Raw genomic sequence first — 72089 nt, 5'->3', positions numbered from 1 at the left:
CTAGAGATTCTCCGATCAGGTTTTTTGGTGCCGATCACCGATGACCGATCACTGAAATCAGTATCTGCCGATCCGATAATACCGATCACCGATCACGGTATCGATTGAAGAATTCTATTTATTGTGTAGCATTATTTATGAAATTAATTATTCTTAACAACATAGGAGTCAGGTGGCTGAGCGGTGAGGGAATCGGGCTAGTAATCCGAAGGTTGCCAGTTCGATTCCCGGTCATGCAAACTGACGTTGTGTCCTTGGGCAAGGCACTTCACCCTACTTGCCTCGGGGGAATGTCCCTGTACTTACTGTAAGTCGCTCTGGATAAGAGCGTCTGCTAAATGACTAAATGTAAATGTAACATTGGTATTGTATTTTAAGTATTTAAATTACGAGACAAGAGAGACAATTGACAACCATCCGTTTTAATGCAGGGAACGTGCAACATTCCAGTGTAGAAGCTCTCTCGCTTACTATAAAATGTGTAAATAATAATAAATATTAAAATAATAATAAAAATATAAATCTTTAAATAAAAATCACAACAATAGAATCACATGTGCAACATTCCACTCTCTAGAGGCTCTCAAGAGAACTTGGAGCTTATACAGTAGCGTTCCTGTGGAAAAATAATAATGAAAACTTAACTGCAACATAAACAGGCTATAGCCAAATATCTAATGTTTCAAGTCAGTCAGTTTCAAGTTGATTTGTCTGCATTTAGGAGGAGATAACAGAGAGAATAAAGATTAAAGGTGCACAGGAAGTCAGCAATTAAACAAAAAAACTAAACATGTGTATCTATCTGTATAGTGTCTCGCTCACTCACTCTCACATACTTCACTCACTTCACGCACGGACGCACGCACTCAGAGGGGGCATACTAGAGTATTCAAACCTTACTTCTGATTAAGCAGCGTCACTGGCAGATTTGCCTTGATAAATATAAGAATCTCAGCATTTTTAGGAGTCAATCTGTTCCTTTTATCTAAAATATGTCCTGCTGTGCTGAAAAGTCGCTCGCTATCTACACTTGTACAAGGTGCGGAGAGGAAGACTCGTGCTGCCTGTGCGAGAGCAGGAAAGCAGGAAAGTCTTTATTGGCCTTCCAAAAAGCAGTGGCTGTCCGTGACTGTTTTCGTTCGAATGCGGGTCTCACAGAGTAACGTTGCACATGTGCAATTCTGAAAATTCCAACCAACTATTTTCCGATAGTCAAAAACTGACAAACGCTGTATAGTATGGCTTAAAAATTTACAATTATGAGGCTAACAAGTAACACTAGCAGGTAGTAGCATTGCTACGAGTATTATGCTAGGTTGCTAAGTAACGGAAGCTAACTAAAGCTAGCTAGCTTCCGTTTTGGAAAAATAACTCACTCTGGTGGAAGCGTCGGAAATATTTAGAACTTACGCATGTAAAGGTTAAAGAATCATTTCTTTCCATTGGCGGCCTGAAATGCCTATCTAACGTTTTATTGATCCCTAGCATCCCTAGTCTTTACTTCTCTTTTTCATTTCATCCACCAGGGCATCCACCAGTCTTAGGTCTTCAAGTGTATCATCATCTTGGTTTTCAGGATGATCAGGGACATAATTAACCTCCCCTCGCTTGGGTTTTTTCAAGGAAAAGGTATGCTCTTCATCTACTTCTCTCTGTCTTTTTTCGTTTACAGTGACCTCGCTGCAGCCAGCTTGACGCAGCTTTGCTCTGTAGTTGCCAAGCTTGTACTTGATGCTTGTGGTCCAGCCACCATAACCTGTGCCAGTGCCAGGCTCCTTAAGACATGGATGTTTATGGACAAGTTTAGTCTGTGCAACCTTGTCCAGAATGTCCATCTTTATCTGCCTTGTTACATCGAGACCTTTATCTGTCTTCTCATACACCTCATGACCCTTACGCAACTTTAACTCAACATCATATGAGAAAGATGGGATCGGAAATGGAGAAGGCCACCGTGAGGTGCTTCGCATATGGCTGCGAATATATGCTGAAGGGCTGTACGAAGACCCTGGAGAGCTCATACTGGCTGTGTCTAGAGAGGAAATTGAAGAATTGGACTGGACTTCTGGTTGATCAAATTCAGGCATGTCATGTTCCCGCAGAATGTGCAAGACAACTCGTTTTTCTGGTAATTCTGCTATGTCCACCAAGGTACAAAGTGCATTTCCAAAATCTGGATCTTCATATTGCAAGGAGAATCCACCTTCAAGTTCGAGCTTCTTTTGGAGTTCAGTTTGCAGATGCTCCACGGATTCTGGTCGCTGTGTTAGCTGGAGTTTTCGAATGAGTTTTGGAGTTATCTGTACTCGCAATAACAAAGCCTGTGAAGAGAGAGTGAAAAAAATATCCTTACACTTCCAGACAATAGTTTAAAAAAAATATATAATAATTCAATTTATACTCCAAAGGCCGTCAAAATATCAACATACTCCTGTTGACATACAAATGGAGGTAATCATTAAAATTTAAATGATAGTGACAGGGTTTACAAACCATTTCAAGTCCTTTCAATGCAGCAGACAGGTCTTCGGGGTCACCAGCACCTTTCCTCCTACTGTGTATGCAGTCAACGGGTGGTAATCATTCAAGGCCTCTGGATCCAGGATTTCTATATCTGCGTAGCTGCTTTCAATAAGTTCGTAAGACCTGTAATGTTCCATGAACCAGGATGAGAGCTTTCTACAGACAAATGACACTTTATCAAGGTTAACCACAATGCTAATTATCCTGTAGAAATCTGGTAGCCCACTGCAGTGACCAGCAGATATTATCATGCCCTTTACATACTGGGTGCCATATAAATAAATGTCTTTGGCCAGTGACAGTGTCTTGGTCCAGATATTTTGTCTTGATTGCTGTCCTCAGCCTTTCATCCAATGATGATGTTTTAACTATGTCAACATTGCCAGTGTATAGCTTCGGTTTAAACACATTTTGGTAATCGAGGTGGTATGCCATCATTTGCTGATGTTTCGAAGATAGAGTTAAAAGCACATTCTTGAAGTTATGAATGTCATGCACCACTTTTTGGAAGAAGCTATGCTTTGACTCGAATCTCATAGTCCATAATTCTACTAAAGGTCCAAATCATCGTATCAAATGAGGATAATGTTCGATAAAGTGGTGCTTTGGTCACAAGTTAAAGTCAGTAACTTCTGATGGTCGGACAGTTTTCTCTCCAAGTATTTCCTCAGAGAATGTGCTTGAGACAACAATCTCAACAATATATTTAAGGTCCATCAATATTTCCCATGAGGGCTGATGCTCTGGTATACTGCTGCCAATCATAAGAGGGAGTAATCGTAATAGTGCCCAATTTTCATGTCCATTGCCACCAATACTTCCTTTTGCAAAGTTTGCTTTTGTAATTTTCTGTGGCTTGTTTACCTTGTCAGAATATTTGTATGGAAAGGATTGTATTCGATTATTCAGTCCATCAAATGTAAGGAATCCTTTTTAAATAAATTCCTTCAGGCACAAAGATATTTCGAAAGGGATGACACCTTCAAAAAAGTCATGCAAAATATCTGGTGTAAATCCAGTCACTGGATGGAAGTATGACAGATGCTTACTCAGTACACATTCTCTTTTAACACCATTCAAATTTGTTTCATTACTAGCTTTGAGCTCCTCCAAAAGAGTGTTGTGCTGTTCTACAGTCCTTAATTGAAAATCACTTGCCTCAATAGTTATCCTTTGGTCTCGACTAAGCAAACAGAATCTGCAGAACTTTTCAACATTAAAAGCCTCTTGAAATCCTGCTAGACCGTGGGCCCCGAGGTTATCTGCACATACACAAAATACAGTTCCCTTTACAAACTTATCTAAACTTTCAACAAAAACCCCCTCGTTTTCCAAAGACAGAATATCCTTAATCAGTGGCTCAAGAAACTTTTCCTATCCAAACAATTTTACATCAGAACTCTTTCCAAGAGCAGCTAGCTGAATCGAGTGCAGACTAGAGCTAAACTAGGCTGGTATATTGAGAACAACCCAATACACAGCAGTAATCTTGTGTATTTTTCTTGATGTCCCTAATGGATTACATACTTCAAAGTCATCAATATACAGCCCTACATAAATACCCGTTTCTTGCTCCCCTAAAAGCTTATTGTCTTTGAAGTACTGACCATCTTGAAAGGATCTGTATTGGCCAGGTAAAGTTTCCTGACTAAATACTACCTCATCTAAAAAATGGTCTCGTCTTAGTAGACTCTCTAGAACTTGAATGATTTGAAACATAAACAAAGGTACCAAATATTCAATTGGCTCAATCACACGAAAGTGTTCCTTGAAGTATAAATTCCTCCTGTAATCAGTAGATAATGCACCCTTCGCTTGAGTACAATAAGTGGATTTGTTTGGAATATTGTTTCATTCATTTAATTGACAACAAAATCATCTAATTGAATATTATGTTTAGTAAGCACCTCTTTGATTCTTTGAAGAGAATTACATTTTGAAAAGTGCAGAATATCATGAAATTCTTCAACTATTTTCTGTATTGCACTTTTGGAAACATGTAGAACTGTTTGCATGCCATTTTCACACGACTCTTCTCTCAGAACACTTTGTGAAGTCTCTGGTGCAACACAAGCATCAGATGGTTGGTCAATAGCATCATTTTCATTTTCAGAATTTCTGCTTACACAAGTTCGAATCTCATTTAGTGTATGATTTTTGTGCTTTCTACTTCTGTAACAACTGAATGTTTTATAATTGTTTGTTTTGTATCCACGTCTAAGAAAAGGGCAATGCACAGTCTCTTGATTTCTCAGATGATGTCCAAGATGATTGAAAAAAATGTTTTCACTACATATGTCTCTAAAGTCACATAATTCACAAAAGAAAGTTGCTTTTTCATGCCTTTTGCTGTGTGATTTCAATGCTCCAGGTGTTTTGAAGGTACATACACAACCAATGTGGAACCAGGGCCAGTGGGATCCTCTTCCATGGCGCAGTCGATTGTGTCTTTTTTGCACTGCATGCGTTAACTAAACTGAAAAGGAGCAAGAGGCAAACAAGTTAGTTGAACAATTTCAGCTAAGCTTGCCTCTGTGTAGCCTTTTGCAATTAGCTAGCTAGATAATTATATTAAAACAATATGGCACTAGCTAAATTAGCTAAGCAGAGCTAGCATTGTGAGGAGCATCACAGCTAACTTTGCATGTGTTGGCTAATGTAATGTTAAGTTAACTATTCTAACTATAATAGTAATACATAGATAGCAAAGCACTTTGTGACTCAATTAATTCAAGGTTATTTTGAATTAGACGGCTCAAACATATAAGGTCCTTACTAAGGAGCGAAACGCAATGTTTTATAGCGCCATTGCTGTGCATGACCGACCGTGATCAAAACGTGATCAGCCACGCGCTAGCTACACAGTCTTATAAAATTGAGGGCTAAATAAGCTAGTTTTGAACTAGGATTTCTCACAGTTCTGAAAGTTTATTTTCACAGATTCTTTTGTGGGTGATTTGTGAGACGCTAAACTTTTATATCATATATGCATTTTCACTATTTCAACATAATTTCTGGAGGCTTTAATCGTAGTTATTTCACCTCTAGCTAGCGAAATCCTAACTAAAACAATGTGAAACTAATAGCAAATAAACATGCTAAATAGCCTACATTTCAAACCTATACGTAAAAACATGCCCCATTCAATTTCTGCAATATATTTAACTAACGCTATTTATTTAAAGAAAATACTCACCTCTGAAATAGCTACCTAGCTAAATTTCTCTCCAAGATGAGGCCGTTGTGTGAAAGACGCATGCCGTTGTGGATGAAAACCCCTGCAAAATGTCTTAGGAAACCCCAATTTCAGCGAGGCGTTGATATGGGCATGCGCAACGTTGTTGCTCAGGGCCAGATTGAAGTATAACATATAAATATGTGGCTCCCTAACTTGAACATTGTAGTAAGCCTAACTTTTCAGACAAAAATCAATAAAGCTAGTTAGAACAACCAATTTTATATAGTTCATATGGCAAATAAAAATATTTTGTTCAACTTACTCAAAAATGAAATTAAGGTGAACAATTTAAAGTTCTTTTTTTTAAAGTGTATAGTTTCGAAGCACTGAAAAAAACTGTTCAAAGAAGCCCGATTGAAGTCCATGGATGCTGGGCTGGGACAGGGAAATGCACTGTGACGCTACGGGAAGTATGAGAAGGAAATCGAGTCAGTCGACCTGCTATATGTAGCTGATTTTGAACGAACAATCTCTTCGAGATGAACGTGTTCTAACGCATTTAAAATGTTCACACAATAGTAAATATTTGACCATTCATTTTTTTACATTTTAGGGGAAGCCGAGTCTTGCAGTCTTAAAGAAATCGCCACTGAAAGGCAAATAATAATAATAAGACTTTATTTATATAGCACATTTCATACAAGAATTGTAGCTCAAGGTGCTTTACATAAAATCAATAAAAACAATAATACAAGTGATAAACAATTCAAACAAAAATAAAAATCCCAATAAGATCTCTGTTCAAGAGAGAAAACAACTTTAAACATGCATCTTAAAAGTAACATATACATTTGGTTCACCCCTGGTCTGTATATATAAAACCATACACTCTGTTAACAGATCCTTTCCCCAGGTCAAGAGTATGGGCCGTATTCTCTGTTAACAGATCCTTTGCCTCAGATCAAGAATACAGATTGTTTTACATATTTGTTTAAATACTTCACGCAACCAGAGTTCTTGTACGCTATCAGAGTTCGCCAACTCTGACCTAGACAAAGTAAAAATAGCAAGTCAAATAATGACCCAAATTTACTAAACCAAGATTCTACAATAATATAACTAATAAAAGTAGGAAAACCCTTTTGAGGTAAAATTACTTAAATGCTTCGGTAAAAAGGTAGGTTTTAAGCTGTCTTTTAAAAATGTCTAGAGTGTTTGCTTCCCTAATATTTATGGGTAATTTGTTCCATGGTTTTGGGGCGTAATTGACAAAGGCCCAATCTTCTTATGACTGCGTCTGGTGACCTCTAATAGGCCTGCATTTGATGATCGCAGTGTTCTAGCTGGTGTGTAGTTTATAAGGGAGTTAGCAATGTAGCTAGGTCCTTGTCCGTGTACAGCTTTGTATGTGAGGAAAAGGACCTTAAAGTCAATTCTGAAGGTAACAGGGAGCCAGTGTAAAGTAGCTAGGACAGGACTAATGTGTTCTCTCCTTTTAGTTTTGGTTAATAATCTAGATGCAGAATTTTGAAAGAGGTGTAGTCTTTCAGTGGTTTTCTTGGGAAGACCAGTGAAAAGTGCGTTACAGTAGTCCAGCCGGCTGGATATAAAAGCATGAATTAACTTCTCTGCATCATTTTGGTTTATGAATGGTCGTACCTTTGCTATATTTCTCAGGTGAAAGAAAGCTGTTTTGGTCACTTTATTAATGTGAGAGTTGAAATTCAAATCTGAGTCCAGGATTACACCGAGACTCGTCACCTCTGGTTTAAGACAGGGGGTTAAGCCTCCAAGATTCTTAATAAGCATCTCTCTTTTGGATTTGGGGCCACATAGTAGGACTTCGGTTTTGTCTTCATTTAATTTAAGAAAGTTATCATTCATCCATTTGTTTATTGCCAACAGGCAGTTGGTAATGGAATTGATGGCCGTTGCATCGTTGGGTTCAGTGGATATATATAGTTGTGTGTCATCCGCATAGCTATGGAAATCTATGTTATGTTCTCTGATTATGTCGCCGAGTGGTAACATATAAAGAGAAAAAAGTAATGGACCTAAGCAGCTTCCTTGAGCAACCTCGTAGCAGTTCTCATGTTTCTTGGACCTATGGTCACCTAAACTAACATAAAACTTCCTTCCTGTGATATATGATTTCATCCAGTTCAATACACTATCCGTGAACCCAATAAGCTTTTCCAGTCTATAGATTAGGATGTCGTGATCAATGGTATCAAATGCTGCACTGAGATCTAACAGGATAAGGATAGAGACTTTATTTGCATCAGAGTTTAGTCTGAGGTCGCTAATTATTTTGGTGAGAGCAGTTTCAGTACTGTGATATTTCCTGAAACCTGACTGCGAGACTTACAGGATGTCATTTTCTTCAAGAAAAGAATTTAATTGGACTAAAACTATCTTTTCCAGTACTTTACTAATAAATGGAAGGTTTGATATTGGTCTGTAATTTGCAAGTAGACTGTTATCCAATTTGGGTTTCTTTAATAGGGGCTTTACAACAGCTGTTTTGAAGGCATCTGGGAAGACACCAGTTCTAAGGGATGTGTTTATAATCTCTAGCACCGGACCTGAGACACTATCAAACACTCGCTTAAAGAATGTTGTGGGTATAGGATCAATATCTGAGGTTGTGGAGTTAGATTCGTTGACAATTTTGGAAAGTTCACTCAGTGTGATACAGGTAAATGTGCTCATGGTTATGTTGCAGAATCTACTGATGTCAGTTTCGACCCCACTATTAATAATACTAGCTCTGATCAAAGTTATTTTGTTCTTGAAGAACAAAGCAAGCTCTTCACATTTAACTGCTGAGGATGGAGGTGGGGCAGGGACAGTGTTTAGCAGCTGGTCAATGGTGGAGAAAAGAACTCTGGAATTTCTGGCATTTTCTGTAATAATGTTGGAGAAATATTCTCTCCTTGTTAGACGGATGGTTTTGTTATAGGTGGTTAGTGTATCTTTGTAGATATTATAGTGGATAGTTATCTTTGTTTTCCTCCATTTTCTCTCTGTTGCACGGCATTTTCTTTTCGTTTCACTAACATTTTTATTTCTCAGCCATGGGGAGGTTCTGCTTGTGTACTTCTTTTTGGTTTTCAGTGGCGCAACAGAGTCTAACACAGATAATAGTGCACCATTGAGGTTCTCTACCATTTCATTCAGAGAGCAATCATGATTAGTCGGCTCATATAGAGCAAATTGTTCAGAAAATGTCATCACAACTGTATCGTCTAAATATCTTCTATGGACTAAGAATTCTTTTTTGTTTTTTGTTAGGATAATTTCCACATTAAAAAGTATATAATGATGGTCTGAGAGGGGTAGATCAGTTATTGAAATATTATTGATATTTAGTCCAGTTGTTATCACTAGATCTAGTGTGTTTCCGTGCCGGTGTGTTGGGTCTGTTATGTGTTGAGTTAGATTGAAACTGTCGAGGAGATTTAAGAGCTCAATAGTTCTTGGGTCTGCTTTTTTATTTACTTGGATATTTAAGTCTCCGTTTAAAACTACTTTGTCATATCTAGTGACACATAGTGATAATAGTTCAGAGAATTCTTGTATGAATATTGGCGAGTGCTTGGGTGGCCGATATATAATAACAAAAAGTATTGATTTGGTTTTGAGCTCTATAGCAAGATATTCATATGATGTGAATTCACCTAGCTCAGTGATTTTGAACAACAGTTTAGAGGAGAAAATAGCTGCGACTCCTCCACCTTTTTTTGATTTCCTAGAAACTTGATGAAAGCTGTAATCGGGCGGACACGCTTCTATCAAATTTGCTGTTGCCGTGTCATTGTTTAGCCAGGTTTCTGTTAGACAGATGCAGTCCAAGTTGTTTTCTTTGACCAGATCATTAACTAGAAATGTTTTGTTATTTAGTGATCTAACATTTAGAAGGGCCAGTTTCATCTGTGGGGTATTAACAGATAAAACAGGGGTAGATAAATCTGTTGGAAGAATATGGATTGTTCTGTGACTTCTTACACTAGTTTCAGGTTTGTAACCATGCATTTTACCATGCCATTTTCTGTTTGTGATGATGACCGGTATGTCCAATGAAATAGCATGGCGGCTGTCCTAGCGTAGCTTTTCTTTGGGAAAGTCTCTGTCACTGAGCTGTTCCATCACAAGGGAATTCATCCGGGGGGTGCAGATCTGTGCAGGGCCCATGTCCTTGCAGGAGGCTGTTTGAATGTTCTGTTCCATGGGAGGTTGTTTGGGATGCGTCAGTCAGCTTAGACACAATAGGGATAGGGAGAGAAGCTTGATTTGTGGTCAGGAGCACGTGATTGATGTTTGCTGTTAGTAGTCGAGATCCTCTACGGTTTGGGTGGAGTCCGTCAGCTTGAAAACGGTCTGCACAGTTCCAGAACACATTGAAGTTATCGATAAATCTCAGTTTGTGTGTCAGACAGACAGATGCCAATCATGTGTTGAAAGATAGTAGTCGACTGAAGGCTTCTTTTCCTCTGCGAAAGCATGCAATTGGTCCACTGATGAATACATCTTGATATCTGTTAACCCTCGTGCTGCCTTCGGGTCACATGACCCAAAGGTTCATAACGAACCGTCGTTGTGTTTACCCAATTTTACCCAATACAAAAACAAATAAAAATAATTTTCTTTTAACCATTCCAATGTGGGGGGTCTGAGACAGCCCGACAGTTAAAAGAAAATGCTTCACTTTGTTTTTGTATGAGGTAAATTTGTCGCAATACGACAGTGGGTCACAATGACTGATGGGTCAGAATGACCCGAAGATAACACAAGTGTTAAGTGTGTTCAGTAGCTGGGTGAAATGTTTTTTAAGTATCTCAGTGCCAGTTTTCTTGTGTAGGATATCAAATGAGCCAGTGTGGATGATAATCTTAGGGTTGTTTGGTTTATTGTTGAGGATTGTTTGTACCTCTGACGACAGTTCCTCGACAGATGTGTTGCTAAGACAAATATTTTCTGTCTTTGCCAGTTTAACATGTGCTGTCATGGCATCTCCAATCAAGATAGTGGCCATATGTGGTGTTGTGTTTGCATTTCTAACGTTTGCCTTATCAGTAGCTGCGGGACCAGTTATCTTATTTGGGTTAGCAATGATAGGACCTTGTGCTAGACCAAGGTTAGCCACTGCGTTAGTGCTAGCAGTAGATTCTATAGTGCTAGCAGTGTTAGCTCCTCTAAGTGTTGATGGGCTGTGAGTAGTCTTAGCATACCTTAGATCTTGATAATCCTGTGATATTGTTGTCTGATTAGGCTTGATAGGGGGTCGAACAGCGCCCCGAGTGGTCCGAGAGGGGCTTGGAGTGAAATGGGTGACTCCCGGTCGCAGCAGACGATGATGTGTTGGATTTGCATGTGAGTAGTAGCTACCATCATGGTGTGTCGGCGATCTGGGCCCTTCATGTTTGTTAGCTGCGTGGCTAGCACTCCTGTGCCTCTTCGCCTTGGATTCCACACACAAGGGAGAGAAACTTCCCAGTGGTTCGAAACTGTTTCTGAGTGTGACAGGAGGAGAGGTGATGCGGGAAGAGTTTCTGCCTCGCTTTTTTTGCTGTTTATCCTTGGTGACAGTCCCATCTCCGATGAAGGTAGAAGCGGCACTAGGCCTCTTTGGTTTAGCGTCGAGAGCAGGCCATGACTCATCCGGTCCAACGGCCGGTGGAGAGAAAGCTGGTTCCAAGGGTGGCTCATTGGCAGGTAGCTTAGCCTCCGGGCTAGGTAGCATGGAATCTATAAAGTCTTCGGTCTCTCTGATATCTAAGAGGGTTCTGACTCTTAGCTCCAGTTCGACTATCCTCTGAGTAAGTTGTTTGCAGTCATTACAAGCCATAGTTCTACAGGGAACAAGCTTTAGCTTGCTTGCCTGTGGTCAGTCTTGGAGGGCAGCCCAAAATACTTCTGTTCTCCTTGGGCTTCAGTCCTCTCAGGTTGTTCCTTTTTGTGGTTGTAGTCGATCCACTTTGCCCCTGTCCGAAGTATTTGATTTTGAATAATATCTTCAAAACTATCCAAATGATTGAAACTTTCAGAGCATTTCTCCGTGAATAACTAGACAATACAAAAGAAGCCAAGCAGGGAAGCAAGCAGGGAAGGTCAGGGGGAGGAGAGGGAAAGAAAATGCAACTGCCTTCGTTGAGAGCGTGCTGATTTTGCCTAAAATATTTAATTGAATTGTACTGTTTGGTCCGGATTTGAGCATTTGTGTTACGCACGCCTCCCGAAAGAGGGAACGCAATGCCCCACTGCGCACAAGAACCCCTGGACCGGATGGTGGGATATGGAGTCATGGTGCAAAGCCAACTTTGTCTTCAAACAGTTTATTAACTGCTAAATAAACGAACAGGGGAAAAGGGGCTGGGCACGACCAAAACAAAGAAAGCAAAACAATAGTTTCTATCCCTACCTTATCACAGCACTCACCCTAACTAGCACCGTAGTTCTGGCGCTCTACCCAAAAATACAGGGGTTGGTCGGCCCAGGTCTTACCTAGTGTATATAGACAACAGGTTCCTGCGGGTAGTGTAAGCCCCGGGGCCTCTTGCCTAAAACACATGGCTTTCCCCTTTCACCCTAGGAACAAAAGCAAAAGGTGTTAACCCAAATGATGGCAAACAACAATGAACAAAGTTCAACACAGCAGCACACAGACCAATACAGACAGCAGTCATTCAAGCTCTCTAGCTGGTCAACCACTGGGGCTTAAATAAGGCACATCACAGCTGCAGCCACTGACGAGTGGGGGGCGGAGCGGAGTCCTGATCAGGGGCTTTGACCAATCAGCCACTGCAACTGGTTTAGAAGCCATCTTGCCCAAGATGACAACCCTAAAGGAAAAGAGACCCCCCCCCCCTCTCACACACACAAACCACAAACAAACAGGCATACGGACACAGAACCACACTGGAGCACTGGGGACGTAACAATTGGCAAAACTGAAGGTGTCAGAATAAATACTAAACAGGCGTCAAAGTTGTCGTGTGTGAGTCTGGCCAATCATGAAATAGCTGTGTCGTAATTAGAATCTGTTCAGTTGCTCTTGAGAAAATGCGCTCGGCTCTACAGTCGGCAGTTCTCAAATCGATCTCACGGTACTTTGATGGATACGTCACAGTGACCGAGCCTCGGCGCTGTCTCAAGTCGGAGCCGGCACAGCCGGCGCTGCATGAAGTCGAACACACTGTAGCGGGGTTTGCTCGTTTAAGATTAGCAATACTTAATTTATAATAAAGTATGTAGTTCTTGGGGGCACCACCTCTTATTTGTTAAAGGGACAGAGGAAACCTTATTGAATAATAGCCTTCGTATTAATCAGTCTAATCTTAAGTAGTGAATTTCTATGAAAGTAGAGCAGATCTGATATGATGAGGGTTGGTACAAGATGGTAGGTCGAGAGCGCGTGGGGAGGGGGAAGAGAGAGAGAGAGAGATAGGCTTCTGGAGAACAATTGGAGAGTATGTTAACTAATCCTAACAAAAGTTAGGTTAAATCATTTGCAAACTAAAATCAAACGTAACAAATTAAATCACAATATGCCAATGTTCACAAGTAAGAAATGTAGCAATATCGCAGTTACTGTTGTCAGTTTGAAGAAGAAGAGTCAAAGTTCCGTTCGTCGTTGTCAAATGGTTAGAGCAAAGGAATCTTTCGTTCAAGTTCCTAGTGGTCCAGTGAGTTGCTGATTGAGAAGGATAGGTCAGATGTGTCGCGAACACTTCCGGTGAATCCTTGCGAAAAAGCAAGGATTGCTTGTGCGTCGAGGTTTTATAATCCTTGAGAAAGGGGGTATCCTTTTGGAGGTGAACTCTTTGATTGGTCAGTTACTCCCACCTGAGCGTCCATCCTGAGATTGAAGTATGGGTGTGAAGTGGTTGATAACTTTTCAGAGTTCAGCTATTTCAAATGTCCATGTATTGCTTATACTTTAAAATATAACAATACAATATTAATAAATGGTTTAGTTTGTAGATTAGAATCATTTTGATATCTGGGAGTCAGGTGGCTGAGCGGTTAGGGAATCGGGCTAGTAATCTGAAGGTTGTCAGTTCGATTCCCGGCCGTGCAAAATGACGTTGTGTCCTTCACCCTACTTGCCTCGGGGGGAATGTCCCTGTACTTACTGTAAGTCGCTCTGGATAAGAGCGTCTGCTAAATGACTAAATGTAAATATCAAGATTGACTGATTTATCATAACAGGAAAGGAAGTTACATTAAAACATCAAATGATATCAACACAGCATTAAAGGGAAAGCATACATTATAACACATCAACTACTGTCATTGAAATAGTGTCCATGATCCATGTAGTCCTTGAGAATATGTTTGTAAATCCAGAAAAGTTAGTTCTTCCTTAAAATCCTTTGTCTCCATACTGTAAGGCCATTTTGGTCTACCTTCTGACCCCATGCTGGGCCAGAAGCTTTGAAGCTCCTGCTCTGGAGATAAGGACAAGGGGGAAAACCCCCTTTCTCCTTGTCGGGGGTAGGGGAAAGGTGTGATGGTACGTGGTTTGTCTGTTGGCTCTGCTACAACACCTAATGTCTGAAGCCAGCAGAAAGCGCAGAAAGTATGACTATGTATATTTTAAGTTGGGATTTTCTTGGACAGGGCCAGCCGATGTTCCAAAGCCATAATGTGTGGTCTGTAAAGAGCAGAGCCGGCCCAAGGCATAAGCGAACTAAGCGGCTGCTTAGGGCCCCCGTGGCCACCAGAGGGCCCCCAAGAGCACATGAAATTACAGCTTAACCCTTGTGTTATCTTCGGGTCATTCTGATCCATCAGTCGTTGTGACCCACCGTCGTATTGCGACAACTGTACCGCATACAAAAACAAAGTGAAGCATTTTCTTTTAACCGTATGGCTGTCTCAGACCCCCCACATTGCGAAGGTTAAAAGAAAATTATTTTTATTTGTTTTTGTATTGGGTAAAATTGGCTAAACACAACGATGGTTCGTTATGAACCTTTGGGTCATGTGACCCGAAGGCAGCACAAGGGTTAAAAAAGAAATATGCCCCTCTGCGTCACCAAGGGGCCCCCAAATCAATTCTGCTTAAGGCCCCATAAAGGCTTGGGCTGGCCCTGGTAAAGAGGTTCTGGCTAAAGATAGCATGAGACCCTGCAAACTCCGAAGGCATCTGGGGGGTGTTCCATCAACGTCGATTAAGGAAAAGCTTGACTTATCTCGCCAAGTCTCACTTACTTTAGCGAGAGTTCCGTTCCATTAAGGTGGCTTATTTTAGTTCTAGCTACGTAACCAAGGTAACTTATACTTCGGAACTAGCCTGATCCGTGTCAGGCTAGAAGTCAAGCTAAACTAAAATGTGTTGCAAATAATTTCAAACAGGCGGAAACAGAATCTCAAAAGACAGTTCCGTCGAGTAAATTCCTGCGCGCAAACCAGTCCGTGTTCGAAAACGTAAATTCAGACTTCTTGAAGTGCAGACATTAATGATTTAGCTACATGTTTACTTAATCTCCAAAAAATATATTAATTTAAATAAACAAGTTAAGAAATAATGTCACTTTTGTTTTCAAAAGCCATTGGTTAATTGACATAAAATAAGGACTTAGAAACTAAGCAGAGCGTCTAGACAAGTTACAATCAATTATGGCGTATCCGTTCTTTGACAACCCTGTGGTGGATGAAGGTGCTCAGATTATACAAAGAGCGTTTATCCCACCAGCCCCAAGGGTCTTCAGAGACAGAAGTAATGGTTCCCTGACCAGTATCTGTGGAAGAAGTATAGGTTCAGCAGGCCCAGCATAGTTTATCTAGATAAATGTAATTGTCATTCTTAAAAAAAAAAAATACATAAATATATATATATGAAATAACTTTAGCAACTCTTAAGGATGGCAATGAACACATAAGAGCAGCCTACCATCCTTTGTAAAAAGTAATAGAAAGGAGAGTAGACTATAATAGTAGAAAGGAGGGTAGTAGACTGCAGTCTATGTAGGTAGGCCTAGACTATGTAGTCTGCTGGAATCACACACAAGGAAGCAAACCCACTGTAGCCAAGCCTTGACACTGTTCAGTCTGTCTGCATCTGTCTATGTCTTTGCATGTGGGACATTCTTGAACGGGCAACTATTCCAGGAAATATGAAGGGTATACCTTGCTCCAAAGCAGTACCTGAATATTATCATCAGTTTTTCAGGTAATCTTGAAACACAAAGAATCAAGGAGGACTTTTTATTCAATTGTATAAAGTATTTTCATTGTTTAAAGTAGCCTATATGTTGACAAGCCTGTATATTACCTCTCCTCTGGCTTCCCCAATATTATAGGTGCAATATACTGTCCCCATGGGTGTATCCAGGCCCATTGGAAGACTCAGGGGGTGACTGCCTGGTGCCCCCATGGTTGAAAGTGTTTCTAAAATGCTCAGAGTGGCAAGAATTAGACCAAGTGCCCTACTGTCTGCCATTCACATTGTGAAATATGCTTGAGTGCACAGGATGCCCCATGCAATAAATGACAGTGTGCCCTCTATAAATGTAAAAAGAGTTCCTTTATAGTATAGAAAATGTGATGCAGTACCCTATAAGGTGCCCTTACAATGGCCTAAATTGGACTGTTCCCATGCCCTTACTTCCAATGGAAGAAGGTGCTGTTATGAAGTGCCCTTTATGCTGCCCCTACATGACAGTGTCCCAAATGTTGCCCTTTCCAAAGAAGACAATTAGATTCTGTGCCCAACAGTCTCCCCTAATGTTCCCAGTAGGGCATGCTTTCCCAAAGTGAGGCTGTGACAACACTTGGCACAGCCACAGTCTGTCACTGTCCAAGCCCCCTCTGGATCTGTGGAGGCAGACTATGTTAATTGGAAATACTCGTAATATAATAATGATAGTCATGCTGAGCAATTTTAAATGACTGCTCTGCCAAACAAAGTGTGCAGTTTGGGTCACCTTCTGATCTAAAAAGTCAGTGCTGGATCTGTGCAATACTAGTCATTTCAGTGAATCCCCATTTAAGTCATGGTTATCTTTCCCTTTTATCTTAAAGCTCAGCATTTAGCCTATCAGTTAATAAATGTGTGTGGCAAAGTTATTTTGAAGTAATTTTTGATTTTGTTCAAGATGTGAAGACAAAAACATTATTAGCCCACATCAAGTGCAATTAACCATGGCCTTCTTCAGTGTTTTGAATTTTATCCTACAATTTTCAATTGCTGCCACGTTCTTTTTTGGGCTATTATTCTCAATCTCCTGTTGAGAATATCGTCCATAGGCTAGCCTGCCAGAACGGTTTCAGACAGCTCATCAAATTACGCTAATTATCAGTAGGCCTAAATGCATATATATATATATATATATATATATATGTTAAGTAGATTTGGTAGGTCTACAATTTACGCATTTTAACGGTCGTAATGGTTTGACAAGTTGTCTCCCTTGCCATGTTAATTGCGGCAACATTGCCCTTTTAGGGAACAAAAAAACTCAAAAAATCTATTTACGCTGCTGAAACAACACACCTCTGCTGCTTTACGCTATACTTTTTGCGACATAACTCCTCTTTTCGACGATCGCCTGATCTGGGCTGCACAGTCTAAGTTTATTGAGGTCTAGCTTGAAATAGCATTGCCTGTTAGTGCAACGGTGGAACGGCTTGAGGCTTAAGTCTAAGTTGACGTTTACCCAAGTGAGACTTATTCGTGTTAGCGCGACTTGCGTTAGCGACGTTGATGGAACACCCCCAGGTGTTGGACCGAATTCTCACTCCCCCGCAGAATCCCACTCCCCTACGCGTGAACGCGCACTGCCTTCCTAGCGTATTGCTAGTTGTAGTTTGACGAACCGAGGAGATTTTTACCAGCCTAGGTTGGCGATTTTTACAAGCCTAGGTTCGCTCGTCTTAGGCTTTGAGGAAACTGTCATTAGGCTATTTAATTCATGTTTCATCAAAATATAAGTTATTTTGTGCTGCACTTTAGAGCCTATACGATTAGTATGTCTTGCTACTCGTAAAATCCGAATGATTGTCTCAAGAAAATAGACGTACTTTGGAGCTGCACTTGAAAAACGATGTTGATGTCGATGTTGTGCTACACTGTCCTATTATCGGAATGAGGGTAATATGTGAATTATGTTGTAGTTGCGACTGCTGTTGTCACTGTCTGGTAAAAGCGAGCATCGTTCTTTGTATTCATTTGTACGAATCACTTTTAGTAGAAACATTCACTTCTGATTCTTGATTACGTTGTACTTGCTGTTATAGGTATACTTACTAAATGCACTATATGCCAATTCATTGACTGGGCCACACCACTAAGGTGAAAGAACTTAACCCTTGTGCTGCCTTCGGGTCACGTGACCCAAAGGTTCATAACGAACCATCGTTGTGTTTACCCAATTTTACCCAATACAAAAACAAATAAAAATAATTTTCTTTTAACCTTTGCAATGTGGGGGGTCTGAGACAGCCCAACGGTTAAAAGAAAAGGCTTCACTTTTTTGTATGTGGTAAATTTGTCGCAATACGACGGTCGGTCACAATGACTAATGGGTCAGAATGACCCGAAGATAACACAAGGGTTAAAGAAATGGTAAATGGAGTGGACTTCCCTGAAAAGAAAGAATTACCCTTCTGTGAAGCATGCGTGGAAGGCAAGCTGTCTAGGAAACCACATAAGCCAGTGGGAGAAATCTGTTCTAAACGAAGACTGCAGTTGGTACATAGCGACATCTGTGGCCCTATGCAGACTGAATCCATAGCCAGGTCAAAGTACTTTGTGACTTTTATTGACGACTATTCCAGGTGTTGCAAGGTGTATTTCATGAGACAGAAGAGTGAAGTCCTCTGCAAATTCAAGGAGTTCGAGAGAACATTATCGAACGAGTGCGGACAGAAGATGGCAAGACTAAGAACGGACAATGGTGGAGAGTACACATCCAAGGAATTCCAGGATTACTTGAAGGCTCGAGGAATCCACCATTAGACGACTGTACCTCACACACCCCAGCAGAATGGGGTTGCCAAAAGAAAGAATAGGACATTGATCGAAGCATCGAGGACCATGCTCTCTCACGCCAAGTTAACAAAGCAGTACTGGGCAGAGGCTGTAGCAACCGCTGCTTACATACAGAACCGACTCCCCACATCTGTCCTGAAACAAGTGACGCCCTACCAGAGATGGTGTGACAAACAGCCAAACGTAAGTCACATGAAGGTGTTTGGGTGCGTGGCCTATGCACATGTCCCAGAAACGGACAGAAGGAAACTGGACAAGAAAGCAGTAAAACTTTGTTTCGTGGGATATGCCAACAATGCCAAGGGCTATCGCTTGTATGACAAAGAAAAAAACAGGATACTGATCCGTCGGGATGTGATCTTTAATGAGTCAGACTTGAAACAAGAAGTGGACATTTGTTCAGAGGACAAAGCCGTCATGAACTCTGAGAGAACACCAGCCGACTCTACCGTCAGTGGAGCTGCCGGGGAGGGCGACCTGAAACCACCAGGAGTGGACGTTTTCTCTTCGGGGAACGGAGTGCATATGAAGACCGAGGAGAGGACACCAGGAACTACTAGGTTGGGTAGCAGGACCAGAAGACCACCTAGGAGATACGGCATCGATGAGTTTGCCGACCTGGTGACTGTTGACCATTATGCTAGTGTTTGTGTTGCGGAACCAAGCACACTTAACCTTTGTGCTGCCTTCGGGTCACATGACCCAAAGGTTCACAACGAACCATCGTTGTGTTTACTCAATTTTACCCAATACAAAAACAAATAAATATCATTTTCTTTTAACCTTCGCAATGTGGGGGGTCTGAGACAGCCCGACGGTTCAAATAAAATGCTTCACTTTGTTTTTGTATGCGGTAAAGTTGTCGCAATACGACAATGGGTCACAATGACTGATGGGTCAGAATGACCCGAAGATAACACAAGGGTTAAAGAAGCAATGATGAGTCCCGACGCGAAAGAATGGCAGGAGGCGGCCGACCTGGAATATGGATCATTGCTGGAAAACAAGACGTGGGATTTAGTGGAACTACCCAACGATCGGAAGGCCATAGGATCAAGATGGGTGTTTAAAATCAAGCATCATAGTGATGGAAGAGTGGAGAGGTAGAAGTGCAGACTCGTCGCTAAGGGTTACTCACAGATGTATGGTGCTGACTACGATGAAACGTATTCACCCGTGGTACGCTTCACCTCGGTACGTACATTGCTGTCCTTCGCGGTCCAGAACAACATGCATGTGCATCAGATGGATGTGGTGACCGCATTTCTGAACGGACACCTGGATGAGGAGATCTACATGGAGCAGCCGGAGGGATACATCAGACCAGGGGAGGAGGGTTCGGTGTGCAAACTGAGGAGGTCAATATACGGACTGAAGCAGTCCCCTCGCTGCTGGAGCAAAACCTTTACAGGGTTCATGAAGGACATTGGTTTCGTGCAGAGCACATCTGACCTGTGTGTGTTTGTGAGATCTCGACAGGAGCTGGGGGGTATTCCAGGTAGCAGGTTTAGTGAAAACTTTGAGTTGTTTAACCCTGAAAAGAGGCTTACTCCGAGGTGTCCATTCCAGAAAGAGAGGTAACAAAACTTTTTGGTAAGTTTCCATGTTAACTTACTCCGTGAAACTAACCTGCTCGCTAGAAGGTTTTCCATGCCAAACTCTGCGTTTTTATCTATCCCCCCCCCTCTTTCTGAGCCTGATAGCGTTGGCAGACTAGGGATATCCTTTCCTGGTTCAGCCAACCGATCTCGAACAAAATTTAATTCGCTTAGTTATACGCCGGGAGAGGATTTTAAGACTGCGATTCGATGTGCTTTAATTCCCTGATGAATACCTAGGTTAACGTTACCATTTCCCGTCACAATCTGTAATGTATTTTAGCAACATTGTCAGCCCTTAGGCCAACATCGCTAATGTTACTCGCCGTGGACGTGCACTCAGAACTGACCAAATGCTTTTTGGCACTGAAATAAAGACAGATAATTGAAATTGTATTTGGTCTTCTTCATTACCTACAAATAGAAATCTAACAATGAGTATGTTTATTGGCTATTGTTCCTATAATTTACATGATTCACCAGTGACCATGTACCATCCTGTAACTGGTGTTTCAGCAAATCTATTTCAACATCGTAGGGGGTCAATATTGGCCAAACAACTGATCTAATTCCCCTATGGTTTGAAGGAAGATGGGAAACTGAACAGTGTATTATCATTAACCAAATAATGCCAATACCAATGGAATTACAGTTATTCGACTCTATGGGTTAAATCAGAGCAATAATGGTCAAAGTAAGGTAAAATAATATAATAATTTAATCATATTGCAAATGAATGAAATCAATGAAGGTTAACTCTTACCTACTCTACCATGATTATTGTAAACTAGAGAGGGTACAATTTCTGGGGAAATTGTAGGGTGTGCTTGCTTGCGTCGGTTGCACAGGGGTCTGTATATTTTATATAAAAATGCATCGGGCTATACTATTTATAAAGATTACATAGATTTAAAAGCATCTTTTTTTTGCTGCTCATTTACAACTCAAAATACGAGTGAAGTGTAGAATGAAATATGATGTCTTCTCATTTCCCCTGCAAGAGGCAGCTGACAGGCTGAATCAAAACGAATACATTTGGCAGACCGGTGTACAAATGGACCTAATCTCTATGACTTAAACGTCCTTTTAAGTTGTCCCTTCTCGTGATATTTTCAGGCATTTAGCCTACTCATATTGCATTCATTCATTAATAAAGAACCCCCTTTGAAGATTATTCTACGACTTTACCGGCAGAAGATAGAATCGCGATTCAAACAGTACCATCTGCTAACTGAAAATATGCCCCCAAAAACGTAAATAAGCTTGACATTTATTTAGTGGAAAATAGCTCATTCATAAAAAGCTCACTGGTAGCGATCATTGTCAGTAACAACTCAAAATGCGATATAGCCCTGTGTGGAGAAGCTGCCCCGGTAAATTCTACTACTACAGTACAGTACTAGACTACTGCTGTGTTCGTCTTGATAGCGATTGCGTTGGTTGAATTCGATTAAACGTTCCGTTGTACGGTTTAGGCTGAAATTAATTATTTTCATGAACAGATTGACAAAGTTTAGGCTGTGGCAATGAAGTTCAGGTTAGTAGTCAGATAGTTTCCCTACTGAAAGACTTTTGAGTAAGGGGAGTGCCGAACATGTTCTGTTGCCGTTTGACTTAAACAGCTGAGGAGTTGTTGTTAGCTACTCACACTAGTGTCTCGGGTACAGTAGGCTACAGCGTTGCAGTGAGCTACACTGGTTTGAAACCACAGGTAATGGTAATTTCACCAACAAATCGTTTACTAATGTCAGAATAAATCCTACAACGAAAATGTATATGTGAGGAATGTTTATTTTAACGATTGAAAACAGATACATCATAGACCACTGTAGTATGTGTTGCCCGGGCAACACAGGCTAATGTCATGATGCTAATATGTCAGTGAAATAGTAGACTACTGTTTCCGAAAGTAGATGTACTTCCTTAATAATATCAGCTTATATTGTACATTACACATCACAATTGTGTGTCATATCACAAAGTAAAATGAGTAAATATTTATCACACTGGCCTCTTTGTTTGTGGCGTTTCTGCAGCTGCCTTGCAGTAAAGCTATAGTTAGCCTAGCTATCCCCCAAGTTAACAGATGCGAAACGAATGTTCTGCCAAAGGTAGTCACGCGTGTTTTCGTGACATTATTGCAGACCGGTGTAAAAATTGACCTAATCTCTATGATTTAAACGTCATTTTAAGTTTTTCTCTTCTCATGATATTTTCAGGCATTTAGCCTACTCATATTGCATTCATTCATGAATAAACAACCCCTTTGAAGATTATTCTACGACGTTACCCGGCAGTAGAAGATGGAATCGCAATTCAAACGGTACCATCTGCTAACTGAAAATATGCCCCCCAAAACGTAAATAAGCTTGACATTTATTTAGTGGAAAATTGCTCATTCATAAAAAGCTCACTGGTAGCGATCATTGTCAGTAACAACGCAAAATGCGATATAGCCCTGTGTTGAGAAGCTGCCCCGGTAAATTGTACTACTACGGTACAGTACTAGACTACTGCTGTGTTCGTCTTGGTAGCGATTGCGTTGGTTGAATTGGATTTAACGTTCCGTTGTACGGTTTAGGCTGAAATTAATTATTTTCATGAACAGATTGACAACGTTTAGGCTGTGGCAATGAAGTTCAGGTTAGTAGTTAGATAGACTTTTGATTTAAGTAAGGGGAGTGCCGAACATTTTCTGTCGCCGTTTGACTTCCTAAACAGCTGTGTACTGTAGCTAGATGTTTTTGTAGTGTGTCTCGCGTAAGCTACAGCGTTGCAGTGAGCTACACTGGTTTGAAACCACAGGTAATGGTAATTTCACCAACAAATCGTTTTCTAATGTCAGAATAAATCCTACAACGAAAATGTATATGTGAGGAATGTTTATTTTAATGATTGAAAACAGATAACGCTACATCATAGACCACTGTAGTATGTGTTGCCCGGGAAACACAGGCTAATGTCATGATGCTAATACTATAGTGAAATAGTAGACTACTGTTTCCGAAAGTAGATGTACTTCCTTAATAATATCAGCTTATATTGTACATTACACATCACAATTGTGTGTCATATCACAAAGTAAAATGAGTAAATAGTTATCACCCTGGCCTCTTTTCTTGTGGCGTTTCTGCAGCTGCCTTGCAGTAAAGCTATAGTTAGCCTAGCTATCCCCCAAGTTAACAGATGCTAAACGAATGTTCTGGCAAAGGTAGTCACGCGTGTTTTCGTGACGTTAGTGACGCAGTGACGTTAGTAACGTCAGTGACTGTGGCTAGCAAATTAGCCACCGTTAGCTTCACTTTTCGCCACAAAAACTTAATTTAAGCTTAAACCATGCAACGGAACGTAAATTCCAATAGAAGCAACTCAATCGCTACCAAGACGAAACTTTTGACACCTACGTTGTCTATGTAGGCCAAGTATTTACTGAGTTTTATGGGGGCAAAAATAAAAAAATAAAAAAATAATAATAATAATATATATGTGAGAGAACAAAGGTTGTGCTCTCGCCGAAGGCTTGAGCACACCCAACTAGAGATAGAAAGCAAGAGGTGAGGAAGAAGGAGTAGGACAAGCCAGAGCTGAGGAGAAGGTCTCAGGAGATCAAGAATCCACAGATGCTTCACAATTCCTTTTATACCCAAAACAACTAATAACACCACAATCTTGACCTTTACTTATCAACATGACTAGCAATGCCACAGTAAGTTACACAATGATGTGTGAGAGCCATCAAGTTGAGACTCCATCCAGTAACTCCAGATTTTACCATATGAGAGGTGGGGGCAGGTTGATAGCCTTACAAGATCAGCATTTATTCTTCTTCCCTAAGTACACCATCTCTTGGTCAAAATAGAAAGTCAGCAAATTCAACAATTAATATTGATATAGATTATTGTTTCTACAATTAACATCACCTGTTACATGCATCCTCCTGTAACTGGTGTTCCAGTAAATCTTTTTCAAGATTATCCTTTATTATTCTACCCTAAGTAGGCCTACACCATCTCTTGGTCAGTTTTTGGCAATTCTTCATGAGGTGCAATTTGTACAACTCATTTACTTGTAACTGGGAATACATGGGATTGCATTACATTTCACAGTTCCACATGCAGAATTCACCTGCCATTAAATTAACATATCACTGTATACTGCATCCATGCTCTGTTCAACAGGATCAGAATGTGCAAATCGTTTTATATTCATTATTCTCATAATGTCAGTGTAACTGACAATTCCACACAAGCCTGTAAATAAAAGTACATGGGGAGAGAACTACCAGTAGCTACCATACATAATTCTCTGCATCCATTTTCTGCGGCAGCAGTCAATGTTTCTTCGTCATCTTAATCATCATCGTCATCATCTTTTGATGAAAATATTAAGCAAATTACTAGAACTGCATTTTTCCATCTACGTAATATAGTCAATATAGCCAAAATACAAAAATTCCTGTATTTTGCAGCAATTCAATGAGGGGATCCCTCATTGAATTGCTCCTCCCAAGGTTTCTTCAATTTTTTCTCCTGCAGTGGGTTTTTCTGGGAGTTTTTCCTTGTCTTCCTTGAGGGTTTAGGTTGGTTGAGGGGCAGTTCTATGGGCGTATGTGAACCCCTCGACATGCTTGCGTGTAAAAGGGGCTATACAAATACATTTTGATTTGAAAAGCATTCTGTTGGGGGAAACTGCTATTACAAGTTGAAATAGGCACCAATTTATATTTACTTTGTATCATGTCGATATATGATTAAAACCAAGGTGACTTTGAGGCTACAATCACAAGCGTATAGCTTAAGCTAAATATGTCTTACCTGTTTGTAGTATGTTTTTATATTTAATATAACATTGAACATGCTATTTTATTAAGTCTCCCACTTTTTCTTCTGTAATATTAACGGTATGGACTGGCTATTACATCAAATGTATGCATTGACTTGGCAGTTTGTCTCCCACACCAATTGTATACGCTGCTACAGCCGTGTTGCTTTTTTTCCGTAATATGTGCTCAGATTGAACACGAAATAAAACTTATATCTGAAGTGTGGTGAAGTAGGACAAGGTTTTTTGTTGCTGGGTGCCATGGTTGATCCCAGTATAGGAGCTCCATTGATGTTGGCTTTTAATAGTTCTCATGCACGCGCTTAACTCAGAGTTTACGTACTCAGAGTTGAGTTAACAAATTCAAATCAGCTTTTCTGGAACAGAGTTTTCAGAGTTTCCAATTTTAAAGTAACTCAACTCAGAGTTCAGGGTTAGGCTCAGAGTTTGTTAAACCCGCTACCTGGAATACCCCCCTGGAGATATTAGCTGTGTATGTAGACAATTTAATCCTGATAACGGAATCGATGGAAAGCATGGAGGAGCTGAAACACGCTCTTAAGAAGCGTTTCAAGATGAAGGACATGAGAGAACTGTCCTATATCTTGGGGGTCTCGGTCATCCAAGACAAAGAAAATAACTGTGTGCTCCTTCATCAGAAGCATTACATCGAAGCCATTCTCCGAAAGTATGAGATGCATGATGCAAAGCCCGTTACAACTCCAGCCGATGCAAACGTAAGGCTGACAAAAAACGACGGTGTCAGCAAGCCTGTGAATCCAAGTACTTACCAGTCTATGGTGGGTAGCCTACTGTATGCTGCGATGGCCACACGACCCGACATAGCACACGCAGTGAGCGTTGTGTCAAAGTTCAATGCAAACCCAAGCGTTTCCCATCTAACTGCGGTGAAGAGGATCCTACGGTACTTGAAAGGGACAATGACGCTCGCTCTCAAATATGAGCGGTCAGAGCGGTCAGAGTCTTTGGTCGGTTTCTCAGATGCTGACTGGGCTGGAGACCAGGACGATCGTCGCTCTACGACCGGTAACGTGTTTTTACTGGGTGGAGGAGCGGTGAGTTGGCTCAGCAAGAAGCAGTCAACTGTTGCCCTTTCAACAGCAGAGGCTGAGTACGTTGCACTTAGCCAAGCAGCTCAGGAGTGTAGCTGGCTTAAACGACTTCTAAGCGATCTTGGGGTGAACTATACTCTTGTTGTAATCCTGGAGGACAACCAAGGAGCCATCGCAATTGCAAAGAACCCAGTGGATCATTCAAGAACTAAGCACATTGACATTCGCTACCATTACGTTCGTGAGTGTGTGCAAAATGGACGAATACAACTGCAATACTGTCCCACAGACAATATGAAGGCAGATATATTGACCAAACCGTTGGCGAGACAGAAGTTTGAGCATTTCAGGAGTGAGATTGGACTTTGTTTCATCAGTTCTGTTTAGTCTGATCCTAAACGGGCTACACTGTGTTGTGTGAACTGAGAAAATATATATATGTTTTGTCGTTAATATGATTTATTAAGGATTGGCTTAGCAAAAGTAAAATTAAATTGTGTAATTGCAAATTAAGTGGGAGTGTTGGTAATATTGTAATTTGCCAATAGGTGTCACCGCATCAAGTGTGCTACCACAACCCTGTTATTTCTTCTTTGGTGCCTCCCTATAAATTGACATGTTTGTGAACAATAAAGGAGTGTCATACAAAACTCAACAGTCAAATGTTATAATCCCAAGATATGAGGGGGGAGGATTTCGGCAGGTATAAACAACAGTGTTGCCAAAATCCTACTCCCCTTCTAACTTTTACATTTATGCAACTAGTATCAATAGCTTTTTATGGCACACTCTACAGGGCATGAGGAGCCACCAAAATAATTTGGGGGGGGGGTGTCAGATCTTATAGTCCCAAGATATGAGGGGGGGAGGATTTCGGCAGGTATGAAAAAGTGTTGCCAAAATCCTACTCCCCTTCTAACTTTTACATTTATGCAACTAGTATCAATAACTGAAAAACAGTGTTGCCAAAATCCAACAACAATCCAACAAGTAATAGCTTGTCAACTGGTATTGATTAAAATACTTTTTTCACTACTAGACACATTTATAATGAAGCATTGGTATTTCTTTGTATAAGTGGTAATGTTATTATAGGTGACAGTGACAGTTTTTGCCATTCCTAATGTTTGATCATTCATTATCATTCCACAAATTAATCTTAATGTTTACCCAAAATTCTGCCTGCCGTTAACATCCCTGACCTGTTTTCATGATCAAGCCTCAAACTTGTTAAAACCTCTTATTTAAATGATCACTTTCTTTCTTTTTTTTCTACCTTTTGTTAAATATATCATTATAGTTTTTTGTTTAAAATAAATGTGATGGAACCAATCAAAATGTCATCATTTATTAGATGTTTTTCACTAGCCATTCACAAAGGGAAGGTCCAGGCTTGGCTTATCAGGTACTAAAACCAAGCACTGTACATTGCAAGTTAGAAGACACAAACTAGGCTGTGGGAAGCAGGATCTATAAAATGGATATGATTGTAAACACAAAACAGTTGTGTGGAAAGTAGTTTACTGAGAGGGAAATAGAAGTAGAATTCTGGTAGGAGGGACCTGTGAGCAGGGGCCTTTTTATATAGCCTACATTTGTAAAATTATGTAGCTATACTCATTTACCAGACGATTATATGCCAATTAATTGGCATATAGTGCATTTAGTAAGTATACCTATAACAGCAAGTACAACGTAATCAAGAATCAGAAGTGAATAGTTCTACTAAAAGTGATTCGTACAAATGAATACAAAGGATGCTCGCTTTTACCAGACAGTGACATAACAGCAACTACAACATAATTCACATATTACCCTCATTCCGATAATAGGACAGTGTAGCATAACATCGACATTGTTTTTCAAGTGCAGGTCCAAAGTACGTCTATTTTCTTGAGACAATCATTCGGATTTTACGAGTAGCACGACATACTAATCGTATAGGCTCTAAAGTGCAGCACAACATAACTTATATTTTGATGAAACATGAATTAAATAGCCTAATGACAGTTTCCTCAAAGCCTAAGACGAGGGAACCTAGGCTTGTAAAAATCGCCAACCTAGGCTTGGAAAAATCTCCTCGGTTCGTCAAACTACAACTAGCAATATGCTAGGAAGGCAGTGCGCGTTCACGCGTAGGGGAGTGGGATTCTGCGGGGGAGTGAGAATTCGGTCCAACACCGGCTAAAGAGTAGTAGGCTAACGTTACGTTTTGAGTGGATGGCGAGCGCGAGACGCCGAAATGGATGCCAATAAGTTCTGAATGGAAAGTTTACTTTTAAAAAGTTGCCAAATGGTTCCATTGACAAGACCAAAGTGATCTGTGTGTTTTTTCGTTGTGAACTGAGCTATCATCACAGCACGTCCAGTCTGAAATACCACTTGATGGCAAGCCCACAGCTGATGCGAATTCTCCGCCCCCTCGTCAAAGCCAGGCGATTGCAATGTTGTTTTCAAATGTTTTTTTTACATTTGCACCAAGCAATCCGATCCACTTTTCCATGTTGATAAGAGCATTAAAATGTGAAAAAATAATTGGACAAAAAGAAATCAAGGGACATTTAGAATAGATAAAAATGTGTGATTAATTGCGATTAATCGCGAGTCAACTATGACATTAATGCGATTAATCGCGATTAAATATTTTAATAGTTTGACAGCACTAGTTATTACCAATGCTAACGTATCCTGCCTGTATCTAGCATCGGTAGAATGTGTGATGATTTAGTTTATTGGCAATGGGGCTAACGTTATTTCATGTTCCTGACTGTGATTCATTCAAATAAATAACCTGTGTTGTCATGTAAATCTACAATTCAAGATGCATGTTTGTCCAGATCTATTTTTCAGTAAGATAGCTAGAGCTAACTGAAGCAAAGTTGAATCACGATAGTTTGTTTGCTAAGCTGTAGTGCTAACGTTACCCACCTAAGTCGATCCTGTTTGCTTCGACAACAGAAGTGGAAACAACTAACGTAATCATTTCAAATGATATCTAGTCAATCTGTTGAAAACAGTGTTGTGTAGACACAATAGATTTATTTGTACATTTTTATTTCAAGTCTCCACCTTCTTGTTTCAGTGAGTGCTGTTGGCAGTGTTGTGTCTTTACTCCGCAGCTTCACTCGTTGTAAACCAACCAATCAGCGCGCAGCTCATCTTTATATTCATGAGCATACCATAAAAGGAGAAAACCTAGCGTTTTTTCCCGGGACAAATTCACTGGAAGTATCAGGGGGCATAGAACAGCACCCGGGCCATTTTCAGCCCAACCAATGTTACATACCCTATTCGGAGACCTTAAGGAACAGTGTGAAATACCCCCAAAAAAACAGTCAATCACCCCTTTACAATTTATTTTTTTCTTACGGGGGAGCATGCCCTCGGACCCCCCTATAAGGTTGGGGGTTTGCCGCATCCTTCTAACCTTTTTCACCCCTGAACTGTTTGCATGCCTGTTATTAGTAAGGGGGATTAGCACTTTTCCAAGGCACTGTATTCATGTCACATTGTCATTGGGGGCTGAGCACCCCTAAAGGTCTGATCCTAGAATCGCCCATGAGTCTAGGACTAGTCATATTTTCGTTATTACACAATGACTAACATATTGTCACATTATAAACATATTTTTCCAAATAGGCTTAATAATTTTATTAGCACTAAATACATTTTAAGTGTTTTGCATAGTCGATGTTATATGTCACTTTTAAAATCATGTCATATTTTATCATTATATCCTGGCTATGGATGCATTAATCATTGCTGCCTTTCAAAGATGTCAGGTAAAAAGCAATTAATAGACCAATTATTTGTTTGTAAACATTCTGGATGTGCGCGCCATATGGTTGCAGAAAACCGGGAAAGGATAGCCTTTATAATGGCTAGAGAAGTACACGGATTGTATAATCCGTGTACTTCTCACATGGGAGTCACGTGGCTGAGCGGTTAGGGAGTCGGGCTAGTAATCTGAAGGTTGCCAGTTCGATTCCCAGCCGTGCGAAATGACGTTGTGTCCTTGGGCAAGGTACTTCACCATACTTGCCTCGGGGGGGAATGTCCCTGTACTGACTGTAAGTCGCTCTGGATAAGAGCGTCTGCTAAATGACTAAATGTCAAATGTCAATACAAATAGTTCAATTTAAAAAGACCAAAAAGGTCGAGGAGGACAGCCTTTAGAGAAAGCGATTCCCCATTGATCTGTCACATCAGAATTTTGATTTGGGTCACGAAAGTCTTGAAATCTGAGTGAGAATGTCGCCCGGTAGACCGCATAGTCTTAGGCGGCAGCCATATCTTCACATCATGTCACAAAGTTCATAATTTTACAGTTTTACAGTCAATATATTTCTACACCTAAAAAGTCAAGCAGCTTTCAAGAGATATGGGAATTTTGCTTTTAGCCAGCCGGTCCGATTATTTTTGTGATTTGTGTAAAACTGGCAATCTGAGTGAGACTGCGTCCCCATTACACTCTCGGGTCGCTCATTGGCAGTGTGCACACTGTTGTATTTCACTCCATTCTACACTATAAACGTCAGGGAGACTGCCTTTTGTAGATACAAGCCTGCTGAAGATAGCCAGCATCTCGGATTTCTTTAACCAAGCCTGTTTCATTCATCATTTGCCTGAGAAAGCAACCTCCGTTAGCCAGGCTAGTTTTGCCCGAGCCAGCCTAGTTTTGCCCGTTCACTCCATTCTACACTAAAAACGTAAGGGTACTGCCTTTTGTAGATACGAGCCTGCTGAAGATAGCCAGCATCTCGGATTTCTTTAACCGAGCCTGTTTCATTCGTCATTTGCCTGAGAAAGTGACCTCCATTAGCCAGGCTAGTTTTGCCCGATCACTTGGTCAGGCTATTTAAAGGTATTGGGGTCAAGTGACTTTTGTGCATGGACGAATGAAATGTAAATGTACTTGTCCAAAGGACAAGTGCCTCAAAAAGTTATTGTCAAGCCCTGAAATCCAGTGGCCAGAGATATATGATGACCTGATCGACACTCCCAAGTGTATTATACCCGGGAGAGGTTCGTTGAGCATGCTTGACAGTTGTGTGACGTAGGGTGATAATTGGTCTATTAATTTATTTTTACCACCCTAACGGGGGGGGGGGGGGGTCACTCTTGCCTATCTTCAAAACTTGAGAGCCCTGTTATTATTATTAATGAAATTAATGTATTTTATTAAAATGGGGGAGGCCCCGGTGACTTGATGTTCTCTGAAGAGGCTCACTGTCTTACACTTTGAAAACCCCTGCTATAGCCTATACACACGATAAGTCATATAACAGTATTTATATATAACATATGTACAGTCATATAACAGATAGTGGGTTATCATTTCGAGACAAAAATAAAATATATTCAAATGTGTTTTATGTGCCTACACGATATGTAGGCTATGGAGCCTAATAGATGGCAAGGGGGGGGCAGACCACTCATAGGTCTGATGAGGCATAGGGGCAGATGGGGCAGGGTCTCCAAGGGGAAGGGGTAAATCATCCAGTAAGATAGGGGGGGGGGACAGGGTCTCCAGGGGAATGGGGCCTTAGAACAGGGGTTGTATATCCAAAGGTAGTCAGACCCGCCAGTCTGACTCGTCCTGAAGCAGAAAAAAGTTACAGTCCCAGCATCACCTTATCTCCCATGATCAAGCAGTAACTGAGGCAAATGAGATGCAAACAGTCGAACACCAATGATTAAACACAGATATTGAAATCAAGAACCCATTTAAGGATTTAAAGTGGATATTTTTAAAGTTCAAATAAATCCCTCCTTTCACACCCTTTTAGGGTGTGACAACAAACACACATTTCAAAATATCCCATTACTGATTAAACAGTATTGACATACAATTCAACAATAATGATGAGACTATGCAGCGTTATGGCCAAGTGGTGAGGACACACTGGACACAGTGGGAAAACCCTAATGATGTTATGGGGGAAAACCCACCGTCACTCCACAGAGTGGACATTCAACATCCATGTATCCACGGCAGACCTGGACATGCTCACAGGCCCCCTTCACCACATACATACAACTTTAGCCAAGCTTTTAGAATTGTAATAAATTAAAATAAATTCGAAACAAATAGAAAAAACAGAAATTAGACAGGATATTTTAAAGTTTTCATAAGATCCCTCCTTTCATTGATAACTTTAATCAATACCCAATCTCCTCGTTTGACTCCTCCAGTCTTTGGTTTACCTGGAACAGAATTTAGCAGAAGATATCTGTCTCTTTGGCTCTCGACGAAGGCGGTCGCATTTTTCTCTCCTCCCCTCCCTGACCTTCCCTGCTTGGCTGTGTCTTGTCTTGTCTCAAGATACTCTCTCATCATTGCTCTCCGAAACTAGAAGCATCGAATTAATTAGCTGGTCTGTCAATGCTATTGACACCATTTTCTCGAAGAGAAGCTCGGGTTCTTGGGAACCCAACTGTCCGGACGGGACGTTCGCAGCTGGCTACACGATGGACGCGTGGGAGAATTGGCGTGTCGTGTGTCTAGCAGCGCTTTCCGTGGAGGACGTTGAAGACATCTTCATATTCGGAACCATGATTACAGGCTTTCTGCTGTTTGGAATAGGCGCTGGCTTTGTATATCGGAAAATTAAGGAAACGGCTGCAGCCATCAAAAGCCCCGTTAGGCTGCCCGATATGATTGATGTGGTGGGCAGAGTTGTTGGAGCTCAGACTGTGAACTAACGCAGCATTGATTACAACAGGGATAAGTTTGCGGCTCTGCAAAGGAAGATGGAGGACATGGAGACCTTCCTGAAGGGTGAACGTGAAAATTGAGTTGCGGCTACTCGTCAAAACAACTACCCCAATCTTATCCACTTTCGGCCCCGTAACCAACACAGGCCTTGGCCAAGGCCGTCGCTGGAAAACAACTCCCCTGGAGAGCGCTGAAGCGAGACTATCTTGCTCCTCCCCCCCCCCCCCCCCCCCACCGACATCTGTGGCTTGGTCTCTGCCCAGGTCATGACCAAGGATGTCTCCTGGCCAACACAATCTGCATAGGGAGAATCGGACTGATTGTGGCCTAGGTCGAGGGCGCCAACCCAGACCTACTCACACATTAACTTTCACCTACTACAGATATCACCACCCCCCCATCCAACGCCTTCGCCTGCTTATTTCCCCAGGGTGGCTGGCGGGTCTGTGTCCAGCGCCTACCATGGCTGCAGGTCCAGATGCTGCTTGTCTACCCCCCCACTCCCCGTTGCAAGTCACGTGTTTTTGTAAATGTTGTTGTGCTTATGTGCTGAGGTTTTTGTCTGTTCCCACACTGTACTCCTCTAGGAGCATTGTCTGGGTGTTGCCTTTTTCTCTCCTCCTCTTTCCTCATGTTATGCTCGTCCTGTCTACCCCCTTGTCATGTTTGTGTATTAGAAACTGCAAGTGGCAGCTCGGATCTAAGATGGATTCGAGAGACCGCAGATAGAGTGCGGCTAGTTTGGTTTGTTAAATGTTTTAGATCAACACTTGTATTATTGTTTTTGTTGATTTTATGTAAAGCACTTTGAGCTGCAATTCTTGTATGAAAAGTGCTATATAAATAAAGTCTTACTTACTTACATCTCTTTTCTTGTGAGCATTAGGTTTAAGTTGTGGAATTATGATCTTCCATAATTCAATTCAAATGTTGTTATGCATCTGGTATAGGACTGGGAAAGACTTCAATCCACTGTAAACATATCTATAATTACAAGGCAGTATTGACCCTTCAGTTTACTTATTGTTGAGCAAACACATGTAACAGCATCTAATAAGACAATACACCATCATTTGATATTCAACTCCTATTAGTCATGCCTAGAAATGACAATCTGTTTCTTTGTTCCCTTCTTTAGAAAATCAACTGTTAGTCTAATTTCTTTCACTCCAAAAAACCTTTCTGTCTTTTAAAACAGTTAAGTTTAATACCTATATTGTTTAAGATTCTCTATTTTACCAAATCACACCTGTTTTTATCAAAGATATGATAAAAGCGGGAGTCAGGTGGCTGAGCTGTGAGGGAAGCGGGCTAGTTATCTGAAGGTTGCCAGTTCGATTCCCGGTCATGCAAACTGACATTGTGTCCTTGGGCAAGGCACTTCACCCTACTTGCCTCGGGGGCAATGTCCCTGTACTTACTGTAAGTCGCTCTGGGTAAGAGCGTCTGCTAAATGACTAAATGTAAATGCAATTTTCATCACCTCTTCACATCCACAAAACGTTCTCTTCTTTCATTTCATAACCTTCCATGATCCTCTCTAAACCTTTTAAGTAACTTTCTAATCGCTTCCTCATAATTTTTCACATACATTTCCTCAAACCATTCTTTGACCAACACAGCTGGTTAGCGTTTACCGTCTATTCACTTAATTTTGCTCTAGTATAACTCTTCCAATTGTATTAGAACCAATTTATAAACCAGGGGTATACCCTCTGGGATAACCTTTGTAAGATCTCAACGTAACGGGACTCTTTTAGCCCCCACCTTTCTCCATCTCTCCTCGGGATTTCTGTAACTTCTTGGTCAAAGAAAAAAAACACACCACACTCCTCTCTATTTTTATTCAACACAATATGACTCCACACAATTAATGACTCGTTCAGGGACTGTAACCCTCTTATACCGGAGAGGACAAAGAAAAGACACAAAAGACAGCTAGCTAGCCCGTAAGTTTACCTTTTTTGTATCTTTAGCATGCATGCAATTAAAGATTATAATGCATTATAATCATACCGGTTTTTATTTTAGAAATATATTTTTAAATACTGTCCCACGGTCAATCAATCATGCGAGGGACAGCTGCCCATCCCTCCCCTTGTCTTGTCAATTGTCTACCGCTTCAACTGTAGAAGGGGAAAGCTCGGGCGTTGTGTCTATCTACCCCATACTTTTCCAGAATCCTATTCCGTCCCTAAAACACCGACATATTTGTGCCTCCTTTTAACGAATTGTTCCGTGCTTTGCTGTTGCTTCACTAATTAACAACATCCATTTATTCTTTGGTGTCCGTATTGCCCTGGGCCTTATAGAACGCGGCCCTGATTGATTGATAGGGATTGGAAAAATAAGATTTTGAGTGACAGTTTACCTGAGTGCCAATCTTCGTCATACTGACACGCGGCTGCAGCAATCGGGACCCACAGCTGTTGCATTGCGTCATCGCGTAAGCACATGCATGGCATTTGTCTCATGCATATTTATAATATGGGAGATGTGTATAGGTGTCTAGGCACCCTCCTGGGATGCCGAACTAATCTGAGACCACTGTTCTAATACAAGAGCTGAAACAAAAACTCTATAAGATATTTAAGCATATTGATTTATACCATTATCAATGAGTATTGATTATAGAGGATCCATATAACCAACACTGGTCAAAGTTTCTATTCAAATGTTGGTAACAATTTGATGTGCGTCAACATCACTGAATCCAGTTGATATGATTTGGTAAAGATAATTGGCATTCTCTGCACTGTTCAAATGAACCCATTGGAAAAAACAAAAAAACCATAATCTTTCTGCTATTAGAAATGACAATCTCTTAAGCAGAAAAATAGCTAGCTGTATTTTAATAGTTTGTGTAGTTAGTGTTTTTCACTATCACAATCATAAGCATTTCTCAAGGACGGCAGAATAGAGGGAACATCCTTCAAAAAGACAGATGTTCCTGACTGGTAAGTGCATCTCAATGTCTAGGAGAAGGTCTGCCGGAGGAGGGCTGTGGTAGACGGTACTTGAACATCTCCAAATCCAGGTCTGCAAATGTGTAGGGGTTGTAACTGTGGTGTTGGTAATTCTTATATGTGCTGATGTCAAATGGCTCTGGCTCAGCCTGTTGGGGTGCTGTTGCTGCTTCTGAAAGGGAAGAGGAAAACAAACACAGAAGTAAGACATCTAGAACGGGCATCTTTTGTTGTTGCTTTTGTGTCTTGTTTTACCAACATGTTCTTACAGATTAAATTGAGTTTTTTCCTCAGTGAAAGAGAATAAAAGGCAAAAAATAGATTTATTTTTCAGACAAAAGTGAATAATTGTGAGTAAGACTAAAGGGACATTTACTTTAAATTTGCAATACTGCAAAAAAAAATATTACTTGCTTATTTGAAACTATAAACTGGACAAAAGAAAAAAATATTGTACTCCAATACAAATCAGGTCATTCACATAATCAAAACAGACAGATTAATAAACCCATTCCCATACAAAATCATGAGCAAATCGACATTGAGTAATTTTGAAGTGAGAGATAGAGTGAAAGGAAAACAATGAATGGAGACATAATGACAACAATCGTCTTTAGATCTCAATCACATCCAGCTTCTTGTGGAATTATTGTCAAAAGATGTGAGGCTTTCAGACTGGAGCTCCATTCTGGTTTGCTGTGTAATTACTGTTAGCATGTACTCTACAATTTACATGTATCTTGTATCTGTAGATGTACTGTTCGTTTGTACACAGTGCACAAAACATCCTTAGCAAATAATATTAATCAGATATAAAACGGAAATTTATTAATGCAACAATGCAAAACACTGGATGTAAAATAGAAATAAAGAATTATTTAAAATTAAGAAATAAATGCAAGTCTGAGTCAGAAAGAGGGAGAGTCAAGTGCAAGAGATAAGATTCAATTTTTGTAGAGATGCACCAATAAGAAAATTGGCCAATACTGAGACGATATTCATTGGCCGATATCGATGTTGAAACTTTTGTAACCTTATAGCCTGTCATAAATTTTATAAAAATGTTGCTTCTGATTATGGTTATTTCTCTATATATTTTAATAAGAAAATACTTATACCCCAATTAGACCGTATAAAATAAATTCAAATGAAAAATATCATTACAAGAGGAAATTCTTTTATCCTGATCAGAAACCTTGAAATATGCCCACATTTACTATTTTAGAAAAGTTAGGTAAGCATGATGCCTTTTCAGACACCAATCGGTCGCAAGTAATTGGGAATTTTAAAGTAGTTGGCAGATAGAGTAATACGTTTTCTGCCTGTGCTACCCCGAGTGAAGGAGGTGGATTAATTGGTGCATCCCCAGATTTGTGCTATTTTTTGTGTTACAAGAATCCAAAATTTGCCTGTCAAATACTAAATTATAGCCCCCCCTCATCCCAATAATTGACATGCTATAATGTGATGGTCTGGGTAGCTTGTAGAAGGGAACATTTGTTAGACAAGGACCATTGACAGGCAAGCCTGAAAACACCAAAAGAAGACACCAAACTCAAGCTTCCTGGAACTACTGGAAACTGTAGTTGAGTGCATTAGGAGAAGTTCAAAAGCAAGACAACAGAGCTGTGTAAATATTCATGCAAGTGACTGTTAGCCAAACCTCTGTTACATAAAATGCTATTTTGAATTGAAGTTTCTAATGTGAATCTTGAAAAATTGGTTACACTGTCTGAAAACATTGCTCAAGCATTCGGGAATTTTACAGATTTCTACCATTTAACAGTATGTGTTCAGAATGAAATTGGAAGCATGAACATTTGTGGTTGAAAAGGTCCACAGAGAAGACAAAAGGGTTTAGGGGGGTGTGGTGTGTACCCTCAGACGCCTCAACCGGTTCAGGTTCTGCCTGGGCCTCTGTCTGCAGCTCCTCTCCAGCAGCTTCAGCCACAACTGGGGCAGGGTCTACTAGCTCCTCTGTGCTCTCCACTGGTGGAGCTTCAGATACATTTTCAGCAGTAGCCTCAGCAGCAGGGGCAGCCTCAGCAGCAGGGGCAGCCTCAGCAGCAGGGGCAGCCTCAGCAGCAGGGGCAGCCTCAGCAGCAGGGGCAGCCTCAGCAGCAGCCTCAGCAGCAGGGGCAGATTCATTTGTAACTTCATCAGCAGCCTCAACAGCGATTGCTTCAGCTGCAGGTTCAGCTGGTATGGCTTCTGCAGCAGCTTCTGCGAGAGCTTCAACTGAGATAACCTCCACTGGAGCCTCAGCCACTGATATAACTTCACCTACAGCTTCTGCAGGGACTGATTCAGATGCATCTTCTGCTGCTTGGACCATATGCACAGCTCCAGCTATGCTTTCTATAGTGGTCACCTCAACTCCTGGAGCCTCTTCTGCCATCAACTCTTCAGGTTCAGCAGCAATCTCTAGTACAGCCTCTATCAACTCTTCAGAGCTTCCAGTTAGGGCACCATCTCCAGTGACTTCCAAGGTAGGTTTGGCTAAAGTTTCTGGAGTGACTGTGGGAGCTTCTTTAACTGCAGTTACTTCTGGTGCAGCCTGTGCTTCCACAACTCTGTAGTCTGCCTCTGTAGTCACTGTTGATGTGACCACAGGCACAGCTGACAAAATATCTTCAGCCGGCATTGCTGATACAGGCCCGGTCTCACCAATATGGTCTTTAACTTTCTGTGTAGCCAAGTCAGCTTCCTTTGATTGACCATTTGTTTTCACTTCAGACTCCTCATCGTCAGACTTCTCATCGTCAGAGTCAGAGTCACTAGATGAGGAAGAGGATACATCAACAGGTGGGGCTCCAAGCTTAGAGGAGGCAGCAGCAGCTACAACTGGATCAGCTGTAGAAGAGGCTACAACTGGAATGTCTTCATGAAGAGCTTCAGCACTTGGGGCAACTGCAGGCTCAGCCACTACAGGAGCTGCATGAGTAGAAATATCGGAGACTGTGGCAGCTTCAAAAACCATAGCTACTTGGGTGGCAGGAAGCTCTGCTCTCATTACTTCAATGGCAACTAATTCTCTTGCCTCCTCTAGACTCACAGGCTCAGAATATGGAAAAGCCTCAAAGACAGGAGCTGAATCCATGACGGGTGCAGAAGAGGCAGAGGACTCTTTCCTGGCTACAGTCTCAACGACTGGAGTAGGTGCTTCTGTGGCTGTTTCTAGAGCAAATGCTGATGTAGTGGCCTCCTCAGCCACTGGGGTTGTGGTGGCAACTGTAACACTTTCTGACAAGGGTACCGAGTCTTCCACTGCGGCAACTGGAGGGGCAACATCTACCACAGTACTAGCAGCACACTCAAGTGATTCCTCTGTGGTCGCTTGCTCTTCAACCAAAGCAGATGTAGCTTTGGCAACGGCAGGTGCTGCTGCTGTTGTATCTACTAAAGTTTCAACAGTAACTGGGCTTGTCAGCGATTCAATCTCACTTAAGGCCGGGGTTTGGAGAATTCCAGATGCAACAAGCTTCACTGGAAAGCCAACAACAGTCTTGTAGGCTAGTAGTGAAGCCCTCCCGTCTGGAGCCTCAATAACTGAGGAAATGGCAAATGGGACAGAGAGAGACTTTCAATGAAAAGTACATAGTTAATGGTATACTTTATTTCGATTGGGAAGCTTAGATCCTAACGGAACTAACAAAAAAGAAAAAAACTCACCATTCAATGTCCCCTACTACAGTATACCAACCTTAAGTGAGATATAAGTGTACAGGTGTGTGTGTACTGTCTATCAATAATACATTTTACATGTGTCTTTTTTCCACATCATGTACGTGATTCCATGGCGGGGGGGGGGCTGTTTAATATGGGTGGTGCGCACGTGTGTGTGTACAAATTAGAATGGGTATAGTTTCCCACGATCAGAGAAAGAACCGGGCAGTCTGCAAAGTTCATATCTTGCAGGTGTCCTCTCTATAATACAGTGTGCAGTAGGCTACCGCGATGTTTGGATGTTTGTGGTGGTAAGACAATTTAACAGAGAAACAATATAGTAAATTTTGATCAACATAATATAAGAAATGTATAACATAGGAAACAGCAGACAAATGAAGGCTACATAATCATTTGCATAAATGTAGGCTACCACAGCATTGGCCATTTGACTAGAATAGATATGGAGATTGAACAAGTACTTCATAGATGACAGATCATTTCAATTGTGATCTGAGAAATATTAGGTACCAAAACCACTTATAAAAACTGTCATCAACAGCTGCATCACGGGCATTGCCCTATAATTCAAGAAATCTGTGTGTCACCGACATTATCGCGGGCACTGTGGCCCATAATACCAGGAAAATGTGTGTGTGCCTCCAATTTTATCACAGGCACTATGCAATAGTGCAACAAACTTTTGAACATATTCACTGTCTCAGCCTGTGCCTAGTCTTTTTTTCCTCTCCTCCTTTGCTCTCCTCATCTCTTTCTTGACTTCTGATCCAAAAAGAGAAAATCAGATAAACTCATTTGAAAATCAGATCAATAGTATTTTAATACATTGCTCAAGTAAAGTCGTTCAAAAACATTCTCGGTAGCTAGCTAGTGCTATCTTAAGTTAGTGCTATCTGGAACATTTCACAATTTATGAAATGTATAATTAGTTAGCCATGATCAATAAATAATACATTGCAAATGTTAATTTAAACTGTAAAGTATATCTCAACGTTAGCTAGTTAAATCAAACCTTTTTCTAGTTCTCGGTAGTGTAATGCGATATATCCTCTGCCCTGTTTGTCACTGCCTGACTGAGCAGAGGAGAAAATGCGTTGCTGTACTTGCGATGATATTTATTAAGTCATGACTGTGAGAGATTGACGTCCTGTCACAGTTCTAATTGCTCATCCTTCTAACAGAGCGCGGACGACTGTTCATTTGAGTTCCATGGAGCTAATAGCTCCGCAGTTGTAAAATTGCGATTTTGTGACATTTAATAGAATTCCAAAGCAGCGGCAGCAATGGTTCTGTAGAGGCGGGCCGCTGCTGCATAATGCATGTAGCCAAAACACTGCATGGTTTCAATTTTCCTTAACCTACATGCCCCATGACTTACTGCAACTACTTAAAATAAAGATGCAAAGATAGATATAAGTGACGCAAAATAAGATAAATAAAAAGCACCAATTGGTTAATACATAAAATTAATCAAATATGGAATGATTTCAGTCATTGATGCCATTAACTTTGACACCTTATAAACACAACAAAATGACATCAACATTTTTTTTGTATTTTTGGTAGTAACTGAATTGGCATTGTAAGAAAATAGCATGGTAGTACACACTTTGTCTAAGTCCAGCTTTGATCAGGTAAGAAAACTGTTAAAGCATTGAAAGATTAACCAAAACACAAAAGGTAATAAGAAGGAAATCAATGGCCTTACTCTTAGTTTTCGCTTTTTTAGCTGGTTTCATCGGTTCGTCCACCTGGGTGCAGAATGATGGGGTCCCCAAAATGCCCCAGCTCTCGAGCTGTAGACACTATTTAAAAGCAAATCAATTCATACTAAAGATATGGAAAAACTAAACCAACATGATATCCACTATGGGTCAACTGACTGAAAAAGTAGGGTGGGGGGGGGGGGGGGTTAAAATAATTTCTTCGTTAATAATTCGTTACACAGAACTTTATTATATTTAATAATATTTATCAAAAATGAAACACACGCCCAAATCAAAATACACACATTTAACACCCTATACGAAATTCTCACCCCATTCAAGTCCTATCTGCCAGAAACGGAAGAATAGAAATGAGTTCCCTTATCCTGAGACCCGCTTTCTTACCTGCCTGTTTCTACATTTGTTTGTCCATCTCACCTGTTGCTTCAGCTGGCTCTCTCACAGCAGCATGTTGGATGCTGTCCTCCTCTCCCTATTCTTTCTTCAATGCCTAACGAATCTATCTCTTTCTCTGCCTGACCCCGTCTTTCTGCTTGAGCAGCACTGGTTAAAGCCTGAAATATTTCTGGGGAAATTGTGGGGTGTAGTAGTTACTGCACTACTACAGAAGTGTAGTAGTTAGCTAGCTCTACAATTTATCGGGGCTAGGTCTGAATCTAGGAGAAAAACGGAGCTGCCAGCTGTAGGTATAGCAGGTAGCAATGCTAGTGCTAAATAACCATTTAGCTGGTCGGCTCCATGACACCGGTAAGTAGGGCATGTGAGATTGCTCACCAAAATTACGAAGAGGAACCCACTTGTCTAGAAGATTAAGATGTTCATAGGTACCTAGCGAAAAGTAACCTCAACTTTCCTAGACTTTTAGCTATGGTACTAATGCTAAGGGCTCGCTGATATCGCTGTCTGTCTAGAACGGCGTATCTATGCGTCGTTGCTAATGTTGTGACTGCGTGTCTGTATGTGAGAGACGTGTGAGTGACCGAGAGACGGAGGGAGAGCAGGGAAAGGAAATGCAGCTGAACGAATAAACTGCGTGTTTTAAATAGCTTTGTTATTAAAATAATTTAATAACAAAACGCAATATGTGGCAGCCGGTGTTGATTCTGTGGCGCACCGCCACGAATTAGTGTATGTGTGGGACACACATACGCCTCCTCATTATCATTTAAAGATACAGAAACAGAAAAGGCACGTCCTGAGGAAAGCTCATTGTGGGACTGCTCGTAGTGGCTGTAATTCTGCACCAAGGCTGAATTTCAGGAAAGAGACTTCAGATACAGTATTAGGGGACCACTAAGGCCTATATAAAAGCATCCAAAAACAGCATACCATGGGACCTTTAAGTTATTGTTATAAATATTGTTCAGTAATCTTGTTTACATAAAGTGTGGCGTGGGTTGTGTGGGTGCTGCTAATATATATGTTTAACATTTGCCAAATTCATTGTCAGTGTTTCCCCTAGGTTTTCAGTTTGGGGGGGGGGGGGGCCGCGACAGGCGGGGGCGACCATGTACACAGAAATGACATGCTGTCGTGTAAATAAGAAAAATAACATAAGGCCATTTAGTTTGTTTAATAAAAGAGCAAGCTATAGACCCGTTTTATAGGAAAGGTAATTTTTATTAACTTGACCTTCCAGGGGGGGCGGGGGGTGCCGTTGGGGGGGCGGGGCGCCCCCTTTATATAATGGTAGGGGAAACACTGATTCATTAGATGGTCAGCTCAAGCTCACCCCAGCTTGCGAGTCCACAGCGCCACCTCCCGTGCACCAAACTCCCTTCACCCTGGCAGCCAGTAGGATGCCATCTGATATAGTGGAGGAGTGTCACAGGGCTGTCACAAGTTTATAGTGACAGGGTTGCATTCCTTTGCAACAGTAGAATCACCATGGTATAGGGAGATGACCAAGGCCCTTAATCCACGTTACACCCCTGTACTGGACTGTTCCCCAGACTGTTCTGTCCAACACCCTCATCCCTGCATGATATGAGGTGGAGAGGCAGAATGTTATAACAGAGCTGGCAAATGTGGGCAAGGTAGCCATCACAAGCGAAGGGTGGACTAACTTAGCGCAGGACCACTACATCACAGTAATGGGCCATTACAGCAGCCAAGGCAAACTTCACCAAAAGGTCTTGCAGACCAAAGCTGTCTACCGGGTGCAGACGGGGGAAAACAGAGGCAGTGGAGATTGGGGAGGTGTTGGAAGAGTTTGGCTTTGCGCACAAGGTGGTTGTGATGACCGTGGACAATGCGTCCAACATGGATGTTGCTGCGAAGAGGCTAAACATCCTCAAACTTGGATGCTTTGCCCCCTCCACTTTGCAGCGCAAAAAGTCTACAGCATTGACACAGTGACCCGGTGGGCAGCAAAATCAAGAGTGGTCATCGTGTGGATGGAGCGATCTACAATGGCCAAGACTGTGCTGAAAGAGAAGCAGCTCCTCCTCAAACTTGCTCAGCACACCATGCTACTGGAGGTCAAAACTAGGTGAAACTCTCTCTTCCTGATGGTTGAGAGATTCCTCGAACAGTATCCGGCTCTCCAAGCTGCAGTGTTGGATCCACGGCTGAGAAAGCCGATGGAGAGAGACAAACTGGATAGGATCACAGATCAGGACTTTGTTGGAAAAATTGAAGATGTAACTATTATCCTGTATAAGAATGATTCTGAGTTCAGTATACCTTGGGTGCAAAGACAGACCTAACCCCAAATCTGAACTCTGGGTAAACATACAAGACCCTTATCTTGGGGCTGAGGACTAAGCAGAGGGGGGTTTTGGTTGTTTTAAGGAGATACTGTGTGACAAGGACTATAGGTGGAGACGCAAGGTCTAGTGACCATTTGCTTGACACCTATGTGAAGGAGCTTTTACGACATCAGGACCGCAGATCCTGTTGTTGTGTTTCAAATCAGGGTTGATGTCGTAAACACGCACGCACACGTGCGCCAGGTCTATGCAAGGGAGCCAATGAAAGAAGAGCCATGGGACATTTGCATGCCTTTGTTTTAACCAATGACTGTCAAGAGCGGGTCTGTTTAAATAGGTAGCTAGCACAACATGCTAGCAGACAAACTTTGTAGCACAATGGCGTATGATGTTTTTGTCTCCTTGCGTCCGGGCGCAAGTAATAAAGCTTTCTTAACTTGTTACGATACCGCTATCGAGACTAGGTAGGCCAATATAATGTAACTTATGTCTCGAGAGAGGTCATGTCATTTAAATCAAATCGCTGGTGCACAAACATACATCGATTGTCTAATAAAATTACTAAATTCAATCGAATGGCCTGCCAACCGCCTTTAAACTAAAAAAATTCTTATTTAATTGGCTTACGGCCTACTTCGCTTCATTTCTCATTTTGTTGCTAGCTACGATGGCTGAACGTAAGCAGTCTGCTTGGCTACATTTTAATAAAGCCAAAGATAAGGACGAAGCAACGTGTAATATATGTTCAAAGATCATTTCTGGGGGGGGGGGGACACTACTGCAATGAATAAGCACCTCAATGTTGTGCATCAGCTAAAGGTAAAATGCATTCGACTGTCTTCGAGAAGCAACAGTGACAACTCCAGCTGCCGGACAATCCTCCTCCTCCACCCAAGGTATGCATGGTGAGCGCAGTCAGCGCACCCCAACTTCGTAGCAAGTAGGCTATCCATCATTGACAATAATAAGCCTCAATAATAAGAGCCAGGGCTCTACAGTGCAACTATTTCACTCGCATATGCCCCTAAAATTTGAACCAGAATTTTTTTTTACAAGCACAGTCAGTGCTTGTAAAAAAAAAAAAGTCAGTCACTTTTTGTCAACCAACCAATCACAGTCATTTATATTAGTTACTCATCCAGGTTGTGGATATTACATCTGTAGTGGACAATTGTAGAAATAAATATTTATATTAGTTTACGTTTATATAATGTGATGAGTGTCGAGAGCTAGGTGGACAATAATTGTTTTGTCTCTTGGTTTGGTCCCAGTTATTGTCCCAAACAATAACTGCAACTGCCCTTCGTTTAAACTACATAGCTCTGTCTCTTGAACCACTTGATGCTACCGATTAAGCTAGCTAGTTGATAAATTTGCTGACATGAAATAGGTTTGAAAAGGATTTGCTAATTATTATGTAGGTTGACACTATGCAAGTTCGACACATGTAGCCTCTATGGAGAGTAAGTAAGTAAGTAAGACTTTATTTATATAGCACATTTCCTACAAGAATTGTAGCTCAAGGTGCTTTACATAAAATCAATAAAAACAATAATACAAGTGATAAATAATTCAAACAATAATAAAAATCCCAATAAGATCTCTGTTCAAGAGAGAAAACAACTTTAAAAAGTAGGAAAACCCTTTTGAGATAAAATTACTTAAATGCTTTGGTAAAAAGGTAGGTTTTAAGCTGTCTTTTAAAAATGTCTAGAGTGTTAGCTTCCCTAATATTTATGGGTAATTTGTTCCATAGTTTTGGGGCGTAATTGACAAAGGCCGAATCACCAATCTTCTTATGACTGCTTCTGGTGACCTCTAATAGGCCTGCATTTGATGATCGCAGTGTTCTAGCTGGTGTGTAGTTTATAAAGGAGTTAGCAATGTAGCTAGGTCCTTGTCCGTGTAGAGCTTTGTATGTGAGGAAAAAGACCTTAAAGTCAATTCTGAAGGTAACAGGGAGCCAGCGTAAAGTAGCTAGGACAGGACTAATGTGTTCTCTCCTTTTAGTTTTGGTTAATAATCTAGCTGCAGAATTTTGAATGAGCTGTAGTCTTTCAGTGGTTTTCTTGGGAAGACCAGTGAAAAGTGCGTTACAGTAGTCCAGCCGGCTGGATATAAAAGCATGAATTAACTTCTCTGCATCATTTTGGTTTATGAATGGTCGTACCTTTGCTATATTCCTCAGGTGAAAGAAAGCTGTTTTGGTCACTTTATTAATGTGAGAGTTGAAATTCAAATCTGAGTCCAGGATTACGCCGAGACTCGTCACCTCTGGTTTAAGACAGGGGGCTAAGCCTCCAAGATTCTTAATAAGCATCTCTCTTTTGGATTTGGGGCCACATAGTAGGACTTCGGTTTTGTCTTCATTTAATTTAAGAAAGTTATCATTCATCCATTTGTTTATTGCCAACAGGCAGTTTGTAATGGAATTGATGGCCCTTGCATCGTTGGGTTCAGTGGATATATATAGTTGTGTGTCATCCGCATAGCTATGGAAATCTATGTTATGTTCTCTGATTATGTCGCCGAGTGGTAACATATAAAGAGAAAAAAGTAATGGACCTAAGCAGCTTCCTTGAGCAACCCCGTAGCAGTTCTCATGTTTCTTGGACCTATGGTCACCTAAACTAACATAAAACTTCCTTCCTGTGATATATGATTTCAGCCAGTTCAATACACTATCCGTGAACCCAATAAGCTTTTCCAGTCTATTGATTAGGATGTCGTGATCAATTGTATCAAATGCTGCACTGAGATCTAGCAGGATAAGGATAGAGACTTTATTTGCATCAGAGTTTAGTCTGAGGTCGCTAATTATTTTGGTGAGAGCAGTTTCAGTACTGTGATATTTCCTGAAACCTGACTGCGAGACTTCCAGGATGTTATTTTCTTCAAGAAAAGAATTTAATTGGACTAAAACTATCTTTTCCAGTACTTTACTAATAAATGGGAGGTTTGATATTGGTCTGTAATTTGCAAGTAGACTGTTATCCAATTTGGGTTTCTTTAATAGGGGCTTTACAACAGTTGTTTTGAAGGCATCTGGGAAGACGCCAGTTCTAAGGGATGTGTTTATAATCTCTAGCACCGGACCTGAGACACTATCAGACACTCGCTTAAAGAATGTTGTGGGTATAGGATCAATATCTGAGGTTGTGGAGTTAGATTCGCTGACAATTTTGGAAAGTTCACTAAGTGTGATACAGGTAAATGTGCTCATGGTTATGTTGCAGAATCTACTGATGTCAGTTTCGACCCCACTATTAATAATACTCGCTCTAATCAAAGTTATTTTGTTCTTGAAGAACAAAGCAAGCTCTTCACATTTAACTGCTGAGGATGGAGGTGGGGCAGGGACAGTGTTTAGCAGCTGGTCAATGGTGGAGAAAATAACTCTGGAATTTCTGGCATTTTCTGTAATAATGTTGGAGAAATATTCTCTCCTTGCTAGACGGATGGTTTTGTTAAAGGTGGTTAGTGTATCTTTGTAGATATTGTAGTGGATAGTGATCTTTGTTTTCCTCCATTTTCTCTCTGCTGCACGGCATTTTCTTTTCGTTTCACTAACATTTTTATTTCTCAGCCATGGGGAGGTTCTGCTTGTGCACTTTTTGGTTTTCAGTGGTGCAACAGAGTCTAACACAGATAATAGTGCATCATTGAGGTTCTCTACCATTTCATTCAGAGAGCAATCATGGTAAGTCGGCTCATATAGAGCAAATTGTTCAGAAAATGTCATCATAGCTGTATCGTCTAAATATCTTCTATGGACTAAGAATTCTTTTTTGGTTTTTGTTAGGATAATTTCCACATTAAAAAGTATATAATGATGGTCTGAGAGGGGTAGATCAGTTATTGAAATATTATTGATATTTAGTCCAGTTGTTATCACTAGATCTAGTGTGTTTCCGTGCCGGTGTGTTGGGTCTGTTATGTGTTGAGTTAGATTGAAACTGTCAAGGAGATTTAAGAGCTCAATAGTTCTTGGGTCTGCTTTTTTATTTACTTGGATATTTAAGTCTCCGTTTAAAACTACTTTGTCATATCTAGTGACACATAGTGATAATAGTTCAGAGAATTCTTGTATGAATATTGGCGAGTGCTTGGGTGGCCGATATATAATAACAAAAAGTATTGATTCGGTTTTGAGCTCTATAGCAAGATATTCATATGATGTGAATTCACCTAGCTCAGTGATTTTGAACAACAGTTTAGAGGAGAAAATAGCTGCGACTCCTCCACCTTTTTTTGATGTCCTTGAAACTTGGTGAAAGCTGTAATCAGGCGGACACGCTTCTATCAAAGTTGCTGTTGCCGTGTCATTGTTTAGCCAGGTTTCTGTTAGACAGATGCAGTCTAAGTTGTTTTCTTTGACCAGATCATTAACTAGGAATGTTTTGTTATTTAGTGATCTAACATTTAGAAGGGCCAGTTTCATCTGTGGGGTATTAACAGATAAAACATGGGTAGATAAATCTGTTGGAAGAATATGGATAGTTCTGTGACTTCTAACACTAGTTTCAGGTTTCAGAGTAATTTAGCTAATCTAGGGAGTCATGTGGCTGAGCGGTTAGGGAATCGGGCTAGTAATCTGAAGGTTGCCAGTTCGATTCCCGGCCGTGCAAAATGACGTTGTGTCCTTGGGCAAGGCACTTCACCCTACTTGCCTCGGGGGAATGTCCCTGTACTTACTGTAAGTCGCTATGGATAAGAGCGTCTGCTAAATGACTAAATGTAAATGTAAAGGCCGAATTATACTTCTCCGACTCCGTTACGGACAGACGGTCGGACGGATTGGTTGAATTTATAGTACTCCGAAGGCTGTGGGTGCTGAAAACAATTCACTGCCAGAAGAGTAGGTGGAGCTGCACTGCGATGCTAGCTAGGTTATCTAAAAGTCGGAGCAAATTTACAAATTAGCCGTTTCATCAATAAAATAAGCACATTTTCAGCAACTACACTGCCCATTTCTCGTCACATTTTAATTCAGATGCTGATTTACATGTACTGTTTCGCTGAAATATGAATTGTAAAAACTTACAGCAATGGCGGTCAAAGGATTCGGTTCGTCTTGTTGGTCACGGCAACCCCACCCCCATCCCTGACGCAAGCGGTTCTTAATACGGCCCAATCACAGCCAAGGGGTATCCGTAAAATGACGGACGGACAGACAGGAAAATCAGGAGGTGCACGTAGAGCTCTCCGAGGGGCTCGGAGAGGGCACAGAGAGGGAGTTCCTCGTTGGAGAGGGCGTTCCCTGTGTCCGTCTCCGTAAAAACGGAGAAGTATGAATCGGCCTTAAATGTAACCTAGCTGGTCTCACCACTTTCCCCACTTATTCACAGACACAAATAGCCCTTCGCTCTTTGCGCACTTCAATCCTGTATTCTTCAACATGTATGGCAAAAAGCAAAACTCTGCTGTGCCTTTGCACATAAATGTTATGCCAGTAATCATCTACGTTACATATCAAACATGGACCAATTAAAATGGAGATATTACGTCATTACACCAGCTACATTGTAAGCGTAATCCCGCGACAGAGCGGCGGATGGATTTTATGTACAAATAATCTACCAATTGGTGATTTAGAAACTATTTTGGGCTTAATATTGAATTGATAAGTGTGGTTGAATTAATGCCGACTGCAAGCCATTTGCCTTCATATTCAATTGAGAAGTGTATGTTTTAATTGTTGCTGACTGACAAACATAATTGGCCGCTATGCAATAATTAAGGATAAAGATGGTTGCATTCTGATGCTGGACATTAACTTGTGTGTGCGTGCGCGAGAGTAGTACACGATATGTCATCCTGATTGTAAATTTCTTGTAAATTCTGTGCGTGTGTGCCGCGCTTGTGCGTAACGTTTACCGTTTTGACGTATTAGCCTAAACAATAAATTAGGTAATCTGGCTTTCATAACTCAGTGCCTAGCCTCTTAACTATGGTTGCCACATTTGAATCGTGAAAAACAGGTGTTGTGCCACCCGATGCATGACTCTCTGGATAGGCACCCCCTCGCGGGAGCGCGCGCAAACCACTCGGAATCAAAAAGTGAAGGATTTCGTCTTGATATCGCAAGCAAACGAAGGGGAGACAGAAGTCTCACATTATACTTTGTTATAGAATTTGTCGTGGGCCGAAAACTGCATTAAACACCCATTTAAACCTATGGGGCAAACTTAGGCCGAAAGAATACCAATTGAACAAGGTTGCTTTAATATATGTGTCCACTAAGCATAAACTAAATGGCACTATTGATTACACGATCATGTAATCGAAATGATCGTCATCAGAGGTCATAACGAGAACATTACATATTTGAGTAAAGAGACAATTAGCATACGAAGACAAATCTTCCATTGAAGGACCCTGAGTGGGTCCTGCTGACCAGATAGTGAGATATTTAACTGACGACAGGAAGACTTTGAACGGCTAGCGCAAATAGTGCCAAACTTCTGAGACCGAGGCAAACTGACATACACTGTTTAGATCGATACCAGAAAAGTTATTCACACAAGCAGGTTCAAGGTACGAATTATGGGACTGCCTATCAACTGTATAAATGACTGCTGTATTCATGCATTGAATTGGGTTCTCTCTGGTGCTTGGAGAGACGTAACGAATGATCCTTTGTTGATGTCAATAAACGAATAAAGGAATTTTTTTTTGCAGTGGGGGCAGGCCTGTCCGAACACCCCCCCCCCCCCCCCACTCAAAAATAATAACAATAAACTCACTATTAATTACATTATCTTAATGCCGTGTAACTACTTCAGCATAATAAGGCACCTAAAATACAAACGTGAGCAAGGGCGTTCAGCAATCGCTATCGAATCAACAGCCAAGTGCAATTTAGCTAGCAGTTGAAGAATATAAACAACGACAATCAAATCACCAGTTAACTTAATTTACATTTTCACGAACTATAGACTAATACAATAACAGGCTTAAATGAACTGACAACATAAGTTATACGACTTAAAGTTCTCAAGGACGCCCACACGCGATCTCAACTGGCTAGTTATCCTCCGGACAGCGGCAGTCTCTTTTTTTTTTCTCTCCCCTTAACGCCGAGTGGCCCACACGCCCGCTCGCAGTGTGAAGCGTGTGTCCGTGCTATTCTCCGACATGCACTCTTCTGATGGACGGCCTTTTGTATGGCCGTATTTCTGATACCGTGATACCAAATCAACATAGCGGAAACACTGGAACTTGAACAGCCTCTCCCGAGCCTTTCTTGAGAAGCAACCTGGTTTTAGCGGAAGCTAGCCACAACAAATTCAAGAGAAGAATGTCGGTTATCTGTGTAAATATCAGATGCTATTTTCAACACAAAATCCTTCAAATTCGTCATTCAAACCATATAGTAACGAACGCAAACCAACATTCTTGCTCCATTTGACATCTCATTCTGAGGAAATATACCCCAGCTATGATTACCAAAGGAAATGTATTTTGTGTAGCAGGTCCAAAGTATTTCACATGGCTCTTCATACTAATGTATATGTTCAAAGGCATGTGATTTTAATGCAGTTAGCCGGCCCGTAGGGTGGGTTACTCAGACCAGGGTTTTTCCTGCATAGAGAAAATTTTGGCAAGCGTCAAAGCCGTTTTCCCGAGCGCCAATGACAAATCCCGAGCGCCAAAGTCAAAAAAAGTCTGAGATTATTTTTTATTTTTTTTTAAAGCTGTGTTCATCACGCATGCAATGCCTGTCAGCGAATATGTTCTCAATAGTATGTTTCAAGAACACTCGTTCTGTTTTGATCAATAGTAATCGAGTTGATAAGCATGTCTTCTTGTCTGATCAATACGCAACTGTGAGGTGCGCGAATGGACAGAGTGGCCACTAAACTGTCGTTCCGCTGCGAGGGCCAGCCCAACGTGCACGAATACACCTGTACAAATGACATTTCCACTCAAAATGCTGACAAAAGTTTGATTTACGATTTCCAACGCAGCCTCCATTGGTATTCTTAACCTGGAATGATAATATATAGTGCAGTGTTTCCTCTAAATTTCTGCCGCCACGATATTAGAAATCAGGCTGTACAAAATTTTAGGCCGTCTATCAGCAGTGATTGTTAGAGTGCATGTTGGAGAATTGCACGGACACGCGCTTCACACCGCAGTTGAGATTGCGTGTATGCGTCCTTGAGAACTGTAAGTTGTATAACTTATGTTGTCAGTTCATTTAAGCCTGTTATTGTATAAGTCTATAGTTCTTGCAAATTTAAATCAAGTTAACTGGTGATTTTCGTTGTTTGTATTCTTCCCCTGATAGCTAAATTGCACATGTCTGTTGATTCGATAGCTGCCCTTGCTCAGGTTTGTATTTTAGGTGCATTATTATGCTGAAGTAGTTTTAATGAATAAAAAGTGGGTTTATTGTTAATATTTGCTACAGAATGCTTAGCCTATTAAGATCAAATGAAGCAGACAGTGTACATGCTTCAGAGTGGCCTACCTTAATCGATAGGCTAGGCTACTGACCATTTACAAGTTATTAATTGGCAGCATTTATGCCATTTAGAACTTACTTTATGCGTGTAAGGTGTCTTTAAGTAGCCTAACTTTATTGCTTTAGGGGAAATAGGACGAAAATATGTGCAATATTACATTAGCTATTAGACTATTACATTAACCTATTCCAAAATGTAGGTTTAGTTTCTGCGGGGGAATAAATACATTGATTAGAAAAAAAGGAATATATGTATTTATTTTTATTTTTTTGGAGCACCGAAGACCCATTTTGACCCAGGAAAATACGTCTTGTTTTCCGAAAAATACGGTAGCCTACCAGTAAAAGACCATAGTACATCAGTATAAAATTATTACTTCTCACATTGACATCTAGCCTATTAAGTAGGAGAGCAAAATATAATTCCTGAAATGTGTTTTGATTTTGGTGTGCCACCCCAAGATTTTCCCTTGACCGATCTGGCCACCCCTATGAAAAATGTCTGGGGGCGCGACTGAAAATAGCATCTGATATTTACAAAGATAACCAACATTATTCTCGAATTCTATAACAAAGAAAGTATAATGTGAGACTTCTGTCTCGCCTTTGTTTGGTTGCGATATCAAGACGAAATCCTTCACTCATTGATTCCGAGTGGTTTCGCCCGAGCTCCCGCGAGTGGGTGCCTATCTAGAGAGTCATGAGTCGGGAGGCACAACACCGGCACACTCGGACAGAACACTAGGACGACGAAGTCGTACACATGGACAATCTTCGCTGTGTTTTACCCATTTACGGACACAACATTGGATGTTTTAACATAGCCAGGAAGAATAGCAGTAGAAGGACGTTTTATTTAAAACTATGACATTCAACTTGAGAAATACATTTTCAGGGCTGCGAACTTTTCCAAAAACCTTGGGGTGACATTTGGCTGCTCTGCATTTTCACAAATACAGGCCAGGGGTCAATTTGTGTCCAGGGTTATAATAAAAAAAAAAACAGGACAGTTGTTCAAAACAGAGAACAATCCCGGGAAAACCGGGTGGCAACCCTATAATAGCCTACTAGTTGGCTTCTGCACCACCGCAAAACGAACGTTTATATACAGGCTACTAGCAGATAACTATAGCTAGCTAGCAAGCTATAGGTCAGGAAGGACATTACAGATTTCTGGAAAAGAATAGCTTTTTCTTTATACAACCACGCGTTAAAGTTCATTTCATTATTATCTCAGAATGATAACAATTCTGCGCACATTTGGTTGTTTGAAAGGCATTACCTTGAGAGACGTCAGTCGTCCTACTCGAAGTATTGAGGTCGCCATTTCTGTATCGATGGACCACTCGGTAGCCTACTACCCAAGCCCCCACCCATCGGCTTGAAGCAACGGCCCCGGTGGATGTAGGTGGTATTGCATTTCTTGTTAGACTTCCGGCTCTTCCGGTCGTTTTTATTCTATTACTCCAGTCAACATTTACAAAACTATCTCCCCCAATAATTTTTGTATGATTCTCGAACCTGGCTCATACTACTAGCTTTTTCATAGAATAATTTTTCCAGATTTTTGCTAAGTTTGAAACCATTCCGAAATGGGTAAACTAGCACCCCATTTATTTGCTTACATCAATAAAAGTTGCCTGCAAATGTGCTCGCGGATACTAACAGGGTACGAGCACAAAAGTTCACATTGGCCGATAACCGATTTACCTGGAGCTGAATGAGCCATATTGAATGGAGAAATGGCTTGAGTTGCCTGCCCTGTTGTAGCAAGTTTAGCAAATGGTTGTTACACATACATGAAATGTTGTTATAGTTTATTCCCGTTATTTTAAAACAGATTAGATTTTTCTGTCAAGAACGTTTTTACGTTCATGACATGATAGCAAATATTATATTATGTTAAGCGTGAGCATAGATTGTTGACATGTCTATCTGGAGCAAAGACGAAGATTAATACTTTGACTGATAACCACAATAAGAAATGATATAAATATGATTAGTCTTGCCTTAAGAAGCTTTTGTTAAACACACCCATTATTCTTTTTTTTAATCGTGTCATCAAGCCAGACTGCTTTTGTGGGACAATGAAGGTCCTCAGTGACTATGTTTCACCCCCACTTATATCTGATGGAAACGTCTTGTATATAGGCCTAGTTCTGTTAATATGCCCCTTTCAAAGGCAAATGTTAAATAAAGTATATTTTAGACACGCTTCTCAAGCTTTTATTTATTACATTATTTCCAAGTCTTATTAGATCACGTTATATCCATTAATAGGCGTTTGGTTTTGTAGGTTGAACATATAAAACACAGGCCACATTTCTACACTGATATGTAAATTGAAGGCAGTGTGAATTTTGTGGCATTTCGTTTGAATATACAGTTGACAGTAAGCTATGGTAAGTCTGCATTATGGAAGTTTTCTGTTACCAAAATAACTATTAAGCTTTCTTTGCCTGGCGAGAACAATGACGGAGCTAGGTGTTCATGTTAACAGTTTATTTAATCCGATACAATGCGTTGGAAATCATACTCAAATCACAAGAACAAAAGCAACATGTGATGAGTTCCATCTAGAATAGCCCTATATTTAGCCCTATAGCCTATTTCTAAAAACCAAGTGAAAGGAATACTATACAGTGACAGCATACATTTCCGTAAAGTTTGCATCATGTCTCTGATTCTTATCGGACTTGTACCCCATTCTGCCACTGCAATGCCTTAGCTCACACGCTCGCAACCATATAAATCTATGCTCGCGACGTGTACAAAGTATGACGTGTACAGCTAGTTGCAAGCGTGCACGAGGTCTCGGAGCTAGGGAAAAAAAGAGCCATTGTTTAAAGCTAGACCGGAAGAGTCGGAAGTGGAAAGATGGTGCGGTCCAGTTTCAGCTTGCCTCACTGCTGCGCCACTGAGCACTTTTCATAGAAATGAATGGGGACGCCAACTTGGAAGGGCGGGCGGGCGGGCAGGCAGGCTGAATGAAGCTGTCCAGCTAGAGAGGGATAGTCCAGCAAGGGGTCTGTGATGCTCTCAGCATTCTCTGTTGTTGCTCTCAGCACCCTCTGTTGAACTCTGTTGAGCAGGCCTCTGCATGACCCTCCAGACCTGTAAAAGTGAAGAAAGGATCCATGTCAGTTCAGTTACATCCATCTACACTTGACATAAACTACAGTTTTGACTGTGAAATGCAGTGGCATTACTTGAACTTGAATCCAAATGTGTTGACCTGATGGAGACCCATGCAAAGTCACTCAAAACACGGGTTCGATTCCAGGCTCTGGCAAGAGTATTTAGCTCTAAACTGGTCAATATATACACATCTGACAAAAGACCAGCTAGACCCTTGCCTGTAAACAGTGATTCTGACTGTCAGAGACCTTTAAATAGCCTGACTTACTGAAATTGGCTAAACTAGCCTGGCTAACATAGGTCGCTTTCTCAGGGCATATGACGAATGAAACAGGCTCGCCTTGAAAAGTCAGATATACTGGCTATCTTTAGCAGGCCCTTGTCTACAAAAAGCAGTCCTCCCTGACGTTTTTGGAGTAGAATTGAGTGAAATACAAAATTGATTACACACTGCCAGTGGGCGAGCTGAGCCTGACTCTGAGGCTAACGTCAAAACAATGTACCCCCGGGACGCAGTATCACTCCAATTGCAAGTCCACAAATCACAAAAATAATCGGGGCATCTGGCTAAAAGCACAATTCCCACATCTCCTAAAGGCTGCCCTCCTCGACCTTTTTCGTGTAGACCTAACTGTAAAATGGTGAACTTATGAACATGACGCGACCAAAACATGGCTGCCGCCTAAGCCTATGCGGTCTCCCTGGCGCATAGGCTTATTACAAAGACTTTCACGCCCCAAATCACAATTATGAGCCGACAGGTCTGTGGGGAATTGCCTTTTCTCCTACAGGCTGCCCTCCTCGACCTTTTTGATGAACAATTCGCCGAGATGCAAAATTACTCACTAATTAAAAACACAGAGAAAAAAAGCTAGAGCTACAGTAGCTACTTTTCGAGTTCGGTTTTCCGTCACTTCAGACTCACGATCTAAAGGTCTAAAAGTGCTAAAACCTTCACCAAAATTCAAGAGTAGTGTACTTTCACGAAACCAATCATTGATTCTAGCTTAAAATGTGTAAAAATAGGACTTACCGAACGTGGCTGCCTCCAACACTATCAGGCGATTCCAGTTGAAAACAACAATGGCCGCCGAAAAATAGTTTATATTCGTAACAGAGATTGGAAGCTAAATGAAACAGGTAGGGATGGGACGTATGGCACTGACGCATCGATGCATGTGTCGCAAAACCAATACGCACAGTTTCGAAAAAGTGCTTTGGAGCTTGTATCAAATTACGAAACCACGTGACAGATGACGTTCAATGCTTCAAACGTCACGAACTGGTTCGAAGTTTTGCCGCTCTTCTGAACCAGAGCCATAGAAGGAACGAAGCCACCGCTTCTTGTTAAAGACAAATCTCACATTGCCAGAGAAGCAGCACCAGGCATCGCTCGAGTTTCTTCCATCAGTCATAATTATTTAGCCAAATCCGTATTGTAATAATTATAAATCCGTGCACTTGAGTGTTGTTATTTTATTGAAATGAAACGTAACATGATAGGACTAGGTAGGTCTATACAGTGCCCAGAAAACAAATGTTGATGATTCGTCAACATTGTCAACAGTAATAATAATTAGTAAAAATAAAGTCCCCCGTTCACAATAGGCCTACATATCACAAATGTTAAGAATAAGAAAAAATCAGAGTAATCTAGTTTAATCGATATAAAAACCATATCGTATAAAGTCCGTCCACCCGCATCGACAGGTAACGGCTTTTTCGGTGGTGTAGCTGGTTAAAGCATTGTACGACAACGTATTGATAATGCAAGTCTGGATACCCGAGTCCGCGCCCCATTGCAGGGAACCTCCTAAGATATTCTTTAACTTTTACTGTGAGAAAATGACGTAATACTAACGGCCTACAGATGTATGACAACATTTTAATGTGTGAGCACTAATATCAGATAAAAATGAACACATGTAGCCTTAATTAAAATATTAAATAACGTAGGGTAGTCCGTCGGAGACAACCAGTATGCCTCATTCAGCCAGTTTAAACGGCTGCTATATGACGCTGTTCATTTTCAATGCGCCGATTGTTCGGCTCTTTGGGCCGGCACAATCCGGAAGAAACCACCAAAGCTTCACAAGGCATCGTTCGCCCATCCCTAGAAACAGGAGCTAAAAACCGAGGGTGGGGGCTTGGTCAGCACACAATTTCCAGAGAGGATGTGTGTGCGTCTCGCCAAGCTTGCGCGTGTGTCAAGTAGGGTGACCACCTGTCCCGCTTTGTGCTGTATCGCACAGCATTTTCAATATGGGACGTGCAGGACAAGGGGTGAAAATGCTGTGCGACACAACGCAAAGCGCGACAGGTGGTCAACCTAGTGTCAAGGGGCAGGATGAGTCTGAGAATTTGGAGCATGCGCGCTGTGGAGCAATTCAATTGAATTCAATCATATATTGACATATCAAGGTGAAATTGCATATGGTACTTCAGAATGATGTCATCTTGAAGGCACAAAGGTTTGAAAAAACATCAAGATATTGTGGCAATGTGGACATTTACATAAATACACTTCTTTCAGCCATTTTGTATTGCATTGCTTATTCAATTTGACCCTATAGAAAGACATGTATTCTACAAATCTGTAACAAAGGATCTATGGTTCATGGAGGAGAAGGGTTTTGAAGGTTGTGCCAAATTTAGACAGTACAGCAAAATCTATCATGGCGGACCTTATGGGTTCTTGAGGCTCTTTTGTTCCCCATGAGAAATAAGGTATGTATACCAATTTTCAGGCATTTTGGAATAATGGGGCGCTGGGGAAATCACGTAGACTTTGGGCGTGGCTTATAGTGCCACCTATGGGCGTTCATGGGCCATTAGCGGTCTGGGAGTAGTGAGTGACCTGTTGTATCATTGGGCCAAATTTGAAAAAATCGGGTCAAGGACTTTTTGAGTTATTTTGCCATTTAACGGAGAAATATAATAATAATAGGAATACTAACAAAAACAATAGGTTCCCTCCTACCGGAGGAACCCTAATAATACCACCAATAACAATAGGGTTCTCCTACCGGAGGAACCCTAATAATACCACCAATAACAATAGGGTTCTCCTACCTAACTAGAGAGGGTACAATTTTCTGGGGAAATTGTAGGGTGTGCTTGCTTGCGTCGGTTGCACAGGGGTCCGTTTTTTAATGACATTTTTACAACTGATATTTCTGTATATTTTATATAAAAATGCATACTTATTATTTATAAAGATTACATAGATTTAAAAGCATCTTTTTTTTGCTGCTCATTTACAACTCAAAATACAAGTGAAGTGTAGAATTAAATAGATGTCTTCTCATTTCCCCTGCAAGAGGCAGCCTCATAGCTGAATCAAAACGAATAAATTTGGCAGACCGGTGTAAAAATGGACCTAATCTCTATGACTTAAACGTCCTTTGAAGTTTTTCCCTTCTCGTGATATTTTCAGGCATTTACCCAGCTAACACAGTTACGTTGCCCTTACGTTGCCGCAACGTCATTCGATGACCAAACATACGTTGCGGCAACGTCTTCGGCGACGTTGCGGCAACGTGGGAAGTGAAAGACGCCATGAGGTAACGGCAACGTCACAAAATCACGTTGCCAGTCTGTAACCGCGACGTCGTGGCAACGTTATTTTCCGACGTTGCCAGTCTGTAACCGCAACCTCCTAGCAACGTCATTTTACGACGTTGCCAGTCCGTAACCGCGAACTCCTAGCAACGTAATTTTGTGATGTTGCCAGTCCGTAACTGCAACGTTAACTAAGTAACCTATATTTCTAAATTCTACTGCTTATATTGGGGCAGTTCATATGCAGACCTCATTTGCCCAAAATGCTACTTGTTCTTGTATAATAGGCTACATGGTAGCCAACTTTAGAAGGACTGTGTTTGTGTGATGTGTAGCCTAACTCCAGCTAATCATAAACAAGGCAGCATTTCCATGTAACATTGTCATTTTATTTCAAACAAAGTGCCAAACAGTGAATTAAAATCTTCTGCCAGTCCCCGCTACAGGTCCTGTCTGTTGGCCCTGACAATGAAGCACAAAATAAGTTAGTGTTCTATCAACATAATTGCACGTTTAAAAAGGGGCTATACAAGTCATAAAAAAATCACATCTAAAATAATATACATCAAAAAAATATGTGATTCTAGATTTTTGTCACATAGCCATGTGAAAGGTTGGATATGGAAGCTGCAATCATGATTCATTCAACTGGCTTGTTTTGAATGGGCTGCCGGGGTGTGTTTGAGTGTCTCCTCTATGAGGAGCTCCACAGCTTTCTCTCCCAGTCCCGTCTTCCACTTCATCACAGCGTCTGGAATTAGAAGTCATGAACTTATTGTCAGCACCAATGTGAAAGTAGAACGCTGCGTGTAAGCCATAGTTCATGGCATCTCCAAACACTTACCAGTCTCTTTCGCAACTCCAACACCTTAAGGCGCTCCTCAAGGTCTTGGAGTTCAGCCTGTGTTTGGGCCACCTGTAGGTCCATCACTGGCACCTCTTCAGTGTGTCTTCCCTGTAGTCGCCTGAATAGGAGAGCCTCTCGCTGGTTCTCCTCCAATGTCTCCATCTTCCGGAGCATAACCTGTAATGTGTCTGTAATTAAGGACAAGTAAAACAAGTTTACAAGAGTTAGCATGATTGGCATACACTGTGGTTCTTCTAGATTAGCTGTAACATTGATGTAAATAACAAATGTTACCTTGAATGGTTGTATACAAAGCATTAGTATGACAACATTTGTTGTTTTGACAAATATGTATCCCCCCCGCCACAATCAGAACAACTTAGGTATGCCTTACAATGAGTTGGCAATGCTATTGAGAAGCTTTGAGTATTTTTTTGAGTGTCTTATATTTTCACTTGCCTGGCTGCCAGCTGTTTTGCTGGGCCCCCAATGGGTTCACCTCCACCAGACCAGAGTTGACATCTAGGGGTATGGCATCTGGTGATGCAAATGTTTTAAGTCATGCTTTTGCTTCAAAACATAGCCTTTAGGGTTGCCATATGGCTCATACAATTATTGTCACTGTTATAAACGGTCATTCATTACTTTACCATCATTTCCCAGGGACACAGTGCTAGGCCGTGTTACGGTGGTAGGATAATCTGTACAGAAATGAAAGTGGAATGTAGTTTATGTACATAGTTTTAGCATATTGATATTAAAGGAGTAGCATTGCACATATGTGATCGTTCGAAAGCAGGCCCCCACAGTGTGACGCTTGAAGGATTCATATATCTATGTGTCTATTCCAATATGTAATGATAGTATTCAATGACACAAATCTGTGTTCTAGAAAGAGTGGTCTGGAGTCGCAGAGGTCCCATAATATCAGCTTTAATGCAGCAGTTGGAAATCAACAAGTACAGAGCTCTGAGGCTGTCTACGTTTCCCTACCCGCAAAACAGAGTTTTAGGCTAGTTCACGAAGTCCAACTGGCTATCTGTCCCTCCCCAGCATATATTTATACAGTGCAATTGAAACACAAGTATCAAAAAAGGGTTGAGCTTGTTCTCTCGTGCATCTGGGAGTTGTTCTTGCCTACGCGTCCCACCTGTTTCTGAAAATGAAGAGATAGAGACACAAAGAACAGCCTGCTTCCCACACTCAGTGTGAGACCAAATGTTTAAGCCTGGGCACACTTCTAAGTTCATAACTTTAATAAGCACAATGCATAACTTTAATAAGCACAATATATTCTTTACGCTACACTGAACATTCCAACCGACTATTTTCCGATAGACAAAAACTATATGACAAACGCTATAGTATGGCTTTAAAATGTACAATTAGTAGGCTAACAAGTAACACTAGCAGGTAGTAGCATTGCTACGAGTATTATGCTAGGTTGCTAGGTAACGGAAGCTAATTAAAGCTACCTAGCTGCCGTTTTGGAAAAATAACTGGTGGAAGCGTCGGAAATATTTAGAACTCACGCATCTAAACAAATTGGAAAATTAGTGACATGATACAAATTGGAAAATTAGTGACATGATACTTATATAGACGCCATTGCTGTGCATGCCATGACCGACTGTGATCAAAACGTGATCAGCCACGCTACAGTAGCTCCAGTCTTTGAAAATTCAGGGCTAAATAAACTATTTTGGGACAAGGTTTTTTCTAAAGCCCAATTTATACTTAGGTCGCAGACACTTTTGAAAAGGTCGCCGACAGAAATGACGTCTCGGTCGACACTTTTAACCGTCGCTTAAGCTTAATTCCTACTTAGGTCGCGGACACTTTTGAAATGGTCGCCGATGAAAAAATAAAAGTGTCGCTCAGGCTGCTGCATTTATACTTCGGCAAACAGTCGCCTGTGCTCAAGGTTCGCGTGACGTAAACAGAATCATTTTACCGTTACATTAATTGCTATGGTTACATTGTTAACGCTTTGTAGCCTAGGTGCTCAATCGGAGAAACTGACCATTTTAATTTTTCACTATGTGACGACATCCGCGCCAGTAGAAATTTCTCCTGGTAGGCGACACTTCTAAGCGACGGTTAAAAGTGTCGACCGAGACGTCATTTCTGTCGGCAACCTTTTCAAAAGTGTCCGCGACCTAAGTATAAATTGGGCTTTAGAAGTGTCGCCTACCAGGAGAAATTTCTACGCTGATGTCGTCACATAGTGAAAAATTAAAATTGTCAGTTTCTCCGATTGATCACCATGGCTACAAAGCGTTAACAATGTAACCATAGTAATGAATGTAACGGTAAAATCAGCTTTATGAACCTCTCCAGTCTGGATTTCGTCTCCACCACAGCACTGAAACTGCATTAGCCAGGGTAGTCAATGATCTACTGTTAGCTTCTGACGCGGGTTCTATCTCTGTCCTGGTTCTTTTAGACCTAAGTGCAGCTTTTGACACGGTGGATCATGAGATTCTCTTGGAACGTATGGAGAACTATGTTGGGATTTCTGGTACGTCACTTCAGTGGTTTAGATCGTATCTATCTGATAGATCACAATATGTCCACTATGATGGCTGCTCATCCAGGAGCTCCACTGTAAAATACGGAGTACCACAGGGTTCAGTTCTAGGCCCTCTGTTATTCTCTGTCTATATGCTGCCTTTAGGAAACATAATTAGAAGCTCTGGGGTAAATTTTCACTGTTATGCAGATGATACTCAGCTATATATGTCTATAAAGTCTGGAGAATTTCCACATGCTATGGAAAAATGTGTTTCTAGGTTGAGAGCTTGGATGACTGCAAATTTCCTTCTTCTAAATTCGGATAAAACCGAGGTTCAAATTTTCGGTCCTAAAAAATATAGAAATAATTTTCCCAATCTGACCTTAGACCTAGACGGCGTCAAAGTCTCTCAAAGCCAGCTAGTAAAAAATTTAGTAGTCACAATGGACCCAGACCTTTCGTTTGAGTACCATATTAAGCAAATTACCAGAACTGCATTTTTCCATCTACGTAATATTGCCAAAATACGAAAATTTCTCTCAAAGGATGATGCCGAAAAACTAATACATGCATTTGTTACGTCCCGATTGGACTATTGCAATGTGTTGTTCTCTGGCCTCCCAATTACCCACCAAAATATTTTACAGCGGGTGCAAAATGCTGCTGCTAGACTATTGACCAGATCAAGAAAGTTTGATCACATAGCATCTACTCTTATCTCTCTACACTGGCTCCCTATCCAAGCCAGAGCTGACTTCAAAGTTCTACTACTAACATACAAATCTCTGCATGGATTGGCACCACTGTACCTCTCCGGTCTCCTTGCACCCTATTGCCCCGCAAGGACACTTAGATCTCAAAATGCCGGCTATCTGGTGGTTCCCAAAGTTAAGAAAAAGACAGCTGGAGGTAGGGCGTTCTCATATAGAGCACCTCTTCTCTGGAACAAATTACCCGTCTCAATTAAGGAGTCTGATACTGTTTCGACATTTAAAATTAGGTTAAAAACGTTATTGTTTAGTCAATTCTACGACTGTTAAAGGTAAGTATGTTACTAGTTGGAGGCAATGGGGGACGGGTTGCTTCCATCCTTATTCTATAAGTATAACTTATTTTAGAGTTCTCTTCCCCTGGAACAGATTTCATGTTCCAAATGGGGGGGGGCTGTCGCTGTCTTGGTGTGTGGGGTTGCATCAAATTCCCCTTTTTTGCTCTGTTAAATTGCTGCACCAGTCCACACTTGACCGGTGGGGATCTCATTCTATTATGACTGTAACTGTTATCTGCTCCTGGCATCCTCTAATCCCTGCTCTCCTCTCTCTGTCCCCCCCCACACACATCCCTTGTGGTGTGGGGGGTTTGAGTTGTCAGTACCTGCCTGGTCGTCGGTCAGCCAACGCTGGACCTGGTCGCGAGTCTCCCGGTCCTGTCCTACATCTATAAAGTTGAACAATGGATTTTGGTGTTTTAAAAACCCACCGACACTGTATGACTATGTTTAGCCTGTGTTCTGCTCCTCTCTCTCACCAACCGTCTCTGGAGGAGGGGATCCCTCTCTGAATTGCTCCTCCCAAGGTTTCTTCCATTTTTCTCCTGTTGAGAGTTTTTTGGGAGTTTTTCCTTGTCTTCTTTGAGAGTTTAGGTTGGTTGAGGGGCAGTTCTATGGGCATATGTGAAGCCCTCTGTGACATGCTTGCGTGTAAAAAGGGCTATACAAATAAATTTGATTTGATTTAAAATGATTCTGTTTACGTCACGCGAACCTTGAGCACAGGCGACTGTTTGCCGAAGTATAAATGCAGCAGCCTGAGCGACACTTTTTTTTTTTCGTCAGCGACCATTTCAAAAGTGTCCGCGACCTAAGTAAGTAAGTAAGTAAGTAAGACTTTATTTATATAGCACTTTTCATACAAGAATTGCAGCTCAAAGTGCTTTACATAAAATCAACAAAAACAATAATACAAGTGTTGATCTAAAACGTGTAACAAACCAAACTAGCCGCACTCTATCTGTGGTCTCTCGAATCCATCTTAGATCCGAGCTGCCACTTGCAGTTTCTAATACACAAACATGACAAGGGTGTAGAAAGGACGAGCATAACATGAGGAGAGAGGAGGAGAGAAAAAGGCAACACCCAGACAATGCTCCTAGAGGAGTACAGTGTGGGAACAGACAAAAACCTCAGCACATAAGCACAACAACATTTACAAAAACACGTGACTTGCAACGTGGAGTGGGGAGGGGGTAGACAAGCAGCATCTGGACCTGCAGCCATGGTAGGCGCTGGACACAGACCCGCCAGCCACCCTGGGGAAACAAGCAGGCGAAGGCGTTGGATGGGGGTGGGGGGGTGGTGATATCTGTAGTAGGTGAAAGTTAATGTGTGAGTAGGTCTGGGTTGGCACCCTCGACCTAGGCCACAATCAGTCCGATTCTCCCTATGCAGATTGTGTTGGCCAGGAGACATCCTTGGTCATGACCCGGGCAGAGACTGAGGGGCAGGTTTGCTAACGCCTGGGACACACTGGCTGCGAAGCGCCTGGACGCGCCGCGCAGCGCCACGATCGGCTACGACTGAGCAAAAGCTGTTCACACCAGACGCGCATTTCTCTGTGCCGGTCACCAAGCCTTTCAGCTACTCTGAGCTTTCCTTTACGCTGACATGGTACATAAACATGGCATTGGCTATATCCCAGCATTGATCCTTATCTACGTTGTCCTTGTAAAATTGTTGCTGACATATAACAACTCCCTGTGCTTTTCAACATCGAGAATTCATTTGAAGCTGATTTTAGAAATCGACTTGGGGGTTCTCTCTCGGTAGGCTATGTCTGCGTGTGTGTTGTGTGCAACGCGTGACAACTCGTTTCTCTCAAACAAACAAAACAACTACGGGCATGCTAGCTCAACGGATCAATCCGTTTATTTTCATTCGTTTTCATCAGGGTAACCACAAAGGACGTTCGTTAACAACATTGTGTAATTATAAAGTCTACAACTTTACAAATGTTCACCGTAGTCTACAATTAATGGAGTAAAATCTTAATAACATGTTTTTTTATTCAAATATATCAACTAATATGGTGTATTTCATCATCCTGCAGCCAATTTCACAAGCGTCTCGCGAAAAAATCCGACCAGCAGCCGAATCGCAGCGCTTTGCAGACAGTGTGGTTGGTCCCATTTGATAACATGGCCGCCGAAAGAAAAAAGGAGGCGCTTCCAGGCGCGTCGCAGCCGATCGCAGGCAGTGTGTCCCAGGCGTAAGGAAGAATTGTAATATTCTGTGATGACTTGTCTTTGGAAATGAAACTCTTAAGAGTCGCTTACCTTTTGGTCACATTTAACAATTTTGTATTACAAAATTATTGGAGCACAAATTTGCATTGTGTGTCATACAGCTTTGGTGTGCTGTACAAATAAATGTTTGCTTAATCATGTTACACATCACACATTGATTGCTTTAGTACATGTTTATAGTAAAGAATGAAAGACTAAATTATATTCCAAATTCAGTCTTTTATTTATTAAAGCTAGGGAGTCAGTTGGCTGAGCGGTGAGGGAGTTGGGCTAGTAATCCGAAGGTTGCCAGTTCGATTCCCGGTCATGCCAACTGACGTTGTGTCCTTGGGCAAGGCACCCTACCTGCCTCGGGGGAATGTCCCTGTACTAACTGTAAGTCGCTCTGGATAAGAGCGTCTACTAAATGTAAATGTAAAGCTATGTTCCTGCATATGAGAAAATGACATGCTGGGGCTGAGCTGCACATGAATTACATACATAGCCTGTCTACATTGTCTACATTTCTACATGCTGGGTTTAATATTGTGTGTGATTGAAATTCATGTAGACCATGGCTACATTACAAAAGTGTCAGAACTGAGAGCAGTCCAGTGTGATCACCATCTCTGGATAAACCATATTGCACTCGAGATCCGTTGTCCTGCGACCAAAGTGCGACTTAACGGCAACTTAACCCATGGTACCAACATTAATGTATCCAGCCGACCAAGGTACAACGTCACGGCAACGTTGTCCACGGGACCAAAAATAACGTAACCAGCCGACCAAGGTACGACGTCGCGGCAACGTTGTCCACGGGACAAAAAATAACGGAACCAGCCGACCAAGGTACGACGTCGCGGCAACGTTGTCCACGGGACAAAAAAATAACGTAACCAGCCGACCAAGGTACGACGTCGCGGCAACGTTGTCCACGGGACCAAAAATAACGTAGCCAGCCGACCAAGGTACGACGTCGCGGCAACGTTATCCACGGGACCAAAAATAACGTAACCGGCCGACCAAGGTACGACGTCGCGGCAACGTTGTCCACGGGACCAAAAAATAACGTAACCGGCCGACCAAGGTACGACGTCGCGGCAACGTTGTCCACGGGTCTAATAATAACGTAACCGGCCGAACAAGGTACGACGTCGCGGCAACGTTGCCCACGGGTCTAAAAATAACGTAACCGGCCGACCAAGGTACGACGTCGTGGCAACGTTGTCCATGGGACCAACTGGCAACATTCCCTTTATAACGTTGCTACGACGTTGCCACAACGTTGCCAGAAGGTAACGTTGCGGGTTACCAACTGAGCACTTACTGGCAACGTTGCCGCAACGTCATGTGTTAGCTGGGTAACCTACTCATATTGCATTCATTAATAAAGAACCCCCTTTGAAGATTATTCTACGACGTTACCGGCAGTAGAAGATGGAATCGCGATTCAAACAGTAACATATGCTAACTGAAAATATGCCCCCAAAAACGTAAATAAGCTTGACATTTATTTAGTGGAAAATCGCTCATTCATATGGTAGCGATCATGTCAGTAACAACGCAAAATGCGATATAGCCCTGTGTGAAGCTGCCCCGGTAAATTGTACTACTACAGTAGCCTACAGTGCTAGACTCACTGAGGGGATTGTTTGAAAGCGCCAGAAATGAGAATGTTTCTTTTGACATAAAGTTTAGGCTGTGGCATTGAAGACAGCGACGCACCACACAAGCTTGAGTTTAAATACATTATTTAATGTGACATTACTTACTGTACATGCAAGTCTTGATTTGCTTAAACATGTGCTGCTAGTACACCACAGCACGATACTGGCTGTGCAACTGCACATCAATCTATGCGTCGTTGCTAAAGTGTGCTGACGTGGTGACGTAGCTAGCTAGCACTGAGTACCCTTCCTTGACTAAAGGCACTTTTTGCCACAAAAAGGTTGTAACCTCCTAAACCGTGCAACGGAACGTAAATAAAAATACAAGCAACGCAATCGAGACCAAGACGAACATTTGGACACAGGCGTTGTCTATGTAGTCCAAATATTGACTGATCCTTAGGGTGGGTGAAAATAAACAATACAAATAAATTTTAAATATATATGTGAGAGAACAATGGTTGTGCTCGCCGAAGGGGGGAACTGCCCGTTATTCACCTTTTGGATGAGGAGGGTGAAGAGGATTTCGGGAAGAAGGCCCGGACGAAGATGTCAACAGGTAGCCATGTGCTCGGAGGTCAAAAGGAGGTTTTAGTGACTCCTACTTGTGCAAAATGTAGGTGCATGGGAGGGTTTGTTGACATTTGTTTTGGCTAGTGTTTTCAACGGAGGTCAATGGAGACCAGGGCCCCGTTCGTCGTAAGGGTTGAACCCAGCTAACAAGGGACGTCCTGGGGACGTTTGGTGACGTTCCTATTTGGTCCCCTATAGGTTATACCGTGACGTTATCCGTAGGACGTCCTTAGGACGTTATTAAAGTTCCTAAAAAGGTCACAATTTAGTCAGTTATAGACATTTATTTTTAAACTTTCAGGGGACGTTCCAGGAACGTCCGTGGTTGGTTATGATATGACATTATGTTAAAAACTTTCGGGGGACATTCGTGACGTTCCAGGAACGTCCCTGGTTGGTTATGATACGACATTATGTTAAAAAATTTCGGGGACATTCGGGACGTTCCAGGAACGTTCCAGGAACGTCCCTGGTTGGTTATGATATGACATTATGTTTAAAACTTTCGGGGGGTTCCAGAACGTCATTCGTTGGTCATAACCTAACCATCTAAATTCCGAACGGATATTTTCGTTTGTGTGTCATTCTGTGATGTGACTTGCTTGAGCTATAGCCTACTGTCACTGTGGAAACTGTACAGTATTAAATCAATTGTTTATGTATGGTACCAATAACTTGCATTTGAGCGAAGTATATCATTAGTAATAAATAATTTGGTGATGTACCATCACTGAAACAAAACATCTAAGCTGGATCCAGCCTATCCAAGCACCAGCTGCGTCTCTAGAAATGTTCCATATAGCCTATTACAACACATCTCTCGCGGACGTCACCGCTCGTGACGTGAACACTGTTGTTGAGTGAAGAAGTCGTTGAGAGACAGCAAAACTTTTTGATCCCGCATCCTTCATTTATAGCTATAATACCGTGTGATAATCAATTCGTGTAAATATATCTTCAACTTAAGTTTTAGTGTTGATAGTATAGTTCTTTGTTATTGTGTTTTTAATAGTGTTTTTTGTGTAGTTGGCTAGTTTAGAGTAATTTAGCGCACTCCTGTGAAGGTGGGCCACCCGAAGGACAGAATTTGAGGTAATTATGTTTTAATACAAACTTTAGCTCTGCTATCTATGTATTTGTATGTTTATCCAACGTGAAATAGCCATATCGAACATAAATGTATATTAATTTCTAGCCAATTTGAGTTGGCACTGGTTTTCTAATTCGGCTAAATTGAGACGTCGTACAGTACTGTATCGTCTTAATTTGTACAGTACAGTACTGTACTGTAGCTAACAATCTTATCGATAGCACTAGCTAGCTCTAAATCGGATGCCTACACACTAGTGGTGTCGTCTCTTTAAGGATACAGAAAATACAAAACAGCTGAAGCTACTTTTGGACAGGTGAAGGCTACAGCTCTAGCTAGTCAAGTAGCTCTAGAGTAGCAAGCTACTTTTGGACAGTTAAACTAGAGCTACTGTACAATGAACCAAGACGTTTTGCAAGAAAAGTAGCTATCATAATGACAGTTGGCTGTCATTGCCACTTAGCGTCATTGTTGTCCTGGTTACGGACTCAGACGCGCATGATCTCTACTTACTCTTGCTACGTCGGACAAGCTCTAAATCGGATGCCTACACACTAGTGGTGTCGTCTCTTTAAGGATACAGAAAATACAAAACAGCTGAAGCTACTTTTGGACAGGTGAAGGCCACAGCTCTAGCTAGTCAAGTAGCGTTAGCTCTACTGTAGAATAGCAAGCTACTTTTGGACAGTTAGCTCTAGACTATAGCTACAATAAACCAAGACGTTTTGCAAGAAAAGTATCATAATGACATGCTACGTTGCTACGTCGGACAAATGTTCACGATGAGTAGATGAAGGAAAGTTGATTAGCACTAGCTAGATGGTTGTACATATATGGATACTGAAGGTCAGGGAAGCTTTCCGTTTCACTTTTTACGGTCCTAAAAATAACTCCAGGAGCATATGGATACAATACACTTCCACTTAATGTTCTTTGCATTTGATCTGCTGTCTAACTGTAGCTAATTCATGTTGCAGGTGTTGATTCCGGACGTACTGGTGGAGGACGAGGAGGAAGAGGAGGGAGAGGATGAGGAGGGGTTGACACAATTAAATATAAGAAAATTAATTCAGGCTTTTAAAATGCATTTGAATAAAGTGTTTGTTTATACTGTAAATCGTGTTTTTTCTTCTATAAGCATACACATAATAAGTTACAATACAGCCTGTTATACAAGTTGATTTTTTAAAATAAAGAAGTTAAATTACATTGTTGAGTTTAAGTGAACACATTCAGTTTAGTTTTGCACTATAGGCTAATATGCATTGTATACTTTGTATACAATACATATCCATTATATGCATAAATGAGACTATAAATTAAGGTTCAGAAATTGATTCTGCATTTGGTATGCGAAAGTTATCAGGACGTCGCAAGGGAACGTCCCCATGACATCGCAGACAAACGTCCCCGGAACGTCCCCTAAATGTTATGAGGACGTTACATGGACGTCCCGGGGACGTTTGTCTGCGACGTCCCCAGGACTTTCAGGGGACCCTACCAAAAGACGTCATGGGGACGTTCCCCTGCTACGTCCTGATAACATTCGGGGACGTTCAGGGGACGTCATTTTGTTAGCTGGGAAGCTAAGTTAATCAATTGTCCCTTTAGCCCGTTAACATTAGCGAGATGAGTGAGAACAGCAAATATCGGTTCGTCAACGGCTGATCCGCATCCAAATCATGTGGTTAATTTCAATCAGGCTAAACTTATCAGGGAAATTGCACGTGCACGTCCTACTTCAAAAGGCAGGAAAGGTCGATCACCAAAACCGTGATTTTTTAACGGTATGATGGCGGAAAAGACTAAAGAGAGAGAGGTGATAGGCTATTGTCGCCATCCGAGCAAACTATTACAATGAGTCTCTAAGAAGACAATAAGCATATTATCATGGCTAAGTCAAACACCGCTGCCAGAGCAAGACAAGCAGCTTGGCAAAAAATTGCCGATAAGCTAAATGCGAAAGTTTTGGGGAAATGTATAGGCTCATCTTAAGTGCCTCATTACCCCAATCAATCAGATCACATTTCTTTAAATGTGCCTGCTGGTATAGACTTAATGGAAATGAATAATCGAATGAGATCTTGCTAGCGAAAATAATGATCTCAACTCTTTCAGAATAAGTAGGCTAGATAAAAACAAGGCCAACGAGTATCTAATTGATACGAATTCATAGACAATTATGAGGATATATGTAGGCTACTGCGCTTATATCATGTACTATATATGTGTATATGCATGTAGGCCTATGTGTAAATCCCTCTTTGATTTCATTGACTGGGACATGGCCAGGGAATATGATGAATTGATTCATCAGCTGGTTAAGCGCCAAGTACACTTTTCTTACAGCAACGCATGCTGCGGCTTTGCCAATGTTTTCTGCATCGCCTATACTGTATAAAAATGTAGCCTATAGCCCACCTGACGCAAAAAACCTCAAGGCTATGCAGTCTGAAGCACAGTTAAAGTGTCAAGTAGCTTTATTGTCAATTTCTTCACATTTCAAGACATAAAAAGGAATCGATATGACGTTTCCCACTCTCCCACAGTGAAACATATAAAAAGCACAGGCACAACAGATAAGACAAGACATTTCGTAAAACATAGCGTTACATATTCACATACAGCATAAGCTCATAATAAAGCATAAAGCTTGCTGCGGCGTGTGATATATTTGCAATGTACGGCCCGAGAAGGTCTTGCAAATAAATGAGTCCTTGTCGGCTGAATCGATATCGCTCAAACAAGAACTCATCCGCGAAGAACTCTATTGGTATGGAAAGCTAATCGAACTAAAATATAGCTCCTTGGTCAACTGGGTCTCTCAAAAAGGGAGCTGCCATGTTATTTTCCGGGGGTGTGGCAAGCTTATCCAGCTACACTTACGTTAGCCTGCTCTGGAGCAGGTTAGTGCTAATTGATATGTTACTATGGTGATTTATCGGAA

The 72089-nt window shown here is 41.3% G+C and overlaps 1 protein-coding gene across 3 annotated transcripts; it reads right to left on the bottom strand.

Annotated features, from left to right (window-relative positions):
- Positions 1-35743: 35743 nt before the first annotated feature.
- Positions 35744-53854, bottom strand: ndufv3 (NADH:ubiquinone oxidoreductase subunit V3). 3 transcript variants are annotated; one of them, XM_067228853.1, is made up of 5 exons: positions 53752-53854; positions 41270-41366; positions 38000-39423; positions 37753-37969; positions 35744-36046 (listed from the first exon to the last, which is right to left on the bottom strand). In XM_067228853.1, the coding sequence occupies exons 1-5, from the start codon at positions 53794-53796 to the stop codon at positions 35877-35879; spliced, it is 1953 nt and encodes a 650-aa protein (XP_067084954.1). In that variant the 5' UTR covers positions 53797-53854; the 3' UTR covers positions 35744-35876. The 3 variants fall into 3 exon arrangements, with proteins under 3 accessions (XP_067084954.1, XP_067084962.1, XP_067084945.1); XM_067228861.1 differs by having other exon boundaries at positions 37753-37951; XM_067228844.1 differs by having other exon boundaries at positions 37753-39423.
- Positions 53855-72089: the final 18235 nt, after the last annotated feature.

Source organism: Osmerus mordax, chromosome 2 (assembly GCF_038355195.1).
Source record: "Osmerus mordax isolate fOsmMor3 chromosome 2, fOsmMor3.pri, whole genome shotgun sequence".
NCBI classification, from domain to species: domain Eukaryota; kingdom Metazoa; phylum Chordata; class Actinopteri; order Osmeriformes; family Osmeridae; genus Osmerus; species Osmerus mordax.
Note: the sequence above shows the minus strand (reverse complement) of the source record. Positions and strands in the feature narration are given on the sequence as shown.

Bases quoted from the DNA above. Each gene is read 5' to 3' on its own strand.
- ndufv3 (XM_067228844.1), bottom strand. From the start codon at position 53,796: ATGGCGACCTCAATACTTCGAGTAGGACGACTGACGTCTCTCAAG. The intron at 41,367-53,751 runs GTAATGCCTTTC...GCTTTTAAATAG, and splicing joins GACGACTGACGTCTCTCAAG to TGTCTACAGCTCGAGAGCTG. The intron at 36,047-37,752 runs GTACACACCACA...CTTCCCTTTCAG, and splicing joins ACCGGTTGAGGCGTCTGAGG to AAGCAGCAACAGCACCCCAA.